The following is a 72,089-nucleotide window of genomic DNA, read 5'->3' as shown; positions in this document are numbered from 1 at the left end:
AAATGGACACAAATCAGATGTCAAGAATTATAACATTCATAAACCAGTCGGAGAACACTTCAATCTCTCTGGTCACACGATTACAGACATGAAAGTTGCGATATTACAACAAAAAAACTTCAAATCCAGACTCCAGAGAGAGACTGCTGAATTGGAATTCATTTGCAAATTGGATACAATTAACTTAGGCTTGAATAGAGACTGGGAGTGGCTAAGTCATTATGCAAGGTAGCCTATTTCCCCTTGTTTTTTCCTACCCCCCCTCACTGTTCCTCAGACGTTCTTGTTAAACCCTGGATTTGTGCTGGAAATGGCGCACCTTGATTATCATACACATTGTAAGGAGAGTGATCACTTTACATAAGCTATTACCAGCAGGAGAGTGGAGTGGGGGGGAGAGAAAACCTTTTGTAGTGATAAACACCCATTTTTTCATGATTTGTGTGTATAAAAACAAACATCTTCTGTATTTTCCACAGTATGCATCCGATGAAGTGAGCTGTAGCTCACGAAAGCTTATGCTCAAATAAATTAATTAGTCTCTAAGGTGCCACAAGTACTCATTTTCTTTTTACTAATGGCCCCCCGTGCCAGGAATTCCCCAGCTCCCTGTTGCTCTCTGCTGCCTGGATTCCCTGGGTTCTGCTCCCCTACGCCCCGTGCACCCACGCAGGGCGAGGTGTAAGTTAGCTCCATTTTGGAAGTGTATTTCCCAGGCCCAGGTCACCTTAACCGACTGCCTCTGCACTTTGCTCATCACAGGCACCTCTTGTCCAAATGAAACAGTTCCTCCCGGTGACCTTTAAAGAACTCAGCCTTAGGGCCCAGGTCTTCTCCCTCTGAACTCAAAGTGAGCTTTGCCAGCGTTGCCAGCTCCCATGATCTTATCGTGGCTCTCCTAATAATTACCGTTTCCCTTAAAGCCCCAGCTCCTGCAGTCAGGTGGGTGCGTGATGATTCCAGCCTTCAGTCCGAAAGAAAAAGTCCGTTTTTAGCCCTCAGGGCTGTGGAGACAGTTTCAACATGTGACCCCCCCTGGGCACCCGAAAGGCTCAAACAGCAGAAGGCCAATAAAAAGACCCCCAAATCTGTTGTTTTCACATTATAACCTCATGATTTTAAAGCCAGTCTCACGATTTTTGGTGAGCCTGGTGTCAGACGCCACCGGGGTGGTGCTCTGCTCTGTTCAGTGCTGATGACAGTCGGCTGCATCCGTGTGTTCCCCCTGTGTGCTGCCCCGGCTCTGCAGATCGCTGGCACAGCAGACCCCGAGAGAACCTAGAAATAGGCTCCTAGATGTTTGATTGAGCCCAGTCCCCTGACAATGGACCGGCTCAGTCCGTGGCGGGAATCTCCACTGCCCCTAGGCCAGACAAAGACACGGCCCCAGGGATGGATTCTTATACACAGGTACAAACAGGTTACACCTCACTCCTGACATATGAAGGTGCAACCCCTCTACGTAACAAGTTTCAGAGTAGCCGCCGTGTTAGTCTGTATTCTCAAAAAGAACAGGAGGACTTGTGGCACCTTAGAGACTAACCGATTTATCTGAGCATAAGCTTTTGTGAGCTACAGCTCACTTCCTCGGATGCATTCAGTGGAAAACGTGAAGGGAGCTGTAGCTCACGAAAGCTTATGCTCAAATAAATTTGCTAGTCTCTAAGGTGCCACAAGTCCTCCTGTTCTTTTTGTGAATACAGACTAACACGGCTGCTACTCTGAAACCATTCATCTTATTAGTGCTTATATGTGTATACGTGCATTTAGCAGCCCTTTCCTTGCCAGCTTCTGTGAGCAGGGCCTGCCTCTGGCTCACAGCTTAACTTTGCTTTTTAAGTTAGCAAAGTCTTGACCATTGCTTTTAATTCAGGCCTCATGTCTCATACGGGGCCTCAGGGCTTCATCTTACCACACCTGGCTCATGATATTTGAACATTTGGGGTTGGCAATGCTGTTTGCCATCGCCTTGTCTTCAGTCGCAGCAGGACTGGCTCTTAATGACCCTGCTGGGAAAAGCATTCTTAAATATTTGCAGATGAGAAAAGTATACGCTGCTCATCCAAACAAGGCATCACTAGCTCTGGCAGGACCAGGCTCGCTAAGTGCGGGGTAACCGTATGGTGCCTGTGGGACACACATTATGCCTTTAAAAGAAAATCCACATCGAAAACTTGCCTTATGCATGAAACTGGCACAAAGCTCTTGTCATGGTTTCCCAGGTTTTATGCTGTCTTTTGCTCACTGCTGTTAGCTCTTTTTTTATCTCACCTCCATCCAAAGGAGCTCAAACAGAATCAAGGGCTGAGCTACAGGAATGGGGAGAAAAGTGGTGTTGCCAGGTTATATATTACCAGAGTGGTCACCATGGAAACAGGAAGATGGAACTGACCTTGCTAGTTTGCCACTGATCCTACAAGGGCTCAATCAAGTGCCTTGAGTTAAGCTCTCTGGGGCGGAAGATACACGATTGAAGTTAATAGATTAGGGGTGGGGACGGGGGAGAACTTAGAATTTTGGCAATGCAAACGGAGATCCTTTTGTTCTGTGTTACAGCTGTGCCTACTGTAGAGGAAACAAGCAGCTACTCCTCTGGCAATGGCTCATCTGCACGCAACAGGGGTTTAGTGTTAACTGTACAGTGTCCTCGGCGTTGCAAGGCCTTTCTAAGATGGGTGCCTCCCCATCCCTGTGAAGTCTCACCAGAAGAATATCAGACAAAAACAAAATGTACAGAGGCAATATGAGCAATTTCAAGTTTGCTTTGATATACTTCATTTAAATATCGAATAACTCACCAGCTAAAAAATATAGTCTCTCGTTTTACCTCCCGTCCCTAGTCCATGTTTACCTTAAAGAATTCCTATAATTGGAGCTCATACACTTCATGCTTCAATCAACAAACAACATGCATCACATTCTGGCAGAGTTTTCGCTTGCCTTGTAAAATATTTATCCCTTTATTTTATAGGGTAGCTAATTTTTTGCCCATTAAAATGAGCAAAATATAATACGTAGCAAACCATTGTATCTAAGAGACGCTGAAGGAAAGCATTGCTCCAGTACCGTACTCAGCATTCCCCGGTGTAAGCCACACATTCTCCACATGGTTTATGTAAGATTACTCAAGCCTGGATTTTTCCTTTATAGTAATGAGGTAGGTATTAGCCTCATAGAGAACCTGCAGGCGTATACAGATTACAAATCTGTATTTCTATCCCATGTAGATACGGAAATGTTAACAGGTTTATTTACAGTTTTGAATTATACCAGAGCCTCACATTTATTTAGAAATCCAGATCTTCCAGATTCTTTAAATAGCCTCATAATTGATAATACAGAAAGATATTTCACTGTTCCTTTGGTTTGGGCCTGGGCTTTAAAAACCACCTGTGTGCAACTGCAAGGCCAATTTGTGCGAGCATTTACACTGATGTAGATATCTGACAGCAGAATTTATAAAAAGCCCATTAAAGAGGGACCAGTTATTTGAAAATACCTGATTATCATGTGCACCCATGGTAAATGCACACACAACATTTTGAATTACAGCTTTAGCTTTATTCTGTTGATAAGGTTTTCCCATTGTGACTCTCTCAGAAACAGCTTTGGAAATGTTCTTTGTGATTCATGGAGATTATTATGATTATGATTGTTTTGCTAGGCTTTGATGTGATTTCAGAGGGTGGAAATTGTACACTCCTGCAATTAGTTCTGCAGTCAGTCAAACAAGGACCAAGGCACAGATTTTTTCCCCCCCTCCATGCACAGCTAGTGCAATGCCAGAACCGACAACTCTGTCCCCACTCTGAGCCCCTATGGGGCACAAATCACAGGGACAGGCTGCTCTCTGCAGCAGCCCCAAGAGCTGGCCAGACCTGCGGATGGGAACAGGCTGCACCACCCAAAACGAGCGTGCAGCTTGGGCACTCCCAGTTTGTGCTGGAATAAGCGTTCTCAGATCTTAGCCAGAACCAGCCACTCATCCATCTGGACGAATTGCATCAGCCACTTTCGTGAAGAGATGCAGGGCTGCATCCAGCCCATGAGCAGCAGTGTGCTGTTTGCATCACCACCCTGCAATGGCAGCTGCGCCTGAGAAGGGATTCACTCGAGGAGCCACCATCCTCTGCAAAGGGCTGACAAATAAGTATCCAAATGAGGAACTTTCTAAGGTTCCCCCATCCCTAGCTTTAAGTTCTGGACGGGGTCTGCTGCTGATTCAGGACATTTTGTGGCTGCGGGTACCTTTTCAGGTCAATTCCCTTGTACTGAGCAGAGAATTAGTTACAAAACACAATTGCAGTGTGACAGGATTAACTGATGTTCCAAAGTAATCCAGAAACGGAATGTGCAAAAGGCCAGAAGTATAAGTACCTTGATGTTTACAGTACTCTGGTTTCAAATTTGGATAATCTACTCAGAAAGTCTAATCTCTGTTTATTAGCAGAAGCCCATTTCAGTAAACCAAGGGTTCACATTGCGTTTACTCTCCTTTGCTAGAAGTGAGTCTCTTTTTTGAATTCAGAATATGCTTCCAGGATCTGTGCAGTTTTTAGACTTGTCTCTAAAATGGTTAGGTGAACATTAAGATCTGAATAAATCAATTTTCCCATCAGAAATTGATTCCAAATGCCCAACATTCTCATACCAGCTGCACGCACATGAGTAGCAATGGAGGGATACGTTTCCATTGAATAATATGCTCAATGAAATTAGGCCTTTTTCTAGTCACAAATTCTCCCCCAAGATTTGTATTAATTTGGTTGTTTGAAATCATTCAGAGGTTGGTTCTATATTCAGATTTCAGCCTGTAAAGAGCTTGCCTATCATCTTCCTGCTCGTGCCCTGAGTATTGGCTGATCACAAATCCCAGTTTGCCCTGTTGCCTTTAGACGCGCAGTCTGGGATATTCAAAGGAGGCTAATGCCGTTGGGCAGCCCTTGCACTTGGCCTCTGCTCCTTGCCTGAACAATGCCCAACCCCATCAGACCGCTCAGGGTGGCTGCATCGCTGCTTCTGGCACAAATGCTTGGGCACCTACATATTTACATAAGCGGTCGTAACATTTATCTTTCCGTACTGTTTTGGGGACGAAAGAATGCCCGTTTGAGGCTCCCCAAGTCACCTGTTTTACTCAAACGGGCAAGCTACAGTGAGGGAGGATTTAGTTTTGCTAGTGCACTTCAGAGCTTCCGTGTGCGGATCTGAGAGTGCAGAGAGGGACCACATTAGCCATCAGTGCGACTGTCCCCTTGACCACGCACTCAGCTCACCTGGCTGCTGAGGCGGGTGCCACATGTCCGACCCTTCACTTGTCTTTCTTGACATACTTTATACGGGAACTATCAATGCAAATTACCGAGGGCTCAAGCTTGGATTCACAGCTCATTCTGGGAATAATAAACGTGTGAATGCTTTGTCTTTGCCCAACTGCAGACCCCAGAACTCTTTCTTTGGGTTGTGGCTGTGGGATTTACAGTATCAGGTGACCACACTTGTTAACAGCGCTCCCCTGGTAACCAATTCCAGCCCTGTAGAGCATGGGAAGAGTGTGCCAGACCATGCCTCACAGCCACGGTCCATGCTGGAGGGCATCGCAGAGGCGGCGATGCTCTGGCAGGAGCCCCAGAGACATCTGGTTGATCCATCAAGAATGACTCCTGGGGAAAACAGTATGCTGAAGCCACAGATCCTTAATCATAGAATCATAGAATATCAGGGTTGGAAGGGACCCCAGAAGGTCATCTAGTCCAACCCCCTGCTCGAAGCAGGACCAAGTCCCAGTTAAATCATCCCAGCCAGGGCTTTGTCAAGCCTGACCTTAAAAACCTCTAAGGAAGGAGATTCTACCACCTCCCTAGGTAACGCATTCCAGTGTTTCACCACCCTCTTAGTGAAAAAGTTTTTCCTAATATCCAATCTAAACCTCCCCCATTGCAACTTGAGACCATTACTCCTCGTTCTGTCATCTGCTACCATTGAGAACAGTCTAGAGCCATCCTCTTTGGAACCCCCTTTCAGGTAGTTGAAAGCAGCTATCAAATCCCCCCTCGTTCTTCTCTTCTGCAGACTAAACAATCCCAGCTCCCTCAGCCTCTCCTCATAAGTCATGTGCTCTAGACCCCTAATCATTTTTGTTGCCCTTCGCTGGACTCTTTCCAATTTATCCACATCCTTCTTGTAGTGTGGGGCCCAAAACTGGACACAGTACTCCAGATGAGGCCTCACCAGTGTCGAATAGAGGGGAACGATCACGTCCCTCGATCTGCTCGCTATGCCCCTACTTATACATCCCAAAATGCCATTGGCCTTCTTGGCAACAAGGGCACACTGCTGACTCATATCCAGCTTCTCGTCCACTGTCACCCCTAGGTCCTTTTCCGCAGAACTGCTGCCTAGCCATTCGGTCCCTAGTCTGTAGCGGTGCATTGGATTCTTCCATCCTAAGTGCAGGACCCTGCACTTATCCTTATTGAACCTCATCAGATTTCTTTTGGCCCAAACCTCCAATTTGTCTAGGTCCTTCTGTATCCTATCCCTGCCCTCCAGCATATCTACCACTCCTCCCAGTTTAGTATCATCCGCAAATTTGCTGAGAGTGCAATCCACACCATCCTCCAGATCATTTATGAAGATATTGAACAAAACCGGCCCCAGGACCGACCCCTGGGGCACTCCACTTGACACCGGCTGCCAACTAGACATGGAGCCATTGATCACTACCCGTTGAGCCCGACAATCTAGCCAGCTTTCTACCCACCTTATAGTGCATTCATCCAGCCCATACTTCCTTAACTTGCTGACAAGAATACTGTGGGAGACCGTGTCAAAAGCTTTGCTAAAGTCAAGAAACAATACATCCACTGCTTTCCCTTCATCCACAGAACCAGTAATCTCATCATAAAAGGCGATTAGATTACTCAGGCATGACCTTCCCTTGGTGAATCCATGCTGACTGTTCCTGATCACTTTCCTCTCATGTAAGTGCTTCAGGATTGATTCTTTGAGGACCTGCTCCATGATTTTTCCAGGGACTGAGGTGAGGCTGACTGGCCTGTAGTTCCCAGGATCCTCCTTCTTCCCTTTTTTAAAGATTGGCACTACATTAGCCTTTTTCCAGTCATCCGGGACTTCCCCCGTTCGCCACGAGTTTTCAAAGATAATGGCCAAGGGCTCTGCAATCACAGCCGCCAATTCCTTCAGCACTCTCGGATGCAACTCGTCCGGCCCCATGGACTTGTGCACGTCCAGCTTTTCTAAATAGTCCCTAACCACCTCTATCTCCACAGAGGGCTGGCCATCTCTTCCCCATTTTGTGATGCCCAGCGCAGCAGTCTGGGAGCTGACCTTGTTAGTGAAAACAGAGGCAAAAAAAGCATTGAGTACATTAGCTTTTTCCACATCCTCTGTCACTAGGTTGCCTCCCTCATTCAGTAAGGGGCCCACACTTTCCTTGGCTTTCTTCTTGTTGCCAACATACCTGAAGAAACCCTTCTTGTTACTCTTGACATCTCTTGCTAGCTGCAGCTCCAGGTGCGATTTGGCCCTCCTGATATCTTTCCTACATGCCCGAGCAATATTTTTATACTCTTCCCTGGTCATATGTCCAACCTTCCACTTCTTGTAAGCTTCTTTTTTATGTTTAAGATCCGCTAGGATTTCACCATTAAGCCAAGCTGGTCGCCTGCCATATTTACTATTCTTTCGACTCATCGGGATGGTTTGTCCCTGTAACCTCAACAGGGATTCCTTGAAATACAGCCAGCTCTCCTGGACTCCCTTCCCCTTCATGTTAGTCCCCCAGGGGATCCTGGCCATCTGTTCCCTGAGGGAGTCGAAGTCTGCTTTCCTGAAGTCCAGGGTCCGTATCCTGCTGCTTACCTTTCTTCCCTGCGTCAGGATCCTGAACTCAACCAACTCATGGTCACTGCCTCCCAGATTCCCATCCACTTTTGCTTCCCCCACTAATTCTACCCGGTTTGTGAGCAGCAGGTCAAGAAAAGCGCCCCCCCCTAGTTGGCTCCCCTATCACTTGCACCAGGAAATTGTCCCCTACGCTTTCCAAAAACTTCCTGGATTGTCTATGCACCGCTGTATTGCTCTCCCAGCAGATATCAGGGAAATTAAAGTCACCCATGAGAATCAGGGCATGCGATCTAGTAGCTTCCGTGAGTTGCCGGAAGAAAGCCTCATCCACCTCATCCCCCTGGTCGGGTGGTCTATAGCAGACTCCCACCACTACATCACTCTTGTTGCACACACTTCTAAACTTAATCCAGAGACACTCAGGTTTTTCCACAGTTTCATACCGGAGCTCTGAGCAGTCATACTGCTCCCGTACATACAGTGCTACTCCCCCACCTTTTCTGCCCTGCCTGTCCTTCCTGAACAGTTTATAACCATCCATGACTGTACTCCAGTCATGTGAGTTATCCCACCAAGTCTCTGTTATTCCAATCACGTCATAGTTCCTTGACATCACCAGGACCTCCAGTTCTCCCTGCTTGTTTCCAAGGCTTTGTGCATTTGTATATAAGCACTTGAGATAACCTGTTGATCGCCCCTCATTCCCAGTATGAGGCAGGAGCCCTCCCCTCACAGACATTCCTGCCTGTGCTTCCTCCCGGTATCCCGCTTTCCCACTTACCTCAGGGCTTTGGTCTCCTTCCCCCGGTGAACCTAGTTTAAAGCCCTCCTCACTAGGTTAGCCAGCCTGCTGGCAAAGATGCTCTTCCCTCTCTTCGTAAGATGGAGCCCGTCTCTGCCCAGCACTCCTCCTTCATGGAACACCATCCCATGGTCAAAGAATCCAAAGCCTTCTCTCCGACACCACCTGCGTAGCCATTCGTTGACTTCCACGATTCGACGGTCCCTACCCAGGCCTTTTCCTTCCACGGGGAGGATGGACGAGAACACCACTTGCGCCTCCAACTCCTTTATCCTTCTTCCCAGAGCCACGTAGTCCGCAGTGATCCGCTCAAGGTCATTCTTGGCAGTATCATTGGTGCCCACGTGGAGAAGCAGGAAGGGGTAGCGATCCGAGGGCTTGATGAGTCTCGGCAGTCTCTCCGTCACATCGCGAATCTTAGCCCCTGGCAAGCAGCAGACTTCTCGGTTTTCCCGGTCAGGGCGGCAGATAGATGACTCAGTCCCCCGGAGGAGAGAGTCCCCGACCACCACCACCCGCCTTCTGCCGGTGGTGGGGGCAGGGTGATTGTCCTCTGCATGCAGACTGGTCGTTTGGCTGGTGCAGATGAGCAGCTGTAAAACATGTTATTGATTCAATAATTATTTTACCGCTGTGCCTAGAAGCCTTCGCCTGAGACCAGGACCCCAGTGCGTTAGGTGCTGTATAAAGACAGTCCTGCCCCAAAGAGCTTCCAATCCAAGTAAGGAACATGATTTTGCTCTTATCCCTAGCTAGGGTCCTTAATGAAATATTCCTGATTTTAGCCAAGTACGGTGTAATAGACTATTAGGAGGTTTTCCCCTTATTTAATCTGACAGCATAAACATTTTCTTTTCTTCTAAAAACCACTAGCACAACAGCATAACCCTAAGGGACGGGACGTAACAAGTGGTCTGCACATAGTCTAGTAGACATTCCCGTGCAATCCTTCCCACCAGCAGTAAGCTGAAAACCGCACAGCCGTGTTAACTGACAGGGAAATTGCACACTCTGTGAACACAGTATTTGTGATTTCTCAACAGCCATTGAGACGTGCATGAGAAATAAGCCTCAGTGTGTAAAGAGCTGGACTACTGCCCCTTCGATTCATTACTTTGTGTTACCACTGGAGAAATTATAGTTTGTCTCGCTGAGCGATCGTGTTCCACGTTGTGAACCTTGAAATAAGCGGGTGGGAGGGTGTTGAAAAAGTTCAGAGGTTGAAGCCTGGAATTCCCTGGGCTTGTGTGCTATCTGGCACGTCCTGCTTTCATTTAGGACAGAAAGACCATGAGAATAGCTTTTCTTGCAGTATAAAGCCTTTCTACTACAAGAACGGTTCAACCCCTGAACCCCAACATGGACACCTCGTCTGCTCCCAAATCCCAACACTGACTCCCCCTTTACCTATGAACCCCTATCACCCAGAAACAAGGGGAGAAGATCACCAACAGCATCTAAAACCAAAAACAAACAAACAAACAAAAACAACCTTCTGCAAGCAGAGTTTTTACCCTAAAAGGGAGAAATGCCAGAGACTCCATGAAGAAATTAACCATGGGAACAATTTACCAAGGGTCACGGTGGATTCTCCATCAATGGCAATTTTAAAATAACAATTGACAATTTTCCTAAAAGATCTTCGCTAGGAATTATCACGGGGCGGGTCTCTGGCCTGTGCAGGAGGTCAGACAAGATGATCGCACTGGTCTCTGCTGGCCTAGGAATCTGTGTGTCTATGAAAGTCTACTAAGGACTTTACTTTTGCTATTGATTTTACATGGAAGGCTTTCAGGTCCTGTGATGGATGGTGGCAGAATAAAATCAGCAGATACATAAAGTTATTTTCACATCTGTTGTTGACGGTGCTAGGAAGTGCAGAATAAATAAGTAAATGGGGGAAGCAGCATCTTCAACCTCGACCATTCAGAACTCATGAGTCAGGACCCACAAATCATGAGATTGGCAGAAATACCACGAAATTAGAAAAAATGGAATTATTTTCCTTTTCCGTCTGATTTCCGAGCTGTAGGGCTAAGCTTGTGCCACATTTCCCAGCTTTCCTCCACAACAACGAGGGTTAGAAACTTACTTAAAAAAAAAAGAAAAGAAAAGAAAGAAAGCTGAGATTCTGCTTTTACCACAGGACTCCAGGAGCTGAAGCTTTGAGGAAAAAAGCAACAAGTGTTATGAGGTTTGTGATACAATCATGAGACTTGGCAACACTAGTGTGGAGGACGCAATCCATACACTTTCAAGGCTGCGAAGACCAGTCTGAGTTTGGGGCAAAACTTCCCATTCGTCTTTCTTTGATCCAAAGTTGTTAATTCGTCCTTTCCAGTTATCTGAAAATTACCTCTTCCTCCCACCCCCCCCCAATCCAGCTGTATCAGATAGGAAAGTCACTCTGTGCTTGGCACGGTCTCTTGGGGTGGTCTTTTGAGAGGCCCCAGCTTCTCCTGGCTGGCCCTCCTTTGTCTGTCTTCAGTCAGGTCAATACCTGGACCCCCCCCTCTAATTAAGGCTAGCAGTCCTTTAACCGTTGGGCTTACGGTCGGCTTCAGTCTCTTGGTTACTTTCTCGGAGGCAGCCTGGTGCAGGGCTGTCTCCCCTTCGCTGACCCAGGCCTTTCTGCCACCACGCCCAGCTCTCTACTCCCTCCTTCACACACCAGACCTTGTTTCCCGCATTGGTCGCAGCTGTGCGGGGACCTGTCTCCATGATTGGCAGCTCTAGTAGCTGCATGGAGTGGGATCAAGCTGCTTGTTGGTAAAACCCTCTGCCTAGGCTCAGCATGGGGTTCGTAGGCCCCATTACTGTGCTTTGCTGTCCGGGGTTTCATGAACCTCAGACACCTTCTAGCAGCCAATGGCAGCCGTTACCTGCGGGCCAGACCTGCTGCCTTGGAGCATGATGAATGGCACCTTGATCCACCCTGTCAAAACCGTACGCCCCAGCGCTACAAGTCTTGGGGGACAGCACTCTCCCCTTACCTCAAGCCCAGCTGTTGGCAGGTTTCATTTGTATTAATCGTACTTTTGCTTCCGCATTGCTGGGGAGCGGTTGCATGGTTAGGAATGTGTCTGTGGTCTGATTTTAGGGACGGCGATAGTGTGCATAGGTAGCTGTATCCAGGAGATGATGCCTGAATTGGGCCAGAGCAAAGGGGTGATGCTGGGCTGACAGGAACAGACAACAACGTCAGGAGCTTTTAGCAAAACAGCCAGTATTGTGAGACTTGTGACAACCCTGTAAGAGTTAGCGACACTGCCAGCACTGGGTTTCTGGCAGGCAGGAAAACACAAACTTGGGCAGAGTATGCGAGAGCTTGTCCGAAAGAGCGAGGACTGTGGGTTTCCCACCCGGGGATTCTGAACACCGTTTAACGCTGACTCTGCCAGAGCAGGTGGGACCAGACCAGCCGTGGCGGAGGAACTGTTGGCTTTGCAGCGGGACCAGGTAGCAGCTGAGCAGATGGAGGTGAATTCGCAGTGTGGGCTCTGCTAGACTGAAGCAGACAGGGAGCAGGAGCCACTCCCGAGTCTATGTTTTTCTCAAGTAAATGGTATTTGTGGGTGATTGTGAGTGGGAAGAGATACATGAAAAGGCTCAGAAAACCTACCTGGGAGAGGATCAGATTTTAGTTGCTGTTCGAGCCAAACATATTTGTTTTAGAAATAGTCTCCTAGACGTTCAGTTGAGCCCAATCCCCACTGGTCAGAAGGGTTACAAACACCATGGGGATACTGCTGAGTGAGTTACTCCTGAGTAAGAATAAGGGCACTAGCACAAGCCCTGAATGATCGTCAATGAACTACCCTGTTGAAAAGGATAAATAGGGTAGTTCAGACAACAGGTAGATTACACTGCAACAACTAAATCCTGGTTCTTTGTGACCTTATTGGCATGTGACTGTACCATTACTTGCTGTATTTTACTAGCTCGGAATAGGTCCGTAGCCCTAAAGGTAAAGCCAAGTAATGCTGAAAACCTTTCAGTATGCAGACTGGTGTTTGAAGTATGGCATCTGACAGTTCTGTATCCTGAACTGGGTATTCATGATCATGAAGATATACCAGAAAAATGAAAACTGAGAAGAATGTTCATATTGATCATATTTACCATATAGAGAAGGGATAAGGGCAAATCTATTCAACTGTCCAAAAGTTTCAGAACTTTCATTGGGAAATGAGAATAATTATGTTTGAAAAGGTCACAGAAGTGTCTAAAACTGGAATGCCAAAGAACAGAACAGACTGCTCAGTGACAAAGGGAAGTGGTAGGAGTGCTAGTAATGATGAAGGATCCAGACCTGTCTTTTCGCCTGAGATGGAAATTTAGGTCTTGTTTGCCTGTTTGATTTTTGATACACTTATATGTTTACTAATATGTGTGAACAAAGGACAAAGACACTGTGTGTGTTGCCTCTGCCTAGCCAGAGGGTTTGTTAGTATAATGGAAACAGATAAGAGCAGTTAAAGTGTTACTGTGTATGGTGGGAATATAACATAAGTGCACACTCGAAGACTGCCTCAACTCCTATCTCAAGGTCAAGCAACCAGCTGGGAGGTTTAAGGGGGGATTGGGGGAAGGTATTAAACACTAAAAGGCCAGAGAAATGCCTTCCCCTGACCCCACCACAGCCTCACTCCTTACTCCTCCCATGGGGCACAAAAGAGGTGGGATGAAGACCCCAGACTCATGACCCCCCAAAACAGAACATGACCATAAATTGAAGGAGTGGGACCGCAGGCATGCATTTCAGGTATAATTATGCCTGCTAAGGAGGGGGAAGAATGAGACACTGGGAAACAAGGCTTTGTGGCGTCAGAGTTATGGACACACTTGCTGGAAACTAACCCCAATAAACATCGCATTGCCGGCCCTTCGGACGTCTGGTCTTCTGTTTTCTGTGGGTGTGACAAGAACCAGGGGAAGGGGCAAAGGGAAAGCCCCGTAACAGGAAGGTTAAGAACATCTATATGAATCAAAACAGTATCTGCATGGTACCTTTGGACTGCCAAACACAATAGAATTGGCTGTGACAGGATCATGTGACCTAAAACAGTTTTGCGCTATGGACCGTCTACATGATTTAACTGCTGACCAGTGAGACGTTGGCTGAGGGCTGGTCGTATAAACCTGTGTCATAAAATCAAAGAACTCTGAAAGGATCTGAGCGGTGCAAGGCTGCAGTTGTCAAGGCTGCAGTAATCGAGCTGTGAGATGATGAGAGTCTGGAAGAGAGTTTTAACTCGGTGGATGGATCGGAAAGGCCATGTCTTAGAGATGTTCTACAAAACACTTTATGCTTGGAGTGCTTGGGGCATGAGCTGATCCCTATCAAGGGTAGGAAAGAGTTTCCTTACATTTGAAAGCATTCCACAATTGTCTAGGTGCATTATTAGGAGGCTTTTGTTACGGCTGTGAGAAATCTACAAGTGTCCATCTGTGTGTGTTTCGGTGAACTTTGCTGGTTGGGTCGATCCACATGGGTTTGAACGCTGGGTGGTTTGCTTTGAGAGTCACGTTCAATCAAATCCCCAAACTGAAAACACCGCTCAAGGTCAGCTGATGAAAGATGCTAGTTCAGCCAGGCATTTTGCCACTTCCTACCCATTTAGCAGATCCCCATGCCACTCAGGCCAGACGCACCCCTGACGTCTAGCTGTCCTCTGAGGTGTAGGCCAGTGCTTTTCTCTACGATCTCACTGTAACGAGGCTGGTTCTGGCGGGACCCAACGGAGAGTGCCAATTCAGGATAAATTGCTTAAAACAGGGCAGTTGCAGCCCAAGGCTGGGGTTTCTGTGCACACCAAGGCAAACCAAACCAGCCAGACAGAGAAGACTTTGGTTTTACCCCACTGGCTAACCACAAGTCACACAAGCAATTCCCTTAGACACCCCAGGTTCCCAGTATCACCACCAGTGCCACTCGTTATGGGGACAAATGGTTATGAAAACCAATACCCCAGTAAAAGATAAAAGGTTCTCTTGATCCCAAAGGACCAAGCCCCAGACCCAGGTCAATATACCATCAGATCTTACTCACAAATCACGCTGTTGCCAATCCTTTAGAAACTAAAATCTAAAGGTTTACTCATAAAAGGAAAAGATAGAGATGAGAGCTAGAACCGGTTAAATGGAATCAATGATATACAGCAATGGCCAAGTTCTTGGTTCAGGTTTGTAGCAGTGATGGAATAAACGGCAGGTTCAAATCCAGTCTCTGGAGAACATCCCCAGCTGGGGTGGGTCTTTCAGTCCTTGGTTCAAAGCTTCACTGTAGCCAAGTCCCTCCAGAGGTCGGAAGCAGGACTGAAGACAAGATGGAGGAGCTGCAGCAGCTTTCTATAGTCTCTTGCCATGTTGTCTTTCTTTCTTTGTCCCAAGGACAAGCTGCCCCTCACACGGCCTGGAAACACCTCAGAGTTCTGTCCATAGGCAGGTCCCTGCACACCTTGCTGAGTCACAAGGCATGTCTGCCTTCTCTCAATGGGTCAGTTGTGTAGCTGATGGTCCTTAATGGGCCATCAGGCAGGCTAGGCAGAGCTGACACCAACTTGTCTGGGGTGTCACCCAGAAGCATAGCACAAGTTTGAAATACAGACAGTACAGAGCCAGAATTCATAACTTCAACTACTATGATACATGCATACAGACAGCATAATCATAACCAGCAAACCATAACCATTCTCTAGCACTGGGACCTGGAAGTGCTCCTTTAAATTAAATACTCGGAGCCAAGTTTTGTCCTAGAGTGTGGCATGGCAGCTCACATTGTGATGAATAACAACCAATACTCACTGGAGTAGAGCCTTTGGCTATCAGAATTTTCAAGATTTCTACAAGTCTGAGAAAATATATTGGGCCAGATTTTGACTGTCATAAATATAAAGGGAGGGGTAACAACCTTTATGTATGCAGTAATATGAAATCCCTCTTGGCCAGAGGTACAGAATAATTTACCTGTAAGGGTTAATCAGTTCCATTAACCAAGTTGGCACCTGACCCGAAGGACCAATGGGGAAAGAAGATACTTTCAAATCTGGTGGTGGTGGTGGGGGGAGTTTTTGTTTGTGCTCTTTTCAGTGGTTCTATCTTAAGGCAAAGAGAGAGACCAACCAAGTAATCCAGCTCCTACTGAAATGATACATATAAAATTACAGAAATTGTAATTAATAGCAAGGAAATTGTTAGATTATCTTTTGTTTTAGCTTGTGAATTTTCCCTATGCTAAGAGGGAGGTTTATTCCTGTTTTGTAACTTTGAAGTTGAGCCTAGAGGGGAAATAGTCTGTGTTTTAAATCTTTTTATTACTCTGTAAAATTACCTTCCATCCTGATTTTACAGAGGTGCTTCTTTTACTTTGTTTTTATAATAAAGTTCTTCTTTTAAGAGCAGATTTCAGAGTAGCAGCCGTGTTAGTCTGTAATCGCAAAAAGAAAAGGAGTACTTGTGGCACCTTAGAGACTAACCAATTTATTTGAACATAAGCTTTTGTGAGCTACAGCTCACTTCATCCACTTTTCCACTGAATGCATCTGATGAAGTGAGCTGTAGCTCACAAAAGCTTATGCCCAAATAAATTGGTTAGTCTCTAAGGTGCCACAAGTACTCCTTTTCTTCTTTTAAGAGCCTGATTGGTTTTTAGTGTCCTAAAAACCCAAAGGTCTGGTCTGTGTTCACCTTGTTAACCTATTTGGTTGGTATATTATTCTCAAGCCTCCCCAGAAAAGTGGGTAAAGGGGTTTGGGGGGATATTTGGGGGGGGGGATAGGGCTCCAAGTGGCCCCTCCCTGAATGTTTGTTTAAATCACTTGGTGGTGGCAGCGATACCATCCAAGGACAAGGAAAGGAATTTATGCCTTGGGGATGTTTTTAACCTAAGCTGGTGTAATATAATCTTAGGGAGTCTTTCATGCAGGTCCCCACAACTGTACCCCAGAGTTCAGAGTGGGGAGGGAACCCTGACAGACGTACATGACACCCAGTACTGAATGGTCAGGTATCAGATGCAACCTCTTTGGGGGAAGTCTCCTCCTTGTCCCGGAACGTTAGTGTTTGGTTGATGTCCTGAAGAATGATGGATGACGTTCCCCTATTCATTATTAATAGCAGTGTAACTGTGGATATTATCCTCATGAGTATAAATGTCTATTCCTTTCCCGAACCTTTTGGAACTCTTTACCTCAGCAACATCTTGTGACAATGAGCTCTGCTAGTTAGTTATGCATTGGGTAAAATTCGTCTTATTTTCCCCACTAACCTGTACAGATATATTCTCCCTTTTCCCAGTTCACCTGACAACTTCTCCAGCCTCCACATCAGATCCTAGGAGGAAGTATAATAAAGTGCCCAGATATGTGTCCTCTTGTGATTCTAATGGGTACACAAAAGCAGATTTACAGAATGTTTCATGAAATCAGATCAAGGTCCATAGTCCATCCTGTGGGATTGTTACGATACAATTTCTAGCGCTGATTGTGTTCTTTACAGCTATTGTAAATAGTCTGTTTGAAACTGGAACTACACAGATGTTACTAGAATGAAGCAGCTGTTATTCCCCAGAGTTACAGGACCCTAAACAGAGCTTTTATTTGAGGATGCTAGTGCTGAAAATTGCAGACTGTCAGTGGCTAGAGAGTTCTAAATGTAACCAGAAATCATTTCTAATAGGACAATGAATTCACCTAAGACCTAGAGTGTTCAGTGCTGTAAGGAGGCACCATGATAAAGGGCCGGAAGGAACTGTAACTGAATACACAGTATAGGCATCAATGACAATTATTTCTTCACCATAATTACCCCAAGAGATACTGTGTTCTTAGTTTAGATCATTTCAGCTAAGATGCTTAATCAAATGCAGAAGATTATCAGACTTCAGTGTGATTTATTTTTAATTAAAAATAAAAAGACCTAAATGCTAAGTTTCTTCATCTTTTCTTTGTTCCTCAAGCATTCAGTCAGAACAAAGTCTATCTTAATCCATCTCCCAGATATTAATGGCTCTTCCTTCTGAGAACTGGCAAAGGACAGGCTTTGAAAGGTCGATCTCCTGGGCTCTCCATCAGGAGCAGGCGCGCACTCTGATCAGAAATCAACACGCAGAAAGGAAACCTGTTTCCAGGGTGACTTAAGCAGAACTCTGCTGCACAGCTCGGAAGGGTTTCAGTGTGCTGAAAACACTGCAAGTGGAATCCTGGGCAGTGCTGAGCCCGTGATGCCAAAGGGCATTTGCTATTTCCCCTTGTTGGAGCTTTTACTTCACTGAAACAAATGTGTTTGGCACTAACTCTTGGTGCTTTTACTTCACTGAAGCAATTGTGTGTCGCATTAACTTCATGATGGTTCAAAAATAAATATCACAGAAATATAATATCACTGCTGACAACATCTGCAGGTGACACAAAGATTGGTGGACTGGTAATTAATGATAAGTGCAGAGCAGTCAGACAAAGCCATCTGGATCTCTTCATCAGCTGGGCCCATTCACACAAAGTGCATTTTAACACAGCCAAATGCAAAGTTATATATCTAGGAACAAGGAATGCAGGCTGTGCCAGCAGACAGGGACTGTATCCTGGGAAGCAGGGACACTGGAAAGGATTTAGGGGTCACAGTGGACAAACAACGGAACACGAACTTCCAGGACAATAATGTGGCATAAAAGGCAAATAGGATTCTTGGATGAATATAAGCAAGGAAGCAGTGAGTAGGAGCAGGTGTGATAGATTTATGCTACCAATCTGCCTGGGGCATCAGGTGATCAGGCTGAGGCCGCAGGATCTTTAGGGAGGATGAAGGAACACACCACGTAACTGAGTTTTAAAGATTTATTGATAAAATAATAAAATAACAGAGGAGAGTGATGGGTGCTCCCCACGCCACTCAGAGGAAGGAAGAAAGTGTTAGTGCGTCAAGCCCTAATCCAGTTTCATACTCACACACGCTCTACCTGAGGCTGGCCAAGCCTGGGTGTAACGTAAGCAGAAGAGGGGAAAGGGTGGACAGGAGTTCTGTCCTGGGCCCAGGTCTTCCAGGGTCTGCTGTGATCTCTGAATTACTCTAGCTCTCAGGAGGGTTTTAACTCCTGGGTTCCTTTGGGGCTGTTCCATTCCATGACCTCTGTTCCTGCTGCTCTTTGTGCCAGTCCAAACTGGCTTTCTGTGGTCTTCTTTGCTTTTCCAAAACACAACGGCTCCAGGGACGCAAACCTCTGCTCCCCCACCTCGTCGTCTCACCTCTGTTTTTCATCTCTGCAGCCCTGTTTTTTAACATGACTGGCTATGGCTGGGTGAGAGATAAACTTCTCATCTAGCACCGTGACCTTGGACTGGGGCCAGCATCTTATCATTGAACTGAGCTTGCTAGCTGCAGTGTTGAATTAACCCGTTCTCTGCTCTCTTTCTCCTTCCCCCTTTGGCCTCTTGTAGCCTGCAAAAGAATCTTTCACTCTTCACTGTCCCCAAAATGCTTTGACCCTCCCCAAAATGCTTTGCGATGCTTCCAACAGCGTTAGCAACATGCAGTGCTGATCTGCCTTCCCCAGGGGAACCCCTGAGGTTGTGACACAGGGAGGTGATTTTGCCTCTATGTATAGCACTGGTGAGACTGATATCAGAGACTGATACTGTGTCCACTTCTGGCACCCACATTTTTAAAAATTAGAGCGGGTGCAGAGAAGAGCCACAAACATAATTTGAGGCAGAAAAAACACCTCACTGTGACAGACTTAAAGAGCTCAGTATGTTTAGTTTATCAAAAAGGAAGGTGTTAACGTGTCTTGATCCCGATATGCAAGTACCTTCATGGGGAGAAGATACTGGTACTAAAGGGCTGTTCACAGGAGAAAAGCAGAACAAGAATCAATGGCTGGAAGCTGAAGACAGATAAATTCTAATTAGTAACAATGAGGGTGATTAGCCATTGGAACAAACTACCAGGGGAAGCAGTGAATTCTCCATCTCTTGTCTTCAAATCTCAATGGGGTTCCTTTCTGGAAGAGATCTGTAGCCAAACACTAATTTGGGGGCCCAGTTATTGGCTTGTATGATGCTGGAGGCCAGACGAGATGAACTCATGCTCCCTTCTGGCCCTGACCTCTGTGCATCTATTAAGCTATGAATGAGAGGCAACAGGATTGCTTCCGAAATCACAGACCTATGTTTGATTTCAGGAAATACATTTGTGACCAAATTTACACTTGCCAGTTCTGTTGTCCAGCACAAGTGCAAATGACATGCAAAATGCCATGTCCACAAACGTTGTGTATTGAACATTAGACTGTGAGCTACATTCAGACCCAGGGCAATTAAAAGCTCTTCAGCACGAAATTCAGTCTATACATCTATTCTGTATGTCTCCTGTTACCCTGTCTTTGCATATTTTATCAATGCTTATGTGTTTAGATTCCTGGAGTGCTTAGAGATGGCTTCAATCTAAAGGTATTCCAGCCGAAACAAAGGAGCCCTGCAGCATCGCTCCGGAGGTGGATGAAAGTGGGACAAATGGATCAAGCTTAACGCTAGACACTGTTTACCGACATTGGGAGTGAAAGGAAACATGAGAGAAACATAATTACCGTATCAGGGCAATGCACAAGTGCACACTGATCTCTCCCTTTGGGAAGGAAGACTTCAGGAGGTGCTGTATGGCAAGTGTCCTGCAGCAGGTGAACTGCAGATGAGGAAACTCTGGGATTTACAATGGGCAAAATCCAGGGGTCCAAATGCAAAGCTGGGTCACATAGGAGGCAAATCGGCTTTTTTACTATTGACTTCAGTAGGGTCCAGTCTTCACCCTAAGTGTCCGAGGATGAAAATGAAGAGACTGCAGTGTGACAACAGCCGTGGGAGGGGACTCAGGACCTCTGCTATCACACACCTCATCAAGGGAGTGCCCCTCTTAACATGGCCGCACCTGAACGTTGGTACAATGGTGTCCTGCCACTCAAGATGAGCTTAATCTGCCATGACCAAATGTTCCTGAGCCGCACAAAGGCAGCTGCAGGCCCTGGCCCACAGCTAGAGCAGCGCTCTCCCAGAAAGGGTATTAGCAGGGCAGCACTGGGGGCTAGCTAGTTGGGGATTGGTCCTGCTTTGAGCAGGGGGTTGGACTAGATGACCTCCTGAGGTCCCTTCCAACCCTGATATTCTATGTTTCGAAGAAAGGCAGAGCCAGGAACAGAACTCAGCTGCCCTGGTGCCTGGGCTCGCCAAAGGCCATATTCCTCCTTCCCGGCAGATTTGTTTGTGAGAAAGACCCACTTCATGCCCAAGCACAGATGGAAGAGCCTGCGTCCAACATTGGGAAAGGCAATTGAGTTTTTCTGAAGAGTGCAGCTCCTGCCAAGGCCTCAGCTGTACCCCTCCCAGGGCCAGGTCCTCAGCTGGTGTCACTGTTCATAGCCCCATTGGCTGAAACTGAGCCAGGACCATTTACACATGTTGAGGATCTGAATTCTGCTCTCTGAAATTGTATTAGCTCTTCCCCGAATTATCATCTCAAAGGTCGGTCTGCCAGTCCCAGAGGGCAAGACGGGAGAGTGAACTGAATGCACATTTGCATGGCAAGCCATACTGAAGACTTCACAGATGGGATTGCAAGGGAGCCAGAACTGAAGCGAATGCAAGAGAAAGCGGTGTGGACAATTTACTGGATTCCAGCACACCTGTTTAAATGAGGGTTCAGAGATGGCAAGGTCGGTTCGGGCTATGCCAGGTGTATTTTCTAGTTATGGGTTACATTTAACATCACTCTGATATATTTAATAAGCACTTGGATTATCAAGAACTGCTTTCTGAAACAACTGTGTTGCGGTGAAAAGATTTTCAGTGTCAAGGCTACGATCAAAGATTGCTCTTGCTGAGAAAATGGAGATGTGTCACCCTTCCCCAAATGACCAGTGGGTACTTGGGCAGGGCCAAAGGCACAGTGAGTACGTGGAATGGATGAGTCAGCCAGATTCGTCTGCATGGTATTTAGAGTTCATCTGCTTTCTGAAGAAAATTGCAGCATAGAAGGGGTGCTGAAAGTAGTCCCTCTAGTTAGGATCCCCGATGTGTCCCATTATCGGACCCCATTTCCAGTTGCTGATATCTTTGCCAAGCTTGAGCTATTTGGACTGTGGTTTTCCTTATCGGGTGTCTGACTCAAACGGAATTATTTTTGGAAAGTCTCAGCAAAAATGGTGCATCAGGGTCTGAGAATCTTTTTCTCATAAGAAGATTTAGGAGAATAAATGGAAAAGAATGTTAAAAATTCTAACAGAACGTCCAGCTGTGACTTTGTGAGAGCCTGGCAATTGCTTGGTCACAGCGTGGAAAAACGTGACCTTAACCTCTTGGACCCACTAAGTCCAGAAAAAGGAAAAAAAAAAAGAAAAAGAAAAACAACAACAAATGGTTAAAATATATTGAGCCTAATATGTGTAGATGTTGGACTCTCGACATGTACCAGGACAGCATTTGCCAGATGTATATTCAGCAGCAGCGATTGACTGAACAAATCGCAATAATATTGTGCTCAGGCACACCTGGTGCTAGATTTTGTCCACACGGACACATGCAAACAAGCCCCATTGACTTCAATGGGAACATCCGGTAGGATTTAGCCACAAGAATGGTGCTTCCCTTTTATATCATCTGCTATTCAGCCACTGCTCAGTTGCCTTTTCTGCGTGGGAGTGCAGTGGCCGGGGGGGTTCCTCGCATTTCTTGCTTAGGTTTTGTGGAAAAGGAAACTTCTGCACAGCTTCAAATATACTTTCAAAATGCTACTCTATGAAAAATCCAGTCAGCTTTTGGATCCAGTCACAGGTGTCAGCCATTCTCAGCTTCCTGGACGACAGGAGCAGGAACTCTGAACTAATCGGCTTGGATTTGTCAGCTCTTTTTGACACGGTCAGCCATGGGACGAGAAATGTTGAGGTCCTTATACATAATCTCATAGACCCTAGTCAGCCGATTGCTGACTCACCATTTTCGGTGTGCTACCATAACTACCGTGAACTGGCCTAAGAGACACAATCACTTTACTTGGGCCTAGCCCCGGGTCCTGTTGCTCTTGCCAATGTCTAGGCTTTCCATCAGCTCTGTTTTTAATCACTCCAATATCTGATATCATTGTTATGCAGATAACATGCACAGGTGTGTGTGTTTCTTCTGGTTCCTCAAAAATAATTTCTCCCATTACTGATGGATTGATTGATTGATGCTGTAGTATCTTACGCAGTACAGCCTTTCAGAAAGAAAGGGATCTCCTTCATTTGTTAGGTCTGTGCAGTTTTACTTTCCTCCACACCTTTCAGACTCTTGATGGGAAAGTTCAGATTCCAGAGGTTAAATTCTCTCCCTTTAAGCTCTGTTTGTTTGTATTGTGAAGCTCCACTTCATTATATCACTACACACCAGTGGAAACGTCACTGGTTTCAGATGAATTTTTGCCAGTATAATACTGATATCACAGACTGTGCAGGTTCAGTCTCTGGGAGTAATTTTTACTTCTTAAATTGAACAAATGAAATTATTGTACTATACCTTATACAATCCAAGAGACAGTAAAATGATTAAAAAAAGTCCTTGTATCCTCTAGCACTATTTATTACAATCTTCTTCTCATATGTGACAATTTTTTTTTTTTACTTTGGAATCCTCTGTGCTTTGAATCTGAATACCCTGTGAAGTATTTTCCATCCTGATTTTGCAGAGATGATTTTTACCTTTCTTTTTTTTTAAATAAAATCCTTCTTTTAAGAACCGGACTGATTTTTCCATTGTTCCAAGACCCAGGGGTTTGGGTCTTTGATCATTTTGTAACCAATTGGTTAAGATATTATTCTCAAGCCTCCCCAGGAAAGGGGGTGTAAGGGCTTGGGGGGATTGCTGGGGGAAGAGGAACTCCAAGTGGTCCTTTCCCTGATTCTTTGTTAAATCACTTGGTGGTGGCAGCTTTACTTAAACCCAAGGTACAAGGGAGAATTTGTGTGTTGGGGAAGTTTTAACCTAAGCTGGTAGAAATAAGCTTAGGGGGTCTTTCATGCGGGTCCCCACGTCTGTACCCTAGAGTTCAAACTATTTCCCCCATGCTTATTTCCCGCCACTACTGTTACTTTCACCTTCTTGTCAACTGTTAGAAATGGGCCATCCTGATTATCACTACAAAAGTTTTTTTTCCTCCTGCTGATAATAGCTCACCTTAATTGACCACTCTCATTATAGTGTGTATGGCAACGCCCATTTGTCATGTTCTCCGTGTGTATATATATATGTATCTTCCTACTGTATTTTCCACTGCATGCATCCGATGAAGTGGGGTTTAGCTCACGAAAGCTTATGCTCAAATAAATTTAGTCTCTAAGGTGCCACAAGTCCTCTTCATTCTTTTTTCTTAATCTTAACTAATTGCATGGGCCTCTGGAAACAAATGATTTGAAAAGTTTTGACAATCTACGTGTTCTTGGTCTTTTACATTCACTGCTATGCAAGTTCCTTATGTCACACAGTAACTGGATGGGACTCACCACTCTGGCGCCTCCTATTGGTTGTCATGGGAATTAGCTCTGTTCTCCAGGGCACCCTCCTCTGGTCATGCCTCGCCACCTTCACCTTTGTTCCAGGACCCATGCCACTCCCAGGAGTGTGGCATCCTCTTCAGTGACACTGCCCCCTCCGGCTGTGCCACACTCCATGTTCCCTCCTTCCAGGGGACTGGCAATCTCTGTCCAGCCACTCCCTCAGTGGCAATTGCAGTCCATTGTCCCCAGGGCGCTTCCCATGCGGCTCCAGCACCCTCTTCTGTCCTTACCTCAGGGCCTCAGCTTTCAGGCCCTAGCAACCAGAAAGGAGCTCTCTCCAGCTCCCCCGGTCCCTGCTTGCAGTACTGTTCCGTCCCAAGTGCTGGCGCTCTTTCCTCCTGCTAGGGGCCTCTCTTCTCAAGCTCCAGTCAGCTACTGCCCTCTGCTCTGCAGCCCTTCTTGTATGAGCCTGCTGGGCCATGATTGGCTGCTCCTCTCAGCCCCTTTCTAATTGGCTGTCTTCGGCGCAGCCTCCGTAGGTTGCTTTTAACCCCTTTTCTGCCAGGAAGGGACAGCCTCCCCATCACACACACATTACCTGGTATTTCGGCATTCATTAATGGCTGAACTGTTGAAGTCTCCAAAATCCACATTTTCCCCTTAGAACAAGAGATTTTCACTCTCCAGCAGTAATGTAATGTTTCAAGTGACTTCTCCAAGCAAAGTTCACTTTTATTTCAGAACCCAAATTCATGGTCCTTTTCTCTGACCTGTCAATTCAGCAGTTATTCACTATTAAGTGCTTGCATTGAGTATGCATGATTAACATTTTTGTGACCTTTTCTGTGTAATCTTATTTCAGGTGTACATCACTCTGAGATGGGTGCCCCAAGAGGTCTTTATAACCCTAAATATGATGGTGATTTCATTATATTGTCTAGTAGAGGCAGCATGGGTCAGTCACTGAGAAACTGGATTGAGGTGCCAGAGTATATATATGTGAGGCCATAGGACCAAATCCAGCTCACTTGAGTTTCTCTTCTTTCTTTAGAAAGGAAGGATGATCTTGTGGTTCAGGCCCGGCACTTGGTTCTACTCCCAGGTCCGCCACTGATCTGTTCTGTGACCTTGTTCAAGGCACTTCACCCGCCTGTGAATCTGTTTCCCCCTCCCTCTCTTTGTCTGTCGTTTTTAGCCTGTAAGATCTTCAGGACACCCTCTGAGTCTCTGCAGTGTGTAGCACAATGGGGCCTGGGTCTCAGATGAGCCCTGAGGTGCTGCTGTAACACAATTAATACAACCACCACTATCTCCTCCAGTAGCCATTAGAGTGAAATCACCAGGGCAGAAAGAAACTCCAGCTTGTCATTCACTCTAGTCACTGAATAAGCTGCAGTCACTGGTGCATTATCTATAGACATCCCTGCAAGGCAGAACAACAATTTTTTCTGGTTCCTTAAACATTTACGGAGCTTGTTGTAATGACCACAGCCTTTTCATGAATGGATTCCTCTGTACACTCAGCAGCCTTGGAGCTGACGACTGCCCAGGAGAGACCCGTAAGACATGCAGGGCTGCAGCACTTGGATAAAGCTCGCAGAAGAGCATTTCACACAGTAAACCAGATCTTGGTGTTTCCCCGTTTGAGCACAGCGCTGCCTTGTCACTAAGATTCTTACTCTGGAAGAGACAAATTTTGTTCTGATTTATATCCCATGGGATCCCACAGACGAGTGCAAGTTAGGGCAGAACTGAGCTGAAAGTATGGACGTACATGAACCCTCATAAAGTCCAGTGTCAGCCTGAGACTTGGAAATGACACGGTTTGGTGAAACAAGGAGCTGCGGCCTGTGCTGTGCTGTTCCTAAGGCAGGACCAACCACCAGCCTCGAGCTGTGAGGGCAGAAAGTGGAGCTCCAGAAATGACACTACAGAATCGCTCAGGGATGGTTGCTGCTGTGCACTAAAGTTGAACATCTAGGGCAAGGCTTGATTCCCAAAGGCACTGAGTAGCCACAAGTCCTATGGATTTAACTGTGCGAATGTTGACCACGGCTCCTTTAGCTCAGATAGCCATTGTCAATGGCATTCTCTCAGAACCCAAATCTCTCCAGTTCAGCCTTTTAACCTCAAGCTCGTCCTCCCTTCCTGCACACCCCCGAATGACACAAGGCATTCAAATGGAGATATTCAAAAGACAGAGATGGAAGTCAGGAGCATCCCTTCCACTGGAAGGCAACAGGAGTGGTGAGGTACCATTAGAGGCAGCTAAATATGAAGGTCCTAAAATTAAGACACCTCTCAAATGCATTCACATGGACATTTCTAATGGCGTTTCTTAGTGTGATTCATAAAATCACCATTGGACTTTAATGTCAACATTTCTTATCTTCTTTAAACATTTTTTTCATTCAAAGAAACATGATGTTTTCCATAACTCCCCCTCTCCTTTCTAATAGGTTAAGGGTAGCACAGAATAACATAGACTGACTTATTACATTGAAACATAAAATGGAGGATTGCTACTGGCAAGTTTAAAAGCTTTGAGAGCTATGTTTTTAGTGATTTGTAATTTATGGGTAGGGCATGAGTGCAGACGAGGTAACACTTAGGCCAACTCCTTTCTGGCATCGGTGTGGTTTTGGTAATGCTTCGTTTAGCTAGAATTGTTCATCTGCTTAAAACGTTCTTGCTGCCAGAACAAAGACAACATTGTGTTGGAAGATGTACTTAAAATATATACAAACGTAATGATAAATGAACCTCCCGCCCCTTCTCTGGGAACACCCAGGGCAGGATGATCCAGAAACTGCAAAGCAAGCAGGGAAAATACACTAGTTGGGTAACTAACGATTGCATAATGCACTGGTTACCTAAAATCCAAAGGGTCGATGCGCTAAAAGGCGATGGGATTAAGATTCAGTAATCTGTAATGTAGAAATGTATAAAAGACCTTAGTAAACGTGGGCCCAAACTGGAGAAAGATCAGAGCAGAAACTGAAGAATGGGACTGAAGAACCAGACCAAGAGATCAGAGAAGGGGATGACTACCATGGAAGGTGGAAGAGCTTCCCAGTGCCCCAGAACGTGGGAACTTGCTCCTATTTACCAATTCTGTCTTCACTTTTATTATGTGTCTGGCATAAATGTACCTCCAGATACTATAAGACGCAATACATCTGAAATAAAGGCAAAACTTGGGTGGACTTGTGACTCAGTTACCCAACTTTTTACCCCCTGTAGGGAGGCAGTGTGGTTCCCCTGTGATTTCTCAGCCACTGCCTGAGGGCCTGAGCCTTGGACTCTTTACTGCCCCGCCCTGACCCAGCTTGGGCTAGTTATCTGTTAATTGTCACCTGTGTGTGCTCAGATCCCTGCTGGACGGCTGGAGCCAGGACTCCTGCGACCCGACTGATTCCCCAAGGGGCCGTGCAAGGACTAAGGGAGGCGGCGTGGTTCCCCGCTGCCCCAGAGAGGAATGAACCCCAACAAACCCTCTCTACACCCCCTAATCGGCTATCTGGGACTTTGAGAACCTCCCTCCTAAAAATTCTGTAAGATTATCTCAAAAACAATCTGAAAAGGAAGGTATTAGCTTCTAGGCTTTTACAAACACCCCCATTAGAAGGACAGAAAACTGCCCGTTAGGAGGACAGAAAGAGTGGTTTATGCAAGGTTCACATCTAGAATTTTTTTCCCCAAAATGCATGTTAAAATGAATTCTAAGTGCCCTGGACTTCAGGAAAGCAGACTTTGACTCCCTCAGGGAACAGATGGCCAGGATCCCCTGGGGGACTAACATGAAGGGGAAGGGAGTCCAGGAGAGCTGGCTGTATTTCAAGGAATCCCTGTTGAGGTTACAGGGACAAACCATCCCGATGAGTCGAAAGAATAGTAAATATGGCAGGCGACCAGCTTGGCTTAATGGTGAAATCCTAGCGGATCTTAAACATAAAAAAGAAGCTTACAAGAAGTGGAAGGTTGGACATATGACCAGGGAAGAGTATAAAAATATTGCTCGGGCATGTAGGAAAGATATCAGGAGGGCCAAATCGCACCTGGAGCTGCAGCTAGCAAGAGATGTCAAGAGTAACAAGAAGGGTTTCTTCAGGTATGTTGGCAACAAGAAGAAAGCCAAGGAAAGTGTGGGCCCCTTACTGAATGAGGGAGGCAACCTAGTGACAGAGGATGTGGAAAAAGCTAATGTACTCAATGCTTTTTTTGCCTCTGTTTTCACTAACAAGGTCAGCTCCCAGACTGCTGCGCTGGGCATCACAAAATGGGGAAGAGATGGCCAGCCCTCTGTGGAGATAGAGGTGGTTAGGGACTATTTAGAAAAGCTGGACGTGCACAAGTCCATGGGGCCGGACGAGTTGCATCCGAGAGTGCTGAAGGAATTGGCGGCTGTGATTGCAGAGCCCTTGGCCATTATCTTTGAAAACTCGTGGCGAACGGGGGAAGTCCCGGATGACTGGAAAAAGGCTAACGTAGTGCCCATCTTTAAAAAAGGGAAGAAGGAGGATCCTGGGAACTACAGGCCAGTCAGCCTCACCTCAGTCCCTGGAAAAATCATGGAGCAGGTCCTCAAAGAATCAATCCTGAAGCACTTACATGAGAGGAAAGTGATCAGGAACAGTCAGCATGGATTCACCAAGGGAAGGTCATGCCTGACTAATCTAATCGCCTTTTATGATGAGATTACTGGTTCTGTGGATGAAGGGAAAGCAGTGGATGTATTGTTTCTTGACTTTAGCAAAGCTTTTGACACGGTCTCCCACAGTATTCTTGTCAGCAAGTTAAGGAAGTATGGGCTGGATGAATGCACTATAAGGTGGGTAGAAAGCTGGCTAGATTGTCGGGCTCAACGGGTAGTGATCAATGGCTCCATGTCTAGTTGGCAGCCGGTGTCAAGTGGAGTGCCCCAGGGGTCGGTCCTGGGGCCGGTTTTGTTCAATATCTTCATAAATGATCTGGAGGATGGTGTGGATTGCACTCTCAGCAAATTTGCGGATGATACTAAACTGGGAGGAGTGGTAGATACGCTGGAGGGGAGGGATAGGATACAGAAGGACCTAGACAAATTGGAGGATTGGGCCAAAAGAAATCTGATGAGGTTCAATAAGGATAAGTGCAGGGTCCTGCACTTAGGACGGAAGAATCCAATGCACCGCTACAGACTAGGGACCGAATGGCTAGGCAGCAGTTCTGCGGAAAAGGACCTAGGGGTGACAGTGGACGAGAAGCTGGATATGAGTCAGCAGTGTGCCCTTGTTGCCAAGAAGGCCAATGGCATTTTGGGATGTATAAGTAGGGGCATAGCGAGCAGATCGAGGGATGTGATCGTTCCCCTCTATTCGACACTGGTGAGGCCTCATCTGGAGTACTGTGTCCAGTTTTGGGCCCCACACTACAAGAAGGATGTGGATAAATTGGAGAGAGTCCAGCGAAGGGCAACAAAAATGATTAGGGGTCTAGAGCACAGGACTTATGAGGAGAGGCTGAGGGAGCTGGGATTGTTTAGTCTGCAGAAGAGAAGAATGAGGGGGGATTTGATAGCTGCTTTCAACTACCTGAAAGGGGGTTCCAAAGAGGATGGCTCTAGACTGTTCTCAATGTAGCAGATGACAGAACGAGGAGTAATGGTCTCAAGTTGCAATGGGGGAGGTTTAGATTGGATATTAGGAAAAACTTTTTCACTAAGAGGGTGGTGAAGCACTGGAATGCATTACCTAGGGAGGTGGTAGAATCTCCTTCCTTAGAGGTTTTTAAGGTCAGGCTTGACAAAGCCCTGGCTGGGATGATTTAACTGGGACTTGGTCCTGCTTCGAGCAGGGGGTTGGACTAGATGACCTTCTGGGGTCCCTTCCAACCCTGATATTCTATGATTCTATGATTCTATGATTCTGTGGAAAATAACACACAAATTGCAAAATGTGCTACTGTCCACGTTGTATAACTAGCTGCCCTCCCAGGATGGCTCCTGGCAGGAGATGTTGCTCATTGCAGTTGGTGCATTGATATTAGTGATTTTGAAAGCACTGCCAGGTCAGCTGCCAGGGTCAATGCGAGATGGTGATAATCAAAAGGAGCCTCGGCTCTACGTCCAGGTGCCAAGCCACTTGACATGTGCCGCTCCCCTGAAGTGAAGCAATTATGCCCTCAGAGGCTCTTATTGGCCTGATCCAGCTGTACCACTTCAGTACCTGCATTTGCTGTTATTTCTTCCTCACTGCTGACATCCTGAATGCAAACATTAAGTGAGGGTAAAAATACAGACTCCTTCTCTGGAAATTACATATTGCTATTCACAGCAGAATTGTAGGTGCAAGAGTGTATTCGTTTAGCCTGAGCTGCGTTTTGCAAGCAAGCGACTCTGGGAGAGCTCTGTCTGACACTGCTTGCCGCTCTGCCAGCCATGTCCCACTCCCTCATCCCCTCATTATCCAGGTTTAGAGGTGCACGTGGTCACTTCTCTGGCTGCTAAAACCGCCCTGGCCCAGAATGGCCCAAACAGACTTTAAATACAGTAATGCACTTTGGAATGAAACCCTCTGAGCCAAACCCCTTCTCCTGGCTTTCCCTGCACACAGACAGCAATGGCTTGACAGCAAGACATTTCACTGCATTGCACTGGTCTGACCCCATGTCGGCCTGAGCATTACTTATTGCAAGCTGAGGGTTCCTGTCCTGGCTGGCACTGCGCTGAGCCCTGGAAGCGACCAGCAGGTCCGGCTCCTAGGCAAGGGGCCCATGGGGCTCTGTGCGCTGCCCCCCACTCTAAGCACAGGCTCTGCACTGCCATTGTCTGGGAACTTGCCAGTGGGAGCTAGGGGGGTGATGTCTGTGGGTGAGAGCAGCGTGAGCCATGGAGCCTCCTGCCCCCCCAACCCCCAGCACAGAGACCCTCTCCAAACCTGGAGCCCCCTCCTGAACCCCAAACCCCTCATCCCCAGCCTACCCCAGAGCCCATATCCCCTTGTGCACCCCAACCCCCAGCCCTGAGCCCCCCCAAACCCAGAGCCCCCTCCTGCACCCTAAACCCCTCATCCCTGGCCCAACCCCAGAGCCCTCGCTCCCTCCTGCACCACAACCCCCTGCTTCAACCCGCAGCCCCCTCCCACATTCCAAATCCCTCAGCCCCACTGCCTAGCCTGGCGCCCCCTCCTGCCCGCCAAACCCCTCACCCCCAGCCCCACCCCAGAGCCCTCACCCCCTCCCACATCTCAACTGCCTCCCCCAGCCCAGAGCCTCCTCCTGCACCCTGAACCCCTCATTTCTGACCCTACCCCACAGCCCACACCCCCATTTAGAGCCCTCTCCTGCACCCCAACCCCCTGCCCCAGCCCAGTGAAAGTGAGTGAGGGTGGGGGGAGAGTGAGTCACTGAGGGAGGGGAATGTAATGAGTGGGGGGCAGGGCCTCGGGGAAGAGGCAGAGCAGGGGTGGGGCCTCAGGGCAGGGGTGGGGCTGGGTGTTTGGTTTTGTGCCAATAGAAAGTTCGGAACCCTACCCTCAATGCCACGCAAAAAAACCAGACAACGAAATGTTTTCAAGGAAAAACTGAAACCAAAACCAGAAGAATGTTCTGCTTTTGAAAATCCTTTTCAGTAAAATTCTCTCCTTTTGGTAAAAATGTTCAGTTTTCTTTTTCCAGTTTTTCATTTAAAAAATCATTATTTTGTGACAATTTTCATTTCTAAACAGGTGTCGTTAGAACAATTCCATAATGATAATGTGGCCTGCAAGAGACTGGATTGGATGACCCAGGAGGTCCCTCCCAGGCCTTTGATAAAAACATTTCAACTCGCTCTAGTTTTCAGCCGTCAGTAGAGTGATCAGCAGTGTCTATTCTGGAGGAGACTGTGTGCCCATTGGAGCATCTCGGCCCTTGTCCGTGAGGCACAGAGGGACACTCTCAGCCCAGTCCTTGATGGAAGAAGCTATTTCACTCTACTGAAAACAGACAGTGTGTGCCTGCCTGGTAGGAAGCTTGACATCATGCCGAGGCTTGACACCACCTTGGCAATCTGTGGTCTAATACCCTGGGCCCTCTGGAGAGGCTGGAGCATTGGTGGGTTCCCTGAGGGGTTATCCTGGCCTTTCCATTCTCACCATATGTTGTTTTTCCTGGGTGGAGTGAAAGCCAAGTCCTTTTCATTCACCTGCTTACCGCTTCCAAGCATTCGGACATCTTGGTCATGGTGGAAGTTCCATTTGCAGAGCAGGACACAGAGCCGAGTGTCAGCCACATGCTGGCAGCATTGCGTCAGAGAAAGGAGAGGGTATTAAACCTTTTGTGCCTTCACTTGATGGGCACTTTCTGCTCCTCACTGAAACCCCTTTCAGGTTTCCTTGTTTTGACCCTTTGACCTTCACACCTGCCCTTGTTATATTTTTCGTTCTCCCCCATAATCATTTGAGTTCCCGGCATCAGTATATCCTCCCCAAAGGCTGGGGGAGGGTCCTTTAGCAGTTCCACTTCCCAGAACCCAGTAGGACTGAAAGCCCCTATGTCGACTCTCTGGGACTTGCCTCCACCAGATCTCCGATATGTGTTATCCACAGAGCATGACCAATGGCAGGGAAGGCCATTCACAGAGCAATGAGGCAGTGCAATCATGGAAACGTGCTGCCTTTGAGGATAACTATCCAGACAACCAGCAGTCTGTTTTGCAGCTGTCGTTTCTTCCACTTATGGTATCTCAGAGAGGGAGCCACGTTTATGATCCCAGAACATTTTTAGGGAATACCTCACTCTGAAAATCAGATTCTTGGCAGTTATCCAAATGGAAGCCTAAGAAAGGATATTAGAGCTACTGCATTCCTTTCCGAGGCAGGTGACATACCGTAGTGTCGGAAAAGGGGAGGTGAAATCTATTGCAGGAGAACAGCTCGGCACGTGGACATACACACAATACAAGTTGCTCATTGATTTACATTCTCCTGGCTAGCGGAGCCTGGCTCATATCTCTGAGAAACAAAATGAACATGTGTCTAGCAAATTAAGCCCGTCTGAATGGTGAACTTCCTAGCCCTGTGTGATCCTGCAAACAAATCATCTAAATCACTTGCTCGCTAAGAGGCACCTTGCTCTTCCCTGCAAAGAGACGCTGTCGGGAAGAACTCGCTGCATTTAACCTAAACGAATAAAAAGAAAGGGTTGGCTCTTGTACTTCAGAATCCTTTCCCCCAGCGATGGTGTTGGGATGCTGGAGGAAGCTGGACAATAGCCATCAGGTGTGTGTGTGGCTGGCTCACACCCTCTTACACTACATCCAAATGTCCAGGAGCCAGACCTCTGGAGGGATGCTGGCTCAGCACTGCTCCCACCCACCTCTGTCAAGAGGGTTTTTTCATGGGGCGGTCTCAGGTGCCCGTTTTCCATTTAGCGTCTTCCCCTTTCTTCTGAATGGGGAAATCTTTCCCTGACTCATTTAATATACTGGCTTGTGTTCAAGCTACACTCTAGTCACTTTCTTTAAATATTCTGCTGGGTATTCTTTGAGAGAGAGCTCTACCTAGCCAGAGCAAACAGCAGTGTTCCTACATTAGAAGACCATTCGTGATTAGGCGTGGAGGAGCCACAGTAATTTAGGCCCACTGAAAGCTTTGTAAACCATACTGAATTCCATGCAATTAGTTTTCTCTTAAGTTGAGCCATTATTTTCAAGAGAAATTCAGTACCAAACATTCTGAATGGGGTGGTCAGAAACAGTGGGGGCCACTGTGCTGTGCAAAGAAATAAAGGTTCCAGGAAAGTAATTCCTGACCTGGTTCTATGGCTATGAAGAGAGTATATAAAAGATCTGGGGGGAAGGGACGACGACTCAGCACTCATGTTTTGCAAATTTGAACCTTGCAGGTTTTTCAAGTGATTGGGCTTAATGCAGTAATTTCCCATGACAAATCCTGTGGCCTGTGTTATGTATGAGGTCAGACGAGATGAATTGATGGTAGTAAATTATTGTAAATTCAGAACCCTAGTTTCTTGAGTGGTATGATCCTAACAACCCCTCAGTGCCAACGGGCAAACGTTTCACCCGTGTCAGCAACTCCTAATAGGCCTGATAAACTCACTACACCTAACACACTGCTTTCATGGTATTTATCCATACATTGTGTTTTGTCAGGTGTCATATGAAAGCGGGTATCATGCAGGTCCATTAATATCAATGTGAAATGTATGTACTAATGCTATTTAAAAAATTATGTGTACTGCTGAAAAGGTGATTTAAACTATGTAACAAGGCAGAGCTGACAAACAGTTTTTCTGCCAAACAAAGCACGTCTAATCCTCTCTGACTTACAATGTTTAATTTACATCAGAGACAGGCAAACACAATGGGAGCTACATTTCCATTCCAAGTCAACACCAGGATGTGAAGGCAACATGGGGTCAGCACACTGGAGAACAAACAATGGAGGGTATTCCAATTGTTTATTCAAGTAGAACTAAGGGACAGAAAGCCATTTTGGTATTCATTTATTGAAGAAAAACCTTGAAGGGCTTGGGTGATTCATGAAAAATTGGATCCTGGTTTTGACTGAAAACCATCAGCTTTGTCCGTGGGAGAAAAATCTAGGAAATAAGAAACATAACCATTAAAAAGTGCAAACCAAGACTGTGTTTTATGTTTTGTTTTATATGTGCAATCATTTGTGTGTCTTCACTCACTAAAAAATGCTTCATTTCTTTATCTTTTTTTTTTTACTATCTCTTTAAATGTAACCTTTGATAATAACCTTAGGATTGATTCACTATAAAAATATTTGTGCTGTAATGTTATAAAGGACAGGATTTTGAGTTATAAAAGTCAAGATGTGTGTGTACACTGTCTCTTTGGGGACAACTTACCTGCAATTTCTGTGAGGGTCCCATGGTTAAGGCCTGGATATTACAGGGGGACACTTTCAGAGGGGATTGTTAACCTGCAAGGCAAAGTAGGGGATGTCAGAGCTCTGAGATTGTTTGGGTGGCTAAGAGACTCATGGTGTCCGGGACCTGATGACCGGCTGAGCAGAAGCACAACTTTCTCTCTCTCCCTCTCACTGAGGCAGGGGATAACAGGGCATCTAGCAATCCTGGCACCCTAGCAAGTGGACTCTAAACTTGGCAAAGTAATTTCTTTTGTACCTATTCAGGTCCATTGGCTTAGGTGCCTTGAAGGATATTTCCACAATGTTACTTCAATCTAATATGGATTACAAGAAGTGGATTATTTTATCAGTTACAACTGATAAAACAGCAGCATTCAAATTTTTAGTGTGAGCTCCCCTTCCTGTGTCTCTAAAGTTGCAAAATCACAACTGTAAGACTCAGCACAGTCCTCTGAAGGGCTGACACTGACATGTGGTGGATTCAAGCTGACACTGCTTTACGCTCTCCAGAATCAGTGGGACGCCTTGAAGCCAGACAGGAACATTTTGGTCAACAAACATCTCCAAGATTCTTACGTTTGACATAGAAAGCAAGACCTTGCTTCCTATGAGAGTGTGGGTAATTCAGATGGGAGTTTCATCACGGAGTACATTTGCTATCCCATGGAAGAAGTTGAAGGCATGTTTGGGTATTGCAGAGGCCTTCTAGCCAAGGGATTGTTTGAGGCTTTGGTACACAGTGAACAAACGTAATGTGGGACGTCGAGATTGTTCTTTAACACATACAGGATACCAACAGATGGGATATTTCTTCAGCACAGGGTGCGACTCACCTCAAAGAGCAGCGTAAAGCTTTAGTACTGGGAGACCCATGCAGGTCATGCCGCAAAATCCCCAGGGAACACTTTGAGGCACCACTGGGTGGCTTTAGAATGGGATTTTCAAAGGCGCCTAAGGGAGTTGGGCACCCAAGTCAATGGGAGCTGGGTGCCTTTGAAAATCACAGCTTGAATAGCCAATCCAGACACGCAGAACAGTTGTGAGGCCAGGTGGTTTCGTTTCAGGGCACGTGCTGTGACTTGAGAAAAGACCCGTGCGAAGCTTAAGGAGCTCAGTCTACGTTGTGCACTGTTGAAACGCTTTGATAGGATATTTGTAAGGTTTTCCACGCCCATCCACACCATGGGAGAGGAGTGGAGAGTGTATTGGGTAGCATGGCTTTAAATCGCTTGGGAGCCCTGTAATGGTTCCCCTGTCTTCCGTTGTAGAAGCCAAAGCAGCCGTGCTCACAGGTCGCCGAGCCTTGTAGATTTGTACATAGTTAATAAACACGGTTATTAGCAGGATGTCTACACGGCAAAAAAAAAGAAAAAGATCCCTGGCAGCGCGTCTCAGAGCCACACAATTGACTGAGAGTCATGAGGTGCAGGCTGTGGGGCTGAAATAGCCGTGTAGACACGCGGGCTCGGGCTCGGGCCTGGCCTCTGAAAGCCAGCAAGGAAGGGGGGTCTCAGAGCCTGGGCTCCAGCCTGAGCGTGAATGGCATCACTGCTACTTTTAGCCCCACAGCCTGAGCTAAGTGGCTGGAGCTCTGAGACTTGTGGCCGTGGGACTTTTATTTTGCTATGTAGGCATACTCTTGGAGTCCAGTTGCATCCGTATGGCTTCCCCATATTCTTAATGCTGTGTAGAGAGCAAGGACACAACAGTCTCTGTAGGTCGTCCAAGAGGAGGGTAAGAGGTGACACAATCGTGATTTATAACACGTAAGTGCGGAGAAGATTTCTGTTAATAAAAGGCTCTTAAATCCAGCAACGAATGGAACAAGTTCCAATGGCTGGAAGCAGAAACTTGACAAATTCAGATGGGAAATGAAGGCACAAATTTTTAACAGTGAGGGTAACTAACCATTGGAACCACTTATCTAGTTCTCATCACTATAATCTAGTTCAACCACAGCTATTAGGGTCAAGGTAGAAATCTCTGGGTGAAATTCAATTCGTTGTATTATACAGGACGTCGGACAAGAAGATCACAATGGTCCCTTTTGGCCTGGGAATCTATGAATCTGTGACCATGAACTCCAGATGCCATAGAGAATTCTGAAACAAAAAATAAGAAGAAAAACAAAATGATAAACACTATAGACACTTACTATATCAGTTATTGTGATTCCCTGTAATAAATTAGAGAGCCATGTGATAGACTGATGTTCTATAACTCATCATGCACATTTGACCACTTGACTACACTGTATTAATCATGATATATACTTAAAATGATACTGAAAACATGTAAAGGTGCATAGAACCGACAGAATCCCGTTAAACAGAAATGGCATGTTACCAAAAGATTCTAATTTTAGGAGATATGTGATACAACAGATATAAGCAATACATTCTGCAAGATCTTACTAACCTCTTGTGACACCCAAAGGACAATTGGCCACAGCTGGTCAGGCTTGTAGGTTGATGGGCTGGTATCTACCCAGGACCCCAAAAGTTCTGAACCCAAATTGCCAATTGAAAGAAGTGTGACTCAGCATCGGTTCCGTAAATATTATTAATGCTGGTAATGGAACAAAAATAAAGTCAAGAACACATCACTAAAGTTAAGCTATTATTAATAAACTAAAAATAAAGAAATACGATTATCAAATCAAGATCAAATCAACAAGTTTGGGATAAGAGGGAAGGTTCTCTGATGAATTGGTAACTGGTTAAAAGATCGGAAACAAAGGGTAGGAATAAATGGTCAGTTTTCAGACTGGAGAGAGGTAAATAGTGGTGTTCCCCGGGGGTTTGTTCTTCGCCCAGTCCTATTCAACACATTCATAAATGATCTGGAAAAAGGGGTAAACAGTGAGGTGGCAAAAATTTGCAGATGATACAAACTACTCATGATAGTTAAGTATCTGGCAGATTGTGAAGAGCTACAAAAGGATCTCCCAAAACTCTGTGACTGAGCAACAAAATGGCAGATGAAATTTAATGTTGATCAATGCAAAGTAATGCACATTGGAAAACATCCCAACTATATATCTAAAATGATGGGGTCCAAATTATGTGTTACCACTCAAGAAAGAGATCTGGGAGTCATTGTGGATAGTTCTCTGAAAACATCCACTCAATGTGCAGCAGCAGTCAAAAAAGCAAACCGAATGTTGGGAATCATCAAGAAAGGGATAGATAAGACAGAAAATATCATGTTGCCTCTATATAAACCCATGGTACACCCACATCTTGAATACTGTGTGCAGATGTGGTCGCCCCATCTCAAAAACAATATATTGGAATTGGAAAAGGTTCAGAAAAAGGCAACAAAAACTATTAGGGATATGGAACAGCTTCCGTATGAAGAGAGATTAATAAGACTGGGACTTTTCAGCTTGGAAAAGAGGCGACTAAGGGGGGATATGATAGAGGTCTATAAAATCACGAGTGGTATAGAAAAAGTAAATAAGGAAGTGTTATTTACTCCTTCTCATAATACAAGAATAAGGGGCCACCAAATGAAATTAATAGGTAGCGGGTTTAAAAGAAACACAAGAAAGTATTTTTGCACACAATGCACTGTCAACCTCTGGTACTCCTTGCCAGAGGGTGTTGTGAAGGCCAATACTATAACGGGGTTCAAAAGGGAGCTAGCTAGATTAATGGAGGATAGGTCCATCAATGGCTAATAACCAGGATGGGCAGGAATGGTGTCCCTAGCCTCTGTTTGCCAGAAGCTGGGACTGGGTAACAGGGCCTGGATCACTTGATGATTCCCTGTTCTGTTCATTCCCTTTGGGGCACCTGCCATTGGCCACTGTCAGAGGACAGGATACTGGGCTTGATGGAGCGTTGGTCTGACCCAGTATGGCTGTTCTTATGTTCTTAAGTTAGTCTCAGTATTCGATTGGAATCCGATCATCAGAGTAGTTAAATCACTCAGATAAACAACAAAAATAGCAATCCCTATAAACCCTAAAAAGGAATGGTAGGCGTAGGCTGTCCATTTGGTTACAAACACCAACTAAAGAATTGTAGCAGAGGAAATCATATTCATAACTTAGAGCTGGTTAATTATTGATTCATAATCAAATAAAATTGTCTAAAATTGTCTGCCATCTACAGAACCATAATAGAGCTTCCTTTCTCTATTTCTGGTCTTGCATGGTGGCTAACCCTTTCCTCGTCCAGAGTACCCTGATAAGCAGGTGTTTGACAAGCCTTAGGTGCCAACACGTACACGTGACAGTTCAAACACAGGGCCGAGAACACACCCTAACCACTTGAACACAGCCACACTTTCCAGTGCTAAAATGAAAGGATATAAAAAGGCTTGGATGTCTTCCAGCTCATTAAAACAAAACAAAGATAGAAAAGAGGAAAAGTAAGACAGTTGAGATAACAGGGTCCTTGAAAGCTTCAGCTCTTGCAGTCCTGTGTCCTCTTGTGAAGTAGGAGCTGAGTCTGCAGTCAAGGAGCCAGACGGGGATGCTATCGGCAGAGGGCTTGTCACTAGCAGGCCTCCTTCAGGTGCAGGGAAAGACTGGCCAAGGGCTGGAGTGGCCAGGTTATTGGTCGATTGCTGGGCAGTCTCCCCTCCGGTGGCCTGCTGACATGAAAGGTGAGCCTTCTCAGCTTTAACTTTGACGCGTCACAATTTTTGCTTACTCACCTTCCAGCACCTCCCTTCAAGACATTCAGACAAATCAGGTCTGAGGCCTCCCTGGGTGTAATGCAGCATGTTCTCATCCAGTTTGAATTAGGCCATCCTTCGCTAACATCAGTGTGGGGAAAAGTTAGGGTTAAGCCAATAATTGTAAGAATATTTGATGATTTACACTGTCCAGAGACTGTCAGACTGTGATTTTCCCCACTCACTCAAATATAAAAAAATGCAGAACACAAGACGACGTCTGTGGAAGTTGACATGGCCTTAGGCTTGTGAAAAGATCTTGAGTGGACATGCTAGGTACATCTACACAGCAATAAATCCCACAGCACCAAGTCTGAGAGCACAGGCCAATTGATCTCAGCTGGCAGGGCTCCAGCTGCAGGGTTAAAAATTGTAGTGTACACTTCCGGGCTTGGACTGGAGCCTCGGGGTCTCACAGCCCAGCCTCCAGCCCAAACCTGAATGTGTACACTGGAATTTCATCTGACCCAGGCAGCCATGGTGTAGAGTTACCCAGAGTCACCAATTTAAGGAATGTTCAATCCCAAACCTTCTACAAATAACCGATCCTAGCAAGTACCAGCCATTCAACATGCACTCATCAGCAACATTAAACATTAATTTGGACATTTCATGAGAAATGTTGTCATTCTTCTCCCGTACAAGACGATGAACAGTGACCTTTGTATTCTGAAGCTGGGCTGTAAGTCAAACAGCGTATCCCTGGAAAATTTCACCTTAATAGAGAAAAGTTACTTACATGGGTTTCATCATAAGCTTACCTTAATGGACAAGCTTCCATTGCACACAAGATATCCTGACACCACTTTTTTCTAAGAGGGCAGGTGGTTCCTGAATGAATATTCCTCATTGCTTTCATGTTTAAATGAAAGTTCCCTGTCCCCACCTTTCAAAACTGTATCCAGAGAGCAGAAAGTTATTTCAAACAGTGACAGCAATCCCATGTTTAAAACCACTATTAATCCCCCGTGAGGGGCTGGAGCTGGTTTATGGTATGTGAAATGCTGACAATCCAGGGGTGATGAATGCTGAAAGAAAAGAGCCAGATGCATTTTCCTATCTTCAGCTCTTGCGCAGGAAGGTTTATCCTGCGTCTCTGCCTCTTGCAAGCCTCTGGATCCTGTGGGGGTGCCTGTCTAGGGGAGTGCAGCTTCATTAGTCAGCTGGGCTAGTATTCTGGAAGAACCATGTTTTGCACTGATTAGACTAATGGGCTAGAATGTTCCATGCCTGACAGTTCAACTTTTCAGGGAATGTAATTTCCCTAACATCAGCAGAAACGGTGCTCCTGGAGGAGCAGTAAACTATGATGTCTGTTTTGGAAACAAAATGCCCAGGGACACCAACACCTGAGACAAAACTGATGCATTCGTGCTGCAGGTTGTCTGCCTTTGCTGAGGAAAGTGATGTGCTGTACTCTTTCCAGCATTCTCTCTCCCTCTCAATAGACTCTCGCTGTGTGTCTCTCTCTCCCCCTCTGTCAAGGTTCCTCCCCCACTCTGAACTCTAGGGTACAGATGTGGGGACCTGCATGAAAAAAACCTCCTAAGCTTATCTTTACCAGCTTAGGTCAAAACTTCCCCAAGGTACAAAATATTCCACCCTTTGTCCTTGGATTGGCCGCTACCACCACCAAACAAATACTGGTTACTGGGGAAGAGCTGTTTGGACACGTCTTTCCCCCCAAAATACTTCCCAAAACCTTGCACCCCACTTCCTGGACAAGGTTTGGTAAAAAGCCTCACCAATTTGCCTAGGTGACTACAGACCCAGACCCTTGGATCTTAAGAACAATGAACAATCCTCCCAACACTTGCACCCCCCCTTTCCAGGGAAATGTTGGATAAAAAGCCTCACCAATTTGCATAGGTGACCACAGACCCAAACCCTTGGATCTGAGAACAATGAAAAAGCATTCAGTTTTCTTACAAGAAGACTTTTAATAGAAATAGAAGTAAATAGAAATAAAAAAAATCCCCCCTGTAAAATCAGGATGGTAAATACTTTACAGGGTAATTAGATTCAAAACATAGAGAACCCCTCTAGGCAAAACCTTAAGTTACAAAAAAGATACACAGACAGAAATAGTTATTCTATTCAGCACAATTCTTTTCTCAGCCATTTAAAGAAATCATAATCTAACACGTACCTAGCTAGATTACTTACTAAAAGTTCTAAGGCTTCATTCCTGGTCTATCCCCGGCAAAGACAAAATATAGACAGACACACAGACTCTTTGTTTCTCTCCCTCCTCCCAGCTTTTGAAATTATCTTGTCTCCTCATTGGTCATTTTGGTCAGGTGCCAGCGAGGTTACCTTTAGCTTCTTAACCCTTTACAGGTGAGAGGAGATTTCCTCTGGCCAGGAGGGATTTTACAGGGGTTTACCCTTCCCTTTATATTTATGACACGCCCCCCAAATCTCAGCTAGGGTGAAACACTGGCTGGGATTTCTTCCTGGAGCTCTAGGAAAAACAGAGTTAATAAGACACATGCATCTCTAAATATACTACCAAGTACATAAAGACTAACAATATTTTCTACATCTCAAGGACGATTTTAACCAGTTGATTCTGGGAAACTTTCACGGGAGAGTGCATCAGCCACTTTGTTAGAAGCTCCTGAGATGTGTTGGATGTCAAAATCAAAATCTTGGAGAGCTAAACTCCACCGAAGAAGTTTTTTGCTATTTTCTTTGACCGTGTGAAGCCACTTCAGTGCAGCATGGTCGGTTTGCAGGTGGAAACGCCGTCCCCAAACATATGGGCGTAGCTTTTCCAGAGCGTAGACAATGGCGTAACATTCTTTTTCAGTGACTGACCAGTGGCTTTCCCTCTCAGACAGTTTTTTGCTGAGAAACACTACAGGGTGGAATTCTTGATCAGGTCCTTTCTGCATTAAAACTGCTCCCACACCACGCTCGGACGCATCTGTGGTTACTAGGAACGGTTTGTCAAAGTCTGGGGCCCTTAGTACAGGGTCAGACATGAGTGTCGCTTTAAGCTTGTTAAAGGCCTTCTGACACTTTTCGGTCCACTGAACCGCATTTGGCTGTTTCTTTTTGGTTAGGTCTGTCAGTGGGGCGGCGATTTGGCTGTAGTGCGGTACAAATCGTCTGTAATAACCGGCCAAGCCTAAGAAGGATTGAACCTGTTTCTTTGACTTTGGGACAGGCCACTTTTGGATAGCATCCACTTTGGCCTGTAGGGGGCTGATAGTTCCTTGACCCACCTGGTGTCCAAGGTAAGTCACTCTGTTTAGGCCTATTTGACACTTCTTAGCCTTAACAGTTAGTCCTGCCTCCCTTATGCGCTCAAGGACTTTTTGTAGATGTTCCAGGTGGTCTGCCCAGGAATCCGAAAATATGGCCACATCGTCAAGGTAGGCGACTGCATATTCTCCTAATCCTGCTAGGAGACCATCTACAAGTCTTTGGAAGGTGGCGGGTGCATTTCGCAGCCCGAAAGGGAGTACATTAAATTCATACAGCCCGAGATGTGTGGTGAAGGCTGACCTTTCCTTGGCAGATTCATCTAGCGGTACCTGCCAGTACCCCTTGGTTAAGTCCAAGGTAGAGATGAACTGGGCCCGTCCCAGTTTCTCTAATAGTTCATCTGTGCGTGGCATTGGATAGTTGTCTGGACGAGTTACAGCATTTAGCTTACGGTAGTCCATGCAAAAACGTATTTCCCCATCTGGTTTGGGAACTAGAACCACTGGAGATGCCCATGCACTTTCAGAGGGGCGGATTACACCCATCTGTAACATATCCCGGATCTCCCGTTCTATAGCAGTTTTAGCTTGAGGAGACACCCGGTAAGGTTGGACTCTAATTGGGCGAGCATTACCTGTGTCAATGGAGTGGTATGCCCGTTCAGTCAGTCCTGGGGTGGCTGAGAACGTTGGCGCGTAGCTAGTGCACAGCTCCTGGATCTGCTGTCGCTGCATACGCCCAAGGGTCATGGAGAGGTTCACCTCTTCCACACCACCAGCACATTTCCCTTCGTAGTAGACACCTTCAGGCCACTCAGCGTCGTCTCCTCCCTGGGCTGTAAACTGACAAACCTTTAATTCTCTGGAATAAAAGGGCTTTAGAGAATTAATATGGTACACCTTAGGCTTTCGGTTGGAGGTGGGGAATGCTATGAGATAATTAACGGCTCCCAGGCGCTCCTGGACCGTGAATGGCCCTTCCCACGATGCTTCCATTTTATGGGCCTGGAGCGCCTTTAAGACCATGACCTGGTCCCCTACTTTGAAGGAACGCTCTCTGGCATGTTTATCATACCAGGCTTTTTGCTCTTTTTGAGCATCCTGTAAGTTTTCTTTAGCAAGGGCTAAAGAGGTTCGGAGGGTGTTTTGTAGGTTGGTTACAAAGTCCAGAATGTTAGTTCCTGGAGAAGGTGTAAATCCCTCCCATTGCTGCTTCACCAACTGCAATGGCCCCTTAACCTCACGGCCATATACAAGTTCAAATGGGGAAAACCCTAAACTGGGGTGTGGTACAGCTCTGTAGGCAAAGAGCAACTGCTGCAACACTAGGTCCCAATCATTGGAGTGCTCATTTACGAATTTACGTATCATGGCCCCCAAAGTTCCATTAAACTTCTCCACCATGCCATTTGTTTGATGGTGGTAAGGAGTGGCAACCAAGTGATTTACCCCATGAGCTTCCCAAAGGTTTTTCATAGTTCCTGCCAGGAAATTAGTCCCTGCATCTGTGAGGATGTCGGAGGGCCAACCTACCCTGGCAAAAATGTCTGCTAGTGCCTGGCACACCCTGTTAGCCCTGGTGTTGCTTAGAGCTACTGCTTCCGGCCATCGGGTGGCAAAATCCATGAAAGTCAGTATGTACTGCTTTCCTCTGGGTGTCTTTTTCGGAAAAGGACCCAGAATATCCACAGCTACTCGCTGAAATGGAACTTCAATGATGGGGAGTGGCTGGAGAGGGGCTTTGACCTGGTCTTGGGGCTTTCCCACTCTTTGGCACACCTCACAAGACTGGACATAGGTAGAAACATCCTTGCCCATTCCCTCCCAGTGGAATGACCCCCCCAAACGGTCTTTGGTCCTGTTCACCCCAGCATGGCCACTAGGGTGATCATGGGCTAAGCTCAAGAGCTTGGCCCGGTATTTAGTTGGAACTACCAACTGTCTCTGAGGATGCCAGTCTTCCTGGTGTCCACCAGAAAGAGTTTCCTTGTATAAAAGTCCTCTTTCTACAACAAACCTGGATCGATTAGAAGAGCTGAGAGGCGGTGGGTGGCTCCGTGCCGCCGTCCAAGCTCTCTGGAGGCTTTCATCTGCTTCCTGTTCGGTCTGGAACTGTTCCCTTGATGCTGGAGACATCAGTTCCTTATTGGATTGTGGACCTAGGCTTGGTCCCTCTGGAAGCGATATAGGGGATGGGGCTGTTTCTGTTGACTGTGAACCGCTCTCCGCTGGTGAACTATGTTGGGATTCAGGCTCCGGCTGAGCCTCTTGTGTCGGGTTATCGGCTGCTGTCGGTTCAGGGTCGGTGGGGCCCTCTGGTGTTGAGGTTGCAAGTACTGGATTCAGTGCTGGCAATGGGTCTGGTGTTGGTTGTTCGGCTGGTTCCGGTTCTGGGACTGGTTCCGTCTGGGTCTCTGGGACTGGATCCACTACTGCTGTTGCAGACATTGGTCTGGGGTCCGGATCCATCACCTCTGACCGGGTCCTGATAGAAGTTTCCGGAACAGAGCTAGGCCTCACGGCTTGGTTAGCCTGGCTGCGGGTGACCGTTCCCACCCTCTTGGCCTGCTTCACATGATTGGCCAAGTCTTCCCCCAACAGCATGGGGATGGGATAATCATCATAGACTGCAAAAGTCCACGTTCCGGACCAGCCCTTGTACTGGACAGGCAACTTGGCTGTAGGCAAATCGAAAGAGTTGGACTTGAAGGGTTGAATCGTCACTTGGATCTCTGGGTTGATTAAATTGGGGTCCACTAAGGAAGCATGGATAGCTGACACTTGTGCTCCGGTGTCCCTCCACGCGGTGACCTTCTTCCCGCCCACACTCACAGTTTCCCTCCGCTCCAAGGGTATCTGGGAGGTATCTGGGCCTGTGGACCTCTGGTGCGATTCCGGTGCAATGAACTGTAATCTGTTGGGGTTCTTGGGGCAGTTGGCCTTTACATGCCCCAGCTCGTTACATTTAAAACATCGTCCAGCTGACTGGTCACTGGGGCGAGGAGGGTTGCTGGAGAACGGGGTGGTGGGACGATAAGGGGTCTGGAGGGTTCTTTGGGAGGTAGGTGGGGCTTTGGGCGGCCCCCGGTAATAGGGTGTGGTCTGGGGTTGTCCCTTCTGGTCTCCGCTCCAACTGCGACCAGTTTTTTTCTTCTCTGCCACCTCCACCCATCTGGCTCCAATCTCTCCTGCCTCGATTACAGTTTTGGGCTTCCCATCTAGGATGTATCTTTCTATTTCCTCAGGAACACCCTCTAAGAATTGTTCCATTTGCATTAGGAAGGGCAAATTTACTGGAGATTCAACACTTGCTCCGGATATCCAGGCCTCCCAATGCTTCACAATGTGGTAGGCATGTCGGGTAAATGACACATCTGGTTTCCACCTTAGGGCTCTGAACCTCCGACGAGACTGCTCGGGTGTTATCCCCATTCTGACTCTCGCCTTGGATTTAAACAGTTCATACTTGTTCATGTGTTCTTTAGGCATTTCAGCTGCCACCTCAGCTAAGGGTCCACTGAGCTGCGGCCTCAGCTCTACCATGTATTGGTCAGTAGAGATGTTGTACCCAAGGCAGGCCCTTTCGAAGTTTTCTAGGAAGGCCTCAGTATCATCGCCTGCTTTGTAGGTGGGGAACTTTCTGGGATGGGAAGTGGTACTTGGAGAAGGATAGCTAGGGTTTGTTGGGATATTCTCCTGAGCCTTTATCTTCTCTATCTCCTCCACATACTTCCTCTCTTTTTCCTTCTCCTCCAGTTCTTTGTCCCTTGCTTCCATAGCTCTCCTGTGAGCAGCCGCTTGGTGTTGTTCTGCCTCTTTCGCTGCCTCTTTCGCTGCCTCCCTTTCTTGTTCCTTCTCCTCCTTCTTCAGCCGCATGAGTTCTATCTGTCTTTCATGTTCCCTTTGTCTTTCCTCAGCCTGAAATCTGGCTAATTCCAGCCGTAGTCGAGCCGCAGATTTTGTCATTCTAACCTCTCTGTTTTTAACTAACTTTACACCCGAGGTTTAGAAATAAACAAAAAAAAAAACTTGGCTGTAAAATTTTGCTGTGCTGGAATAGAATACCTATTCTCTGATAGTGATTGTCAGCCTACAAAAAAAAAAAAAGACAATTCCCTTGTCTCTGCTCTGGGCCCAAATCAAAGCAAAAACTTCCAGCTACTTTGAAACCTGTTTACCCAGCCCAAAGAAAAACCAAGTTTCCTTTTTAAACTTGTGCTCCTTGTAAAAAATCAAAATCCAAAAAAAAAAACCCTGCCCCTTTTGTCTCCAGGCAAATGGGTAGAACACCCCCCCTTCTATTTACTTTTAGGGAAAAAAAACTCTGGGTTGGAAGACTGTGAATTTCCCTGCAGGAGTTAAGTACCCTGCCTCCAGGCAAAGAAAACCTGCAATTCACAAAGATAATCCCCTTTTGTCTCTGCTTGGCCACAAAGCAGAGAAAAAAACAAGCTGCTTTCAGTTTCAGCTGCTTCTGGACTTCCTTTTTAAAAATCTGTATTTCTAGTTCAACAAAATCTCAACTGGATCTCAAAATGATTTCAGGTTAATCCCACCACTCTGCCACCATGTCAAGGTTCCTCCCCCACTCTGAACTCTAGGGTACAGATGTGGGGACCTGCATGAAAAAAACCTCCTAAGCTTATCTTTACCAGCTTAGGTCAAAACTTCCCCAAGGTACAAAATATTCCACCCTTTGTCCTTGGATTGGCCGCTACCACCACCAAACAAATACTGGTTACTGGGGAAGAGCTGTTTGGACACGTCTTTCCCCCCAAAATACTTCCCAAAACCTTGCACCCCACTTCCTGGACAAGGTTTGGTAAAAAGCCTCACCAATTTGCCTAGGTGACTACAGACCCAGACCCTTGGATCTTAAGAACAATGAACAATCCTCCCAACACTTGCACCCCCCCTTTCCAGGGAAATGTTGGATAAAAAGCCTCACCAATTTGCATAGGTGACCACAGACCCAAACCCTTGGATCTGAGAACAATGAAAAAGCATTCAGTTTTCTTACAAGAAGACTTTTAATAGAAATAGAAGTAAATAGAAATAAAAAAAATCCCCCCTGTAAAATCAGGATGGTAAATACTTTACAGGGTAATTAGATTCAAAACATAGAGAACCCCTCTAGGCAAAACCTTAAGTTACAAAAAAGATACACAGACAGAAATAGTTATTCTATTCAGCACAATTCTTTTCTCAGCCATTTAAAGAAATCATAATCTAACACGTACCTAGCTAGATTACTTACTAAAAGTTCTAAGGCTTCATTCCTGGTCTATCCCCGGCAAAGACAAAATATAGACAGACACACATACTCTTTGTTTCTCTCCCTCCTCCCAGCTTTTGAAATTATCTTGTCTCCTCATTGGTCATTTTGGTCAGGTGCCAGCGAGGTTACCTTTAGCTTCTTAACCCTTTACAGGTGAGAGGAGATTTCCTCTGGCCAGGAGGGATTTTACAGGGGTTTACCCTTCCCTTTATATTTATGACACCCTCTTTCATTAGTACTAACTGCCAAACAGGAAGTTTTGAGGCAAGCTGTGTTCTGTTAGAAGCTGAATATTTAATGATGGAAATAATAATGAATTAAGCAAATTTCATGGCAAGAAATTCAAAGCTTGGCAGGAATCCCTTCAAGATCAGAGCCACTCCCTGCTGAGTGCTGTATAGAAATATCACAGGGTTTTAGGAATATATTCCTATCTACTGCAGAGAGGTGCAGGGGATGAAACAGTCTACCTGCACCTTCTGGTACTGCCACATCTGTGTGACCTTTCAGCATCAGCAAAAGAGCATTTCTGGAACCGAGTGGTCAGCTCCTCTGAAACAGGATTATTATCCAGTGTGATATTTATTAACGAGCTGGAAAAGGGGCTGAGCAGTGTGATGTGAACATTTGCAGATGACAACAAAGTTATTTAGGTCAGTGAAAATCAGAGCAGACTGAGGAAGTTCAGAGGAACTGAACAAAGTGGGCAGCAGGATGGCAGGCAAAAATCAGTGCTGAAAAAGGCAAAGTAAAGCACACTGCAAGGAATCACTTGACTGTTTCTGACACATTGCTGGGTTCTAACTTAACGCAATCCCTCAGATAAAAAGATCCGCGTGTGCACAGTTCAATGGAGCTCTCTGCTCAAAGTGCGGCTCTGATCAAAAACAAAACAAAACGTTGGGATGTAGAAAGAATATAAAGAGTACTACTGAAAATATGATCATGCTATTCACTTCTCACTCTAACAGTGTTATTCAGGAAGTTGGGGGGAGGGGAGGCTTACCACTTCTGGAATCCTGTGTCCAGTTCCGGTGCCTACAATTCCAGAAGGATATTGATAAAGTGCAGAGGGCTCAGAGAAGAGCCATGAGAAGGAGTAAAGGATTCAAAAACTTGCCTCATCTAGTGATGGACTCAATCTATTTAGCTTAACACAGAGAAGGCTGAGGGGGTGACTTGATTATAGTCACAAGTGCCTGCATCAGGAACACATATTTAATAACGTCAGACAGGTCTAACATCATCCAATGGCTAGGAGCTGAAGCTAGACAAATTCAGACTGGAAATAAGGCATGCTTTTTAATAGTGAGAGCAATTAACTATTGGAACAATTTACCAAAGGCCATGGTGGGTTCTCCATCACTCACAATTTTTACATCAAGCGTGGATGTATTTTGTTTTTGTTTAATTCTGCTCTAGGAATTATTTGTGGGGGGAGCTCTATGACCTGTGCTATATAGGAGGTCGGACTCAATGATTACAATGTTCTCTTTTGGCTTTCTAATCTCTTTATCTATTAATACTGTGTTCAGTTCAGTTCTTAATACTATGTTCAGTCATCCCATCTCAAAGACGCAGGGATATAAACAGAAGGGGCCTAGAGATGGGTGATGGATATGGAATGACTTCTCTAAATAAGGAGATATGAAAAAGACTGGAAAGGGGTAATTTAAAAAGATGGCATGGACATAAAAATGACAAATGGTATACAGTCAGGAAATCAGTTAAATCAATTTCATATTCTATGCCACTGAAAGACAGCAACTTAAAACTCACAGACAGAGATACTTCTCTTACATAATTAAAATTAACCTGGGGAACTCATTTCATAGAATCATAGAATATCAGGGTTGGAAGGGACCCCAGAAGGTCATCTAGTCCAACCCCCTGCTCGAAGCAGGACCAATTCCCAGTTAAATCATCCCAGCCAGGGCTTTGTCAAGCCTGACCTTAAAAACCTCTAAGGAAGGAGATTCTACCACCTCCCTAGGTAACGCATTCCAGTGTTTCACCACCCTCTTAGTGAAAAAGTTTTTCCTAATATCCAATCTAAACCTCCCCCATTGCAACTTGAGACCATTACTCCTCGTTCTGTCATCTGCTACCACTGAGAACAGTCTAGAGCCATTCTCTTTGGAACCTCCTTTCAGGTAGTTGAAAGCAGCTATCAAATCCCCCCTCATTCTTCTCTTCTGCAGACTAAACAATCCCAGCTCCCTCAGCCTCTCCTCATAAGTCATGTGCTCTAGACCCCTAATCATTTTTGTTGCCCTTCGCTGGACTCTTTCCAATTTATCCACATCCTTCTTGTAGTGTGGGGCCCAAAACTGGACACAGTACTCCAGATGAGGCCTCACCAGTGTCGAATAGAGGGGAACGATCACGTCCCTCGATCTGCTCGCTATGCCCCTACTTATACATCCCAAAATGCCATTGGCCTTCTTGGCAACAAGGGCACACTGCTGACTCATATCCAGCTTCTCGTCCACTGTCACTCCTAGGTCCTTTTCCGCAGAACTGCTGCCTAGCCATTCGGTCCCTAGTCTGTAGCGGTGCATTGGATTCTTCCATCCTAAGTGTAGGACCCTGCACTTATCCTTATTGAACCTCATCAGATTTCTTTTGGCCCAATCCTCCAACCTGTCTAGGTCCTTCTGTATCCTATCCCTCCCCTCCAGCGTATCTACCACTCCTCCCAGTTTAGTATCATCCGCAAATTTGCTGAGAGTGCAATCCACACCATTCTCCAGATCATTTATGAAGATATTGAACAAAACCAGCCCCAGGACCGACCCCTGGGGCACTCCACTTGACACCGGCTGCCAACTAGACATGGAGCCATTGATCACTACCCGTTGAGCCCGACAATCTAGCCAGCTTTCTACCCATCTTATAGTGCATTCATCCAGCCCATACTTCTTTAACTTGCTGACAAGAATGCTGTGGGAGACCGTGTCAAAAGCTTTGCTAAAGTCAAGAAACAATACATCCACTGCTTTCCCTTCATCCACAGAACCAGTAATCTCATCATAAAAGGCGATTAGATTAGTCAGGCATGACCTTCCCTTGGTGAATCCATGCTGACTGTTCCTGATCACTTTCCTCTCATGTAAGTGCTTCAGGATTGATTCTTTGAGGACCTGCTCCATGATTTTTCCAGGGACTGAGGTGAGGCTGACTGGCCTGTAGTTCCCAGGATCCTCCTTCTTCCCTTTTTTAAAGATTGGCACTACATTAGCCTTTTTCCAGTCATCCGGGACTTCCCCCGTTCGCCACGAGTTTTCAAAGATAATGGCCAAGGGCTCTGCAATCACAGCCGCCAATTCCTTCAGCACTCTCGGATGCAACTCGTCCGGCCCCATGGACTTGTGCACGTCCAGCTTTTCTAAATAGTCCCTAACCACCTCTATCTCCACAGAGGGCTGGCCATCTCTTCCCCATTTTGTGATGCCCAGCGCAGCAGTCTGGGAGCTGACCTTGTTAGTGAAAACAGAGGCAAAAAAAGCATTGAGTACATTAGCTTTTTCCACATCCTCTGTCACTAGGTTGCCTCCCTCATTCAGTAAGGGGCCCACACTTTCCTTGGCTTTCTTCTTGTTGCCAACATACCTGAAGAAACCCTTCTTGTTACTCTTGACATCTCTTGCTAGCTGCAGCTCCAGGTGCGATTTGGCCCTCCTGATATCTTTCCTACATGCCCAAGCAATATTTTTATACTCTTCCCTGGTCATATGTCCAACCTTCCACTTCTTGTAAGCTTCTTTTTTATGTTTAAGATCCGCTAGGATTTCACCATTAAGCCAAGCTGGTCGCCTGCCATATTTACTATTCTTTCGACTCATCGGGATGGTTTGTCCCTGTAACCTCAACAGGGATTCCTTGAAATACAGCCAGCTCTCCTGGACTCCCTTCCCCTTCATGTTAGTCCCCCAGGGGATCCTGGCCATCTGTTCCCTGAGGGAGTCGAAGTCTGCTTTCCTGAAGTCCAGGGTCCGTATCCTGCTGCTTACCTTTCTTCCCTGCGTCAGGATCCTGAACTCAACCAACTCATGGTCACTGCCTCCCAGATTCCCATCCACTTTTGCTTCCCCCACTAATTCTTTACTGTTTGTGAGCAGCAGGTCAAGAAAAGCGCCCCCCCTAGTTGGCTCCCCTAGCACTTGCGCCAGGAAATTGTCCCCTATGCTTTCCAAAAACTTCCTGGATTGTCTATGCACCGCTGTATTGCTCTCCCAGCAGATATCAGGAAAATTAAAGTCACCCATGAGAATCAGGGCATGCGATCTAGTAGCTTCCGTGAGTTGCCGGAAGAAAGCCTCATCCACCTCATCCCCCTGGTCCGGTGGTCTATAGCAGACTCCCACCACTACATCACTCTTGTTGCACACACTTTTAAACTTAATCCAGAGACACTCAGGTTTCCACAAGACATTCTCAAAGGCAAGAATTCAAAAAGGTAAACAACCTTTACATGGATAATGAGACCATCCACAGACACACATTAGAGAGGAAATTGAGGTTTCTTTAGCAGAAAAATGAAGCCACAGCATAAACCAACTACTAACTGATGGAAGAAACTTCCCGTCGGGGAAGGGTATTCCATAACTGTCCATGAAGGGGCTTCTTGCACCTTCCTCTAATCTAAAGCAGGGGTTCTCAGACTGGTTTGCTGGATCCCCCTTTGAAAATATTTCAGGCTGTGACGACTTCCCCCCGCCCCAAAAAAAATGACAACCCTCCCCCATCATACCAACCTTACTTCTGTGCCACCTTCAGAGCTGGGCACCTGGCCTGCAGCCACTGCTCTCCGGCCACCCAACTCTGAAGGGAGCAGTGAAGAAGTAAGGGTGGCAATACCCTCACTCCCTTTTGGGCTGAGATTGGGAAATGCTGATCTAAAGCATCTGGTTCTTGCCACATGAAACTAGACTAGAAGGACCTGGGGTCTGAGCCAGCCTGGTAATTCCTACAAACTGAATTACAGAAAAAACAGAACAGGATTTTTACAGGAGTTAGAGATTTGATACCAGGATTTCTTTTTAAAAAGTCCCATTTATTTATACTGTGTGTGTGTGTGTGTGTGTATAATCCCGATCTGCCCTTTCATCTGAACTGTGTGTATACGAGATTTAAAATAAGTATGAAATTGCATATCTGGGTTCACAGATGAAAGCTGAAGTCATTTTTCTTTTTTATCGCCTACACCAGTGACCATGTGAATAGCTAACCTTCAAAAACAGTCATTCAGAACAGAATGTCAGCAGAGACCCTTCATTATGAGGACCTAAGAGGCATTCTCGGGCTGTACACTAACACTGAAAAGCCTAGATTGCATTTTCAATACACAGCCAGGAAGCTAGAAAAGGTGTATTCAATAGGAAGGAGCATTTTTGAATCTCATTATTGTTTAATCCCATGGAAAGCAAACAATGTTTTCTGCCATATTAGTTCAGAATGGTCTTATAAAGTGATACAAGGAAAGGATAAACATTAATATAACAGAGAGCAAGGAGCAATTATTCATCAGACCCCCTCCCTACGCAGCCAAAACTCCCACTGGCTTTAATGAGAGATTTATTTGATTGAGCCAGGCATGAGTGAAGACTGCAGGGGCTACAAATATAAGGCAAATTATGGATGGAACAGAGAAGAGCAAAAAGAGCAATAATTATTGAAGTTCAGCTCAGTTGTTCTCTCTCCCTCGTCTCCCACGCTCTGAGGCTGCAATGGGAGGACGATTTCATTAGATATAAAAGTTCAGTGTCTGCTAAAACGGTAAATCCGGATTCCCTTGAGTTTACATCTCTGTCACTCAGAGCAGAATTTGGCCCCAAATCCCTGGCAACAACAACTGTTCTTTTCCTCTGTGCTGCTCTGCTCTCTGTGCTCTCCCTTTTCTACGTAGCCACATGCATTGCACAGCCATGTGCTTTAGGCATGTTCCCTCTGTTATTTAATTATCACCCCCTCTCGATAGACAGGTGAATGAAGAATGATAAAGAAGTGACAGTTCTGTAATGTGCAGGGGGGTTATTCTCTTAAGCCAGCACCTGCTGCCATCTGAGCTGTTTTAATAATGGATTTTTGGTGTTGCTGACAATTCTGGGGGGAAAAAAATCAATATTTTGGTGATTTGAAAAATAACCAGAAAAACCTAAAAATGTAAAAAAGTTCAGTTTAAAGTTAAACATTTTGTTTCAATGTTGTTTTTTTTCTTAAAAGTTTTAAAAATAAAATTAAGGTTAATTTCAAACTGCAAAATTATTTTGAACAGAAAAGTCAAAACATCTCAAAACAAAACATTTTGACTTAAAAAATATTAAGGTTCTTTTCCAACTGAAATCCTTTTTTGACAGAATCAACAGGAATACACAAAATGCTTTGGTCAACCCAAATCTGCATTTTTTAACTGGAAACAAGTTTTGGTGGAAAATGTTGCCCAGGTCCAAGGGTGATATTTCAGAGATCAGAAGGAAAAGGCTCCAAGGCCAAAGCTTAGAAAGCAAATCGTGCCGATCCTCGGCATCTGTACTGCTGGTGTTACTGGGGAAGTGGGGGGACCAGAGAAAACACTGCTTTGGATAGTCTCAGGTGCTCACTGCCCTGGGAGGCCATGGGCAACTTCAGCATCTTAGTGCAACCTTGGGCTGCTCTAATTTAGGGCATATACACACTACAAACTTAAGTCGACCTGTGTTAGGTTGACTTACAGCCACTCCTGCAGTGGTTCATGGCCACACTACCCTCCTCCTGCCAATGGGGAGTGTCCTCACCAAGAGCGCTTCCGCTGACGAATCTGCAGCTTTTTGATACCCAGACGCTCAGCTCAGCACCAGCTCCCCTCAGGGAGCCCGGCTGCACCAAGGCTCCCAGCTCCCCGCTCCATGTCAGGAGCTTGGTCACCCCCCCGGGCTCTTGGCTCCCTGCTCACTCCCAGGAGCACGGCTGCCCCTCTGAGGGTCTTGGCTCCGAGCTCCCCGCCAGGGTCCAGCTGCCCCCCGCTCTCAGCGAGGAGCTCCGTGCCCAGAGGCTGGGCAGCAGTCTGTCTCAGAGGGGGGAACAGGGAGATCTCGCAGCAGCCCGGCATGGAAGGAGGAGCCAAGAGCCTGGGAGTAGCAGGGGGGAGCCAGGCTGTAGCTGGAGTCCCCCCGGCCCTTCCTCTATTCCCATGACAGCCGAGCTGTGAGCCCGCTTTCTTGTCAATTGCATGGCTCCGGCACCAGACTGATGGCCAACAGCTGACGTAAGTAACTCTAAACAGACACTGCGTCACCCTAACGGCACCGACATAAGCCCCACGCCTCTCACAGAGGTGGAGCTATGATGTCGGTGTAGCAGGACACTTACACAGGCAGGAGCAAGGCTGCAGTGTGGACACTGGCATCAGGAGATGGAGGTAAGCTGCCTTACGTTGACCTAATTGTAGAGCTGACCGGGCTTTACATGAGGTGCTGGCAGGCCAGGAGTCCTGGGGAGTGAAGGAGTGTCCTGAACCCCTTGGTCCCATTCTGACTGCCTCATAGCCAGAGCAGAGCGGCCAACCCCTCGCTGATAGATACAAAGGGATGATGCTGAGAAGGCTTTTTAAATACAAAATGTGATTTAGGTTAAAATTTGGACAGTGATCGGTAATTACAATTTGTGGTGTTGGTTTTGTGGAGGTTTTTAAACATACATCTGTGGGAATAAAAGGAAAAGCAATTGCTACTTTGGTAAATACAAAGCACACTCGTGCACATACCTCACACTCTCTCTCACACACACACACACACACAGGTTTGTACTCCTCTGCTGGCCTCGTGGCAGCATTCAACGAGCACACTTATTCCCAGCGCTGTTTTGACATTAATCATTTATGAGGAGACATAAACAAATATGTTTCAGCATGACAAGGTGCTATATAAACTTAGACTGTTAAGTAAAACTGTCATACTCATTTTGGCTTTCTTTAAAACATAGGAGAATAAGATTGTCATTGTTTCAAATATAAAAGGACAAGCACAGTAGGAGAGAAATCTCTTTCAGATGTCTTGTAAACCAAGAGCTGCAATGTCTTCTCAAAAAGAAAAAGGAGGACTTGTGGCACCTTAGAGACTAACAAATTTATTTGAGCACAAGCTTTCGTGAGCTACATTCATGTATCCGATGAAGTGAGCTGTAGCTCACGAAAGCTTATGCTCAAATAAATTTGTTAGTCTCTAAGGTGCCACAAGTCCTCCTTTTCTTTTTGCGAATACAGACTAACACGGCTGCTACTCTGAAAAATGTCTTCTCAATATCCTGTTCATTTTTTCTTCTTGAGAAGCCTCAATTCCCTTTTCCGTGTGGCTGGAAGATGTTTAATCTTCCTGTCTATTCTATTATATTCATGCTGCATGCACAGAAAAAAAGCCACGTCTATCTAATTGCCAGCTCTCCAGTTTATGGTACAATAGCTAGTCAGCAGGGCCACCACCTGCAAGGTTAAGAAATGTTCGCCTGGGGCTACAAGTGTTTTTGCCAAGTGATTTTCAAAGCTATTGCTGCCAATGTGCGTCAAACAGGTTCTTACCAATAATAAATGGAAAGGCTACTGGCAGTCCCCTCAGCTGGCATATATTTGTGTATCTGGAGCAATACATGGAGGAAAGTACAGAGCAAAGGTTGTCTGTTGACCCAAGCTACAGCCAGCTGAGCTTGCTTGGAATACTCTCCGACAGGAGACAGTGGATGTCCAGCCACGCCGAGCCTGCTCTGCAGTTCTGTCACCAATTCCCAGCGGTCACCTGACTCACAACAGACCAGGCCCTGTCTACTGCTTGGCATGTTGTCAGAGCAAAAGAGAGCTCCAAGAAGAGTGGATCACCCACTGTGCCTGTGACTGCAGGTTTGGGGTGACAGACCACTCGCTAACGTCCTTACTTCATGTTCATTGCTGTTATCCTCAGGTCTAGATGCACTGGGAGTGCACTGATGCCAGTCCCTTCCTGTAGTTACACTCTACTCGGTCTCTTTTTCATTGCTAATGCAGCCACCTCATCTCATTTCTTACTTAATTGTTTGCATCCTTGTCAAGGACACCCCCTCCCCACCCCCATATTGTGGTGCTACCTTTGTGCCTGTTGGTTTCTCCCTCCTGTTGAAAGATACATTGTAGCATCACACTGTGTAAGCTTTGCCTAACTTTTATCAATGCCATCCCTTCTTGACATGGTTTCGCTTTCTTATGCTCTTCATTAATATACAAATATCTTCATGTTCCAAGGGTAGATGTTGTCATGTCTTGTGAGCCATCACATTAATCTTATCCTGTGTGTCTCTCCAATATCATTTTGCCCCATGATTGCCTCTGTACCTTTGCTGTTCATTCTGCAATCAGGTCAGTATTCTCAGTTCCTCAAACACACACAATGTTTCTTATGAATTCTCCAGATGGATATTCCGCTCTGTTTCTCCACAGGGCAGGGATGGTGTCCCAAGCCTTTGTTTGCTAGAAGTTGGGAATGGGCAACAGGGGATGGATCACTTGATGATTACCACTTCTGTTCATTCCCTCTGGGGCACCTGGCTTTGGACACAGTCGGTAGACAGGAGACTGGGATAGGTGGACCTTTGGTCTGACCCAGTCTGGCCGTTCTTATGTTCACTCTCCCTATCTCTGTGTGAGGTGCAGGAGAAGACAGTGTAATAATACTTGTACATAATTTACTGTCTCCCCCCATTACATCTGGATATCCTAGTCCTGAGAGCTGGTCAACTCATTTTTGACAAAAATGAAGTTGTGATGACGTGTCAGGTTGACATGAATTTAAATGTTTTGTTGTGTCAGAGGAAATAGAAATGTTTTGTCCGAGGTCAATTTGACATAATTTTTTGCCTACTTTAGCGGCTGCAGTACCTTATGGGAGTTGTGATTTGGCTGCCTGATGCCCCCATTCTCCCCTGTGAGCTGGACAGCCAGCTGGATTACATCTTCCATGATGCACTGCAGTGTCCCCTCTGGCTGAACCAATGCAGTGCATAATGTGAGTCACATGGCCACAGTCCATCATGGAGGATGGCGTCTGGCTCAAAGAGGAGAGTGGAAGCTGTAGGCACTGCGCCAGCTCTGGGGGACATAGGTTGATGTCGAACCAAATCAAAACAAAATGTTTCTCTTCAGTTTGACAAAGGGAAATGAAATGTTTTGCCATTCGGAACTGAAGTTTTTCAGCTCTTTCTGTTCCACAAAAAGTTGGCATATTTTGACAAAACAAATTTTCAAATACCATATTTTTCCGCGGGACAGGGATTTAGATTTTTACCCACTTTACTACTCTTGTTCAGGCCTCCAGTTGCTCAGTTTCCTTTGTTGAATATTTCCTCAGTCAAAAAGACATTGAGCTTTTCATGTTACCAGGACAGGAATGAATTAAGTGAAATGATAATTATCATCCTAGTTGTCTGTTTTATCATGGCCCACAGGCTGCTGATGCTCAGCTTCTTCATGCTCTTAAATGTTGCTTCTCCTTAGTGAGCATCACGAAGAACACCACACTGCCTTGCATGTTAATATTCACAGAGCGAGAACTGTAGAGATCCCTTCTTTAATGCAGCTCTCGGTTCTGCTCCTCCACGGCTTTTCCATTCACTATAAAACATGTACTTTCAGCCTGGATGATTGTTATTACACATTCAGCCAAATAACAAACAAAGGGCACATGTATGTCTCCGTGAGTGACTGAGCACAGCTCACCCTGGGGAGAGGAGGAGAGAGAGAATGCACTGCGTGTGACAGGTGCTAGTTAAATCACTTATGCACAACTGGAAGGCACTCAAATACTAGCGTGAGGAGGGCAGCGAAAGAACCTAGATAGCACAGGACAGAATTTTACTTAGTGTGTGAAAGGCCACCTTGAAATGATTTACAGCACGTCCCCTTTCTCCCAGCCTTTCCAGATGGCACTGTTTGTGTAAGGCAAGCTGGGATGGGCTCTGCAGAGATTCTCACTGGTATGGAAACACTAGGTTCATTCCAGTTCTAGAGATGTTACGAGCTCTAGCAATATTCCCCGTTCTACACATAGGACATGCATGTGAAACTTTACTTTCTCTAAAACTGGAATCCAAGGGCAGGTCTACGCTACAGCCGGGATCGATCCACCAGCGGTCGATTTAGCAGGTCTAGCGGGTCTACCAAATCGACGGCAGATTGCTTGCCAGTCGATCCCTGTGCTCTGCCCCCAGCGAGAAGAGTAAGGTAAGTTGACCCCGCGGTAACTCGAACTAAGGTACATCCACTCCAGCTACATTATTGACATAGCTGGAGTTTATTCACGTAGCTGGAGTTGCGTAGAGTAGGTTGACTTACCGCGGTAGTGTAGACATAGCCCAAATGGCTAAAACTTGATATTACAAGGTTTTCTAGCATTTGCCCCACACGACTGAGCAAAGCTAGTGCCTCATTTCTTTATAAAAGTATTCATGAATGCTTTGAAAAAGCGTGAATAATGTAAACACATTTTGCACTTTAGCTCCTCTTTGGATTCATTATCTTAGAAATAATATCTGGACTGCCAAAGGGCATTTATGTTTCTTCGCAAAATGAAAACAGAGCTTTTCCCTGGCTCATGGCAAGCTAACATTGGGAGGAATTAGAAAACATAACCAATGAAAATGAGGCTGATGGATCTCTCTTTGTGGTGATATTCACCACTGCTCAGAGAGCCTGCACATGGCAGAGGGAACATTACTTTTACTACTTACGCCCTACAAATAGGGTCCCACACTAGGATTTTATTAGGCAGACAGTGACATAAGGATGTCACTCTCTCTCTTCTGCTTTCTGAGGGCCAGATCCTGATCTCAGTTATATCTGTATAAATGTGGCACAACTCCATTGATGGTGGTGGTGGCGGCATCATGGGCAGCTTACCCCAGGGTCACTGAGGTGCCAACTGGCCCTTTTTGAAGTGAATCTATTTACACAGAAATGTTTAAAAGAATGATTGGCAAGTCAAAGAATCAATTGGATGATTTGTTTTAGATATCTACAGATATCTATATATGCTTGCTCCCCTCCCTTAATCTACCTAGATTGCAAATAATGGGAAGCTATGGATCCAATCAGCTCAAAGACAGAACAATCCCCTCACTGTTACAATGACATCTGTGTAAGCTGAGAGGGAACAACGTATAGAGGAACTGTAAGAAATTCTACTTATATTTTATCAATAGGATTTAAAGACACATGGGATTATTCAGCTCTGCATATGCAAAACCCATCTGCTAATGTCTCACCAAAACCAACCAGCCATTTCTTTGTTTTTTAATGAGGGTTTTGTTGTTGTTGTTTTTTTTTTTAAACTGTGTGTACCACCAGGAGAAGGCAAAGAGCAGTTTCTGGCAACTTCCAGCTGCCATGAATACAAGCATCTTCCCCCCCCACCCCACTCAGGCCTTTAAAATATGGCAATATAGCATTTTTCCCAACAAAGTACCGAACGCAAAGGTGGTACCATTCCTGCATCAAACGGACACAAAGACATGCTGCAGGGGTTAGTCCATATTATTCATTTTGAAACAGCTGAGTGTTGTTTCCCATTTCCTTTTGAATTGGTCCGAATCTCGGGTTACCCTTCCTGAGACTTGGGGCATGATGAGGTTTACTCTGAACAGATGGAGCCATAACTGATGATGTGTTCCTGCTGTATCCATGCATGCTGTTCGTCAGGACTGACCTGGTAACAATAGCCACGGTGCTTTATATCCACGTCATGATGTTTGAACATGTCACTAATGCCAAGGGTGCACATAAGTGGTATTTTAGGAACAATAATCTCTGATGCATGTATATGGTGTCTGCCCAAAAAGGGTTGTGTAAGATCATGAGACGTATAAAGAGGGAAATCTCAAGTAGGAGTAGACAGGTTACTTCAACTCAATATTTGGCACTGGTGCAACCATGGCTGGAATCCTGTGACCAGTGCTGGTGCCCACAATTCAAGAGGGATGTTGACAAATTGGAGAGGATTCAGAGAAGAGCCACAAGAATGACTAAAGGATTAGAAAACCTGCATTGTTGTGACAGACTGAAAGCTCACTATTTTTTAACAAGAAGAAGGTTAAGGGATGACTTGATTAGAGTCTTTAAGTACGTAGTTGCATAGGCACCGACTTCTACTGGCACCAGTGGGTGCTCAACCCCCCTCTGCTCCTGGCCCCGCCCAAACTCCATCTCTGCCCATCCCCCTCCTGTCCCCATTCCAACCTCTTCCCCAAAGTCCCTGCCCCAACTCCATCCCCTCCATGCCCCTATTCCAACTCCTTCCCCAAATTCCCACCCTGGCCCCGCCTCTTCCACACCTCCTCCCTGAGCACGCCACGATACCGCTCCTCCCTCCAGCACTTGCTACCGCTGTTTGGCAGTGGCAATCACTGGGAGGCAGGCGGAGGAGGAGGTGAGGTGAGGTGGGGCAGGGCAGGGCGGGGAGCTTGGCTGCCGGTGGGTGCAGAGCACCCACTGATTTTTCCCCGTGGGTGCTCCAGCCCCAGAGCACCCTCAGAGGCAGTGCCTAGGCATAGCTGGGGAACAAATATTTAATAAAAGATTCTTCAGTCTAGCAGAGAAAGGTAAAACGTGATCCATTGGCTGGAAGTTGAAGCTAGGCAAATTCAGAATGGAATTAAAGCGTTAATTTTTAACAGTGAGCGTAACTAACCACTTGAACAATTTACCAGGGGTCATGGCGGATTCTCCATCACTGAAAATTGGAAAATCAAGATTGGATGTTTTTTCTGAAAGATCTGCTTTCACAACTGTTCTGGGGCAGTCCTCTGGCCTGTGTTATAAAGGAGGTCAGACTAGATGATCACAATGGTCCCTTCTGGCCTTGAAATCTACAAATCTATATTACATAAAAATGTACATTTATTGCAAATTCTGTGGTCTTTTTGCATATTCTGTCAAACGATGCAGCATCTTCCTGTATATTGTAAAAATCTGGGTTGGTATAAGCATGGTGTTTCTGGAAATACAGTGTATGTTTTTATGGACCAACTCCATAATCAGATAAGGGGTTTATTAAGTAACCAGGGTCAGGTACATAATATTGGGTTCCCAGGCACACTGGCTGCTTGGTCCTGCCTATGGTGAGTTACAGCCAAGTAACTCCCATGTCCTTTGTTAAGTCAAGTAATCCAGTACCTCTCTCCTCTACTGAGCATCAAGCAATACATGAGTTTTTCACCCTCGAGGAGACTGCACAAACAATTATTTGTAGGCTGAGAAAAAATGTGATGCTTTAAATTAAAGGGGACGGGATAGCCTTGGTAGGAGATTCATTTCCCAGTAGCAACAGTGGGAGGGATTTCCATACAATGAGATAGTCCATAGCATTGGCCAAAATAGGTACCAAGTTATATTTACACATATCCTTTAACTCCCTGGCAATCCATATTCCCAAGTACCTCGTTTTCTCTTTTCAAAGGGAGAATCACAAGAAGGAAGAATGTACCCAGCCCAATTAATAGGCATTCAAATCTTGAATAGTTTATACCCTGAGTCTGATCCAAAGTTATCTTTGATTGCCATGAAACCTGGGATGGAGGTTTCTGGCGGTGCAGTGAAAGCGCTATAGAATATCTGCATAGCTGAACAGGATTTAATAGATATGAATAATGAAAAGTAGTTTTAAAATATTACAATAGAAACAATGTGCAACATTATCCTTTTATGTGCATTCACAGAAGCCTGCCAGTGGCTGGGTCAGGCACAACTGAACACCAGGGAAAAACCAGTCTCCGCATTCCCAATTTGACCAAAATCAGGGTGAACGGAACAATGGGCCACAAAGACACTTCTCATCAGAGTTTCCAGCAGGATTTTTTTACCAAAAAGGCTCAATTTAATTTCAAATAAGCAGTGGGAGTTTGGGAATCTTCTCCAAAGTGACTGTCTTGAGGTTCTCCCATAATTAATTATGGGTAGCCTTAAAGCAAAAGAGCCCTACAAAGAACTGTATAGGCCATTTCTTTCCTTCTGTATGTGAAATCTATCTGCAGTGTCTTCTTAATGAAGTTATATAATCCTGATATATCCCCTTAAGACATGATCTCTTGCTAAGCCCTTCCACACAGATAAGAACAAGTGCAAGGAAAGGAACTCCACAAGCATTTAAAATTGTCTGTTTTCCTTTTCTTCTGTTCTGCCCCATTCTCTCTGTTCTCAGTGTGTTGTTTTTTGTTTTTTTTTTCTCTTCTACATATCTCTGGTTTTGTGGATGAATAATCATACCTCTGTGTATCCTAAAATAACCGTGTGTATAATTCTTACCCTGTGCTACTGAGTGCAGTTTATGGAATAATTGCTACAAACTGGAGTAGAAAATAACCTTAGGAATAGATTTAAAATGGAGAACATGGAATCAATTCCCATGTGTCTGAGAGAGAACTCAGCAGAGGAGAGGAGACCCGTGCTGGAAGCAGGGAAGGGAAGGGAAGGGGAGCGCGCGCTGTGTGAAGGTGACTGTTAGTGTTATGTAAGGGGAAGATGTGCAGCTGCAGAGACCAGAGCTCATTCTCCCTTCTAGAAGGGCATAAGAATGGCCAGACTGCGTCAGACCAAAGGTCCATCCAACCCAGTATCCTGTCTGCCGACAGTGGCCAATGCCAGCTGCCCCAGGGGGAGTGAACCTAACAGGTAATGATCAAGTGATCTCTCTCCTGCCATCCATCTCCACCCTCTGGCAAACAGAGGCCAGGGACACCATTCCTTGCCCATCCTGGCTAATAGCCATTAATGGACTTAAGTCTCCACGCATTTATCCAGTTCTCTTTTAAACCCTGTATGGCAAAATACCTTGTTCACCTCAGCAGGCTCAGTGATTTTTAGCCTTGGAGACTCGGGTTTGGGGCAAGGCGAATCCTTATAGGAGGCACAGGATCCTGCTACTCCTCTCCTCAGTTAGTCCCTTGTACTTGTTTTCCTTCGCTTCTGGGGAGCGAGTGCAGCCTCTCTACTGGGAGGGTCTGGTGTCTTGCTGCAAACAGCCGACCAGCAGCTTCCCTGCTCCTGCTCCTTCCACCCAGGGGAGGGTTTAAAAAGCTGCCAAGTAGTTGGAGTCAGCTAAACCTAATTGGTTCCCTAGCAACCCCTTTTCCAGCTGAACCTTATCGCCCTGTGGCTCTCTCTCCTCTGTGGATAAGGAGGGGCTTTTTAATCCCCTGGGACTAATTACTACCCCCCTTTTATAGCTGTTTGTCCTGGGTTTACCACACCTGTTATAGTCCTAGCCTTCACAACCTCCTCAGGCAAGGAGTTCCACAGGTTGACTATGTGCTGTGTGAAGAAGAACTTCCTTTTATTTGTTTTAAACCTGCTGCCCATTAATTTCATTTGGTGGCCCCTAGTTCTTATATTATGGGAACAAATAAATAACTTTTCCTTATTCACTTTCTCCCCACCACTTATGATTTTATAGACCTCTATCATCTCCCCCCTTAGTCTCCTCTTTTCCAAGCTGAAAAGTCCTCGCCTCTTTAATCTCTCCTCCTATGGGACCCGTTCCAACCCCCTCATCATTTTAGTTGCCCTTTTCTGAACCTTTTCTAATGCCAGTGTATCTTTTTTGAGATGAGGGGACCACATCTGTACGCAGTACTCAAGATGTGGGCGTACCATGGATTTATATATGGGCAATAAGATATTCTCCATCTTATTCTCTATCCCTTTTTTAATGATTCCTAACATCCCATTTGCTTTTTTGACTGTTGCTGCACACTGTGTGCACATCTTCAGAGAACTATCCATGATGACTGCAAGATCTTTCTCCTGATTAGCTGTAGCTAAATTAGCCCCCATCATATTGTATGTATTGCATGTTGGGGTTATTTTTTTTCCAATGTGCATTACTTTACATTTATCCACATTAAATTTCATTTGCCATTTTGTTGCCCCATCACTTAGTTTTGTGAGATCTTTTTGAAGTTCTTCACAGTCTGCTTTGGTCTTAACTATCTTGAGCAATTTAGTATCATCTGCAAACTTTGCCACCTCACTGTTTTCCCCTTTCTCCAGATCATTTATGGAATAAGTTGAATAGGTCTGGTCCTAGGACTGACCTTTGGGGAACACCACTGGTTACCCCTCTCCATTCTGAAAATTTACCATTTATTCCTACCCTTTGTTCCCTGTCTTTTAACCAGTTCTCAATCCATGAAAGGATCGTCCCTCTTATCCCATGACAACTTAATTTACGTAAGAGCCTTTGGTGGGGGACCTTGTCAAAGGCTTTCTGGAAATCTAAGTACACTACGTCCACTGGATCCCCCTTGTCCACATGTTTGTTGGCCCCCACAAAGAACTCTAGTAGATCAGTAAGACACGATCTCCCTTTACAGAAACCATGCTGACTTCTGCGCAACAATTTATGTTCCTCTACGTGTCTGAAAATTTTATTCTTTACTATTGTTTCCAACTAATGTGCCCGGTACTGACGTTAGACTTACCAGCCTGTAATTGCTGGGATCACCTCTAGAGCCCTAGGTGGGGCTCCAAGCTGCAGGGACAGACCAGGGGGCTCCAGCCGCCAGCGGGAATTTGTTACTGGGTTTGATAAAGCTTGAAGAAATGACCAATGTGATTGTGACCTACAAGCCCTCGTTGCAGTAATGCAAAGAGCAAAGCAGTCTCTAGCCATTTGCCAACTATTCAGAAAGAGGCAATCCTGGCCTCCTCCCCCAGGGCTGCAGGAATGGTGCGGCTCCACTGCACGGGCAAAGGGGCCGCTTGCTGCTGCAGGCCTGTGCAGCCCAGAGCTCCCTGCGTGACCAGGTGCAGGCGCGGAAGCGGGCGGAGCAGAGGGAGGCTGAGAGAGACAGGGGTGTGGGAGAGCCTGCAGGAGCTACTTCAGCCATTAGGCTGCCTTAGCTTGGGCAGAGCAGCTCCACAGATGATTTCTCAAACACACAGCACCTGGGCTGGCGGCTGGCCTCTGCATTTGCCCCTTTGCTCCCTGGTTTTACTGAAATGGGCTGTGAGCCCCAGGGGCTGCTTGCTGCACCTGCTGGAGTTGATCCAAATGTCCCCTTGGGTTAACTGGGAGCAGGTTCCAGCCCAGGGGGCGAGTTAACAGGACCCATCCCTGATGCAGGCTGTCCGTCCAGGGATGGTTCCCAGGGGCCCAGCTGTGGTGGGTTAGGTAATTTCCAGCCACAGTAAAAGGGGTAAGCTGGGAGACTGCAGGGCTGGTTGCTATCAGGGTACGTTGCTTTCTGCGAGGAAGGTGGAAATGATTAGGGAAAGGCTGCTTTTAGCTTTAACATGAGATTCAATCCTTGATGGCCTACAGCCAGGCTTTCCTGGTGAAAAGCATTCAGCAGGCAGGCTGGCTACCTTTGTGCCCTGCTTTCCTGGCTGTGGCATCTTTCAGTATGTTTGTTCTAGGCTCTGAGGAGGGCTTTACATCAGCTGAGCTGCCAGACTGGGGAGTTTGAAAAGTTTAGGGTGCCCTATGCCTCGCTATACCGCTCTCACCTTTACAGGCCCACCAAGACTGTAAAAATGTCACTGTACCAGCAAGGGTTGGTTTAAAACATTCTGTGAACTTAAGAGAAAAAGGAGGAAAAGTTGTTTAAAACCTGAAGGATCTTAAGGGAAAAATGTCACATTGACTTCCAGCCAGATTGTCCAAGCCACCCAATCTCCTGGGTATTGAGATTCAGCCAGAGGCAGGAACTGTAATGACAGGCTTGGCACTGAGGCTTCTCAACCTGATAGCGGTTTTTGTTTTTGCAAGCACAAAGGCCAGGCAGAAGAGAGAAGCTGTGAGGATTTTCTGGAGGAAATGACTGCCTTTTATTTCTCTTGTGATAGAGGAAAGAAGCCAATTCTAGCCCCCAAACAACTGTGCAAGAGGGAAGAGCTGATGTGTTCATTTATGTGCATATCCAAGGCACAGCATCACTGACCTGTGTATGTCTCTGATTTTAAACACAAGCATGCAAACATACTATGTTAATATGGTCTGTATGCCCAGCCGAGAGTAGCAGGAAGTACTCTGTGATCCTGTTCCTGGAAAGGGATCTGTCCCTGTGAATCCTAACGCCCATGGAGAGTTAGTGAAAATCCTTTGTGCATTTCCATTTACATGATCAGCACACGGTCTCGAGCTGTGTCAAGCAATGGATGCTCTGCTGTCATTCATGTGCAAAGGGGGATAGTTAGGAGAGTCCAGTATCTGCAGAAGTGTGCCTGCCCATTGAGAGGAAAAGTGGGACTGAGCTCACAGAAAAGCCTGTTTCATTTTTTAACAGAAAAAAAAATCACAATTCTGCACTTCAGCAATATTCTGACTAGAAGTGAATTGCTTGAATCAGAATATGCCATTTTCACAAGAAAATAAAAGTTTTACTCTTGCAAATGTTTCCACCTGAAAATAAACTGGTCGAAACCATGTGAGTTGTAATCTTCACAGCAATGCAGAGGCTGTCGCCACACTTCTTCCATCAATAGGAGCTAAATATCCTACAATGCTTCAACACAATTCTCAAGATGTATTACACAGCACATTCACCAAAGTTATTTCTTCTTCCTCGTTTTGCTAGGCATGAATGTTCTGCTTCTTTTCACACCACCGATGAGTTCTTTAGAATTCATCTCTTGTTCAAGGGTTGACTTGCATAACTTGTTCACGTTGTTCAAAATCTAGCCCAGAACCTAGTGAGGTGCTCCAAGGGGAAGGGAATGGCTTTCCTGTCCAGGGGGGAAATTTTGAGACATAAAAATCTTTCCCCATCATGAATCAGGAAGAGAAACCAATTTTTTTTCCCCCAAATCAAAAATAAAATAAAAATGGTTCAGGTCAATTGAAACATTATGTTGTCATAATTTAAAAACATTTCATTTCAATTTTAACCCATTTTTGTTTTGTTTTCACTATATTTAGCTTAATTTTTTATTATATATCTTGCCGTACTGCTTAGGAACCCCAGTCATAGACGGGGCCCCATTGTGCTAGGCACTGTACAAACAGACCAGCAAGGCAGCCTCTGCCCCAAAGAGCTTCCCATCTCAGCAGACAAGAAGACAACAGAGGAATGTAAACACAGGACAGCACATGAAAAGAATAAGCCAATATTGGTCAGCAAGATCAGCGGTGGTGTCCGTACACCAGCAGCCTAACTGGGAAATGGGAAATCAGGAAAAAAAAATTGAAAAAAGTTGGTTTCAGGAATTCATTGAAAACAACCTTTTCCTGCGGAAAGTTTGGGTTTCAACAAATTGGCTTCTTTTTTTTTTTTTTTTGCGCAATGCTAAGTCTCTGACCTGGTCTCAGTAGCTTCCCATTTGAAGGCTCCAGCAAGTGTTTGCCAACATGCCCATGCAGCTGGTACTGGGGTGGGATACTTCCAAGTGGTCTGTTGATTTTTGTAGAGTTTTTGCAGAAGTAGTTTTGAAATCCATCAGCTGCGGTTCTGTGCTCAGTGTCCTCTCTGATCTGAACATCGTTGCTGGCAGTAGCAGTGTTTGTTTATACTCATTTGCAGCCCTGTTTCAATATTTAATTATCTACAAGCATCAAAAAAGATTGCTTTAATACTGAGCATATCCCAGTTCCATTGTGTTTTACCACATGACATGACTTAACTAAATCCGGAAGTGCTAACTATAGCTGAAGCCGTGTTTTTTTCAAGTGATGCTATTGTTGATGAATGCTGAACAGTAAATCTGCGCAGGAAAGAAAAGCAGAAAAATGAAGGTGCACTTGATGAAGCTTAACTTGAAGACTATTGCAAAGAATTTTACATCTCAGATTGTTTCCTTGATTCATATTTACGGCTACTCAGGATCTGTTTGTTTGTTTGTTTCATTATAAAAGTTCTGACTCTATGCCCTGTCACTGCTATGAAATAGCAAGCAAATATGCAGCACAATATCATGCGTAGGAAACAATAAAGATAGCCAGGATCAAAGAATATGTCAAATTCATAACAGCAGATTGGACTGAATCTGTGTGATAAGGTATGCTTCAGACAAGGAAGAATTGATTTGGATGTTATCTACCAATATATCATCATTTGAAGGCACAGTTCTATATTTTGTCTGACACAAAAGAATATGAATTTCAGTATCAGCTTGTGATGATTTTCATATCTATTAGCTGCAAAACCCAGGAAAAGGGGCTATTGTGAACTTGTCCTTTTCAACTTTTGGCTGCTGGAGGGAAGGATGGGGACAGTGTCCAATATTCATTCTTAAACAGATTAGTTTTAAAGATTCTTTTTCAAAACGTTCTCTGGCTTTATCCTCCCCTTAGGAGCACTGGGGGCGCTAGACACCGGAATAAGTATGTAGTAGAAGGGATGCCGGCCCGAAACTGCTTATGGGCCTATCTTCTGCCCTTCTCCCAGAAGGGCATGTCAACATATCTGCCAGGACTACTAATTTCTGATGGCAGATCTCCAGTTGGTGTGGATTGACCAAAAGGAAGGAGACTTAGCCAAAGCATAAAATGTCCATATGCTGCTAGACAGCTCTTGGGCTGCCATAACAGTGTAAGTTACAGACGGGCAGATGGAGAACTGTTTAGACATGTGAGCCAAGCTTTCCCTACTTGGCTGGATACAATTGTTCAGCAAATTTGGCCCTTCAGATACTGAGGGGACCGGGTTAAAAAAACAAGCTCAGGTCCTTGGCTTCCTGCATATTCTCCAGGCCATTTATGTGGGATGTTGCAGCCTCTAAAAGGGCAACAAAAATGATTAGGGGTATGGAACATCTTCCATGTGAGGAGAGATTAATAAGACTGGGACTTTTCACCTTGGAGAAGAGACGACTACGGGGGGATATGATAGAGGTCTATTAAATCATGACTGGTGTGGAGAAAGTAAATAAGGAAGTGTTATTTACTCCTTCTCATAACACAAGAACTAGGGGTCACCAAATGAAATTAATAGGCAGCAGGTTAAAAACAAACAAAAGGAACCATTTCTTCACACAACTCACCGTCAACCTGTGCAACTCTTTGCCAGAGGATGTTGTGAAGGCCAAGACTATAAGAGGGTTCAAAAAAAGAACTAGATAAATTCATGGAGGATAGGTCCATTCACTAGCCAGGATGGGCAGGGATGGTGTCCCTACCCTGCTTGCCAGAAGCTGGGAATGGGCGACAGGAGATGGATCACTCTGTGATTGCCCATTCGGCTCATTCCTGCTGGGGCACCTGGCACTGGGGGCAGACAGGAGACTGGGCTGGTTGGACCTTTGGCCTGACCCAGTCTGGCCGTTCTTATTCTCTGACATTCTCCTCCATTAGCACAACCCTATCACAGATTTCTGTCCCAGCCAGGGTGGGGCTGGCACCATCATCTGCTGAAGGGTGGAGCTCCTGCAAGTCCAGCAAGCCTGCAGTCCCCCCATGCAGCTTCTACATGGGGGTAGTCTTACGATAGGCCCTGAAACAACTGGTGAACTTCGGCTATAGCGAATGAGAGAACTTGTTCCACATACGGTACTCAGGGGCATTGCTATAGTGGTTTATCTCTCCTTCAAGTATCAGAACAAACATGGAAAAGCTTCAGCTAATGCAATTCCCAGTTGCTATATCAGTCTGTATCTGCTTCCTGGAACTTCAAAATGATACACGTTCAATGTGTGTACCGCACTTGCCAGACCTGCACACAATCATTCCTGAAAAATATAGGGTGAAATCTGGAATAAATCCTGCTGCTCTTGTGTATATCTGACTGCTGTTTTGAAATTACATGCTCTGATATTCCCAGGGACGTAGAGATGAGCTCCTAATCCTGTTTTCCACACAGTCAGAAAACACTTCACTAATCTCTGAGAGGGGAGAACTACCTGTGATGCATATATATTTATCCTCTATCATTTCCAAAGTAAAGCTGAATTCACGTGGGTACAATATGGTTTTTACTTCAGCTAAGGATAAAATTGTCCCAGGCATCTCTGTTGTTTAGGAGTTACAGGGAATCACAGTGGCTACTGTCCTTTATTTTAATTTAATGAGATCACCCTGATAATCACATTTTCTTGGTGGCCACCAAATTTGAAATCTGAGCTGCCTGTGCATTAGGTACCAAAACTCCGCTCTTCCTCTTTGCCCTTTTCACCCCAGTCTGAGTCAGAATGGGGTAAGTGAGAGGAGAATCAGGTCCCAGAGAGCTGAATTTGAAAATTGCTCTGAAGTTGAAATACACCAATGGGGAATGAACAGAGTGTATGCAATGCATAATCACATGTTCTAATGACTGAAACCATGCAGGGAAACGGGATCCAGTGGTGCTCATGAGTACCCATGGAAGAAGAAAAGATGCCAGCTACAAAGTGGACTAGAAGCCTAGGTCTCAGACGTGGGGCCCCAATCTCAGTGCCCAAACTCCTGGGGCTCAGGAGAACAGGGTGAGCTGAAGATAACAGTGCAGTGATATCGACACAGTTTCCTCTTGGTAAAATATGAGTTGTGTAACAAAAGTTGCCCGTTTTTGCTCTGTAAAGACCCAGCGACACATCTGTCAAGGGACTGTGGTTCTTTTTTTACATATTCCAGTTTTACAACAGTGTAACTCCACTGACTTCTGTGGAGTTACTCCTGATTTACACCAATATACGAGAGAGGAGAATCACGCCATATACCTTGGGCTTGTCAGTGTAAGGATTAATCTTACGTACGTTCTTGCTCCATGTGTGCTATGTCCCAGCTCCCCTAGCCAGGCTCAGCTCTGTCAATTTGGTCAGTTATAATGCAGAGGAACTAATTATTGTTATATTTTTCTTTCTCTTTTGTTGTCAAACATCTGTCACATCGTTACATCTGTTACATTGTTCCTCTCTCATGCATGCTGATTGACGAAGGCCCATAAATGA

At 45.7% G+C, this 72,089-nt stretch overlaps 1 long non-coding RNA gene across 1 annotated transcript; it reads right to left on the bottom strand.

The window, feature by feature from the left end:
• Window positions 1–34,577: 34,577 nt before the first annotated feature.
• On the bottom strand, window positions 34,578–66,021 carry LOC122466227. Its single transcript, XR_006291589.1, has 5 exons — window positions 65,711–66,021; window positions 37,484–37,633; window positions 36,974–37,167; window positions 35,043–35,116; window positions 34,578–34,766 (listed from the first exon to the last, which is right to left on the bottom strand). It is a non-coding gene; the product is annotated as an uncharacterized LOC122466227 (long non-coding RNA).
• Between the last annotated feature and the right edge of the window lie 6,068 nt (window positions 66,022–72,089).

The sequence above is a fragment of the Chelonia mydas genome, chromosome 6, assembly GCF_015237465.2.
Source record: "Chelonia mydas isolate rCheMyd1 chromosome 6, rCheMyd1.pri.v2, whole genome shotgun sequence".
NCBI lineage: Eukaryota > Metazoa > Chordata > Testudines > Cheloniidae > Chelonia > Chelonia mydas.
Note: the sequence above shows the minus strand (reverse complement) of the source record. Positions and strands in the feature narration are given on the sequence as shown.